This window comes from Schistocerca americana, chromosome 11 (genome assembly GCF_021461395.2).
Source record: "Schistocerca americana isolate TAMUIC-IGC-003095 chromosome 11, iqSchAmer2.1, whole genome shotgun sequence".
NCBI classification, from domain to species: Eukaryota; Metazoa; Arthropoda; class Insecta; order Orthoptera; family Acrididae; genus Schistocerca; species Schistocerca americana.
Window position 1 is genome coordinate 35,649,038 of NC_060129.1, and position 72,089 is coordinate 35,721,126.

Genomic DNA, 72,089 nt, shown 5'->3' on the forward strand with positions numbered 1-72,089 from the left:
TTTGCTACTTGCGACTCTTAGTTGCGATTTGTCACAGAAATCGCAGTTTGACTCGGTAGCGAATAGCGTAGTATGAACTTTGCTCAACAGATGGCAGTGCTAACTGCCCTTTTTAGTTGCTACTTGCGACTCTTAGTTGCGACTTGTCACGGAAATCGCAGTTTCACTCGATAGCGTGTCGCAGAGATGAACGTAGTACGAACTTTGGCCTACAGATGACACTGTTAACTGCGCTTTTTAGTTGCTACTTGCGACTTCTAGCCGCGACTTGTCACTGAAATCGCAGAAAGGAGTATGGAATTCGGCCAACGGATGGCTCGCGGCGTTGAATGTGAAATGCTACTTGCGACTGCTAACTGTGACTGAAATCGCAGTTAGATTTTGTAAAGTTGTTATTGTGATATCTGTGACTTCTCAATCACTGTGATTTCTAACAGATACGCGATTTCTTGCCCACCACTAGATAGTATACTGAATGTGTTGCAAATCTTCAATATGAAGTAGACATACCGGTAATCCGTGTGTTTAGTTCTGGTTCCCACAGCCTCCCCGATATTCTGTGAAGTAGTTTTGGAACGTGTAGTTTGTTGTTGTGCATATTCCCTTCCACGTTTTCATTGTTCTCTTCGATGATAACAGCGTTGCCATCAGCGTCTTTCAACTGTGTCAGTTCGTTCTGTGCATTATCTTTGGTTTGCGGTTACGTTTCTTGTATGTATCTGAGGTCTGGGAGTTTGACAGATACGGAAACAGGAGAAGAAAGTGGAGGAGAATCGGGTGTGACTCAGGAAACGTCAGGCGCCTCTGTGGCGGTAAACGCATTCAGCGTCCACGAGAAACCGGCAGGCCAACTGAGGACGAGCAAACACTGGGCGAGTCTTGAAAGTCTCTTCGGGTTTGCTGAAACTTAGTTGTGAATTATGCTGAAAATAGTTATTACATCCATGCGGTTGTGCAATTTCCACTGGGTTTCCAGAAGCAAACTGCAATTCTGAAGCCTCGAAATAAAATTTTTAACCTGGCGACAGAAATAAACATCACATGGCTGGCACACAAGTGTGCAGTTTGGCGGTAATACATTTAACGTGCACGTCGGTTGACCCTCGTCATCTATAAACATGGTGACATACATCAGAGTATTTGTTTGTCCACCCCAGAAATCCAAATCAGACAAAACTTGTTATCACCAACGTATGATTTTAACATACTCAATAAATGTTCTGTAAATCACATTTGTCAATTTCCCAGATCTGGAACAACGAGTCGGTTGAGCGATTGACCTCTTCTATAACCAGAGGATCAAATGAAACATTCATTTCTTCTAAGCACAGGAAGATCTTTGGCAACACTTTTCCAGAGGCTGTGATGACATGTTGCGCCGTGTACGAATGTGTTAGTTTTTTTTACTGCCAACTGCAAGGGTTCGTTTTTCTCCCTTATGTGAAACATACGTCGAATGTTCACCCGATATTCGCATCCTGTTTGATCGATGTTGATCACGTAATCACAATTAAAACCGGTCTTAAGTGACGCATTTTGCGTGCTGAAAAGAGCCGCCACTTTGCGTATATCCTCGATATTTTCTATCCCCTTTTGGTAGATTTATTTAGTGATGTGCCATTGACGAATTTTATATTCCAATGGGTAGGTTGGATGCACTCGTAGACAATCTTCCGTTAGACAAACCTAACGCACCCAAAAAATGAAAATTCAAAAAAGACTCTCGATGAGCCCTGAAAGGCCCGTCAAAAGGCTGCTTGGAAATCATACAACGAACTCTAGGTCATGAAATTCGTTCTTTTGATTACAAAGGTTAATGTAAGAAAAAAGTGCAAAACATTCCCATTCAGTCCACATTGATCTTCAGCCCTCTGCCTTCTGTACATCAGCGTATCACAGACCTACCTCTGAGCTACCAGTGTGCTCCATTATTTTGGGCTGAAACACGCCATCCACCCTTTATGACAGGCCTTAAACTCGCCTGTGGAATTGCGATAAATTGCACAGAAGCAAGGATAGAAAATGTTCTATAAAATGGCTAGCTCCCATCACACCACTGACGCTTCATGATTCCATGAGATAATGGCCTAAATCCTTTAGTCTATGTACACGATTAAGATTGTATATGTAGTTGTTACTTGAGTGACAAAGTTGGTATGACAGCAAAAAGTCTCCAACTATATAATGATCATCAAAATTGATTTTAATCACTTGGAAACTATAGGAAACTTTAATTAGCTTCGTATCAAAAGTTTAAGTCATCAAAATCGAGCCAGAAATAGGGAAGTTATCGTAATATTAATTGTCTGCAGTCAGAGTCATCTATTGATAGTGACACACACAGTGGTTACAGTTACTACAAGCCACACCACAAGTTGGGAAACGGGGCCAAATTTCTATCAGTTTACTGTCGAGTTGAGATTTTCACAAATGTTTTATTCGTATCTTACAGAAACTAGCAGTACGGCAATAATCAGCCTTTTAAACACGCCGTTAACGGCAATCAAGTAATTTATAGCATAACAACAATTTAAAAATTTCTTTAAAAGAAAAACACAGAAGCTAGCAGTACGGCAATAAACAACCTTTTAAAACACGCCGCTAACGCCAATCAAAGTAATTTATAGCAATACAACAATTTTAAAAAATTTAAAGAACATTAGTAAACAGGCTACTAAAGTAAATACAGAACTTTGTTAATAAACTACGGTGAGGTACTGAAGCTACCAACACCGCCATCAAAAAAATTAAACAGGTCTCAGCAAACAGACGATTAATGGCAATAAAAGAAATTTACAAACTTGGAGGAATTTTAAAAAAATTTAAACAAAAGTGTCCTGGAAAATCATTAGAACATAACAGATATGACGGACCCGTGTAAGGCGGCCACAAACCACCCGCTCAGGGATACTCAGGCTAGACAGAATACTGACCAATTTAAATACGCCCGTAAACACAATTGCCACTCTCAGGCTAGTCACTGCACCGAGTTTTAGTCAGCGAAAACTTGTTAAAGATGGCTTAACTGGCTGACAGAACTAGAGCTAACCTCGTGCAAGGAAACATTACACCACACAGTCCTGAATGAGCGACCACATGATCAACCAACAAGAAGCATGAATTTACTCATAACCCACGACAGAATAGCGAAACAATTAAACTGCCAAAGCTACACCTCCCATCGGCAGTTACGAGAGGAGGAGGAAAGATCACTGTCTTCAACTACACTGGTGCTAGGGACGGGAAACCCGGTCGCCGGAGGCCACAAGGCAGAAGAGACGCTGGTTACACAAAATTATTACCTTGCACAAACTTAACTTGCAATTATGCTCGAACAGGCAGTACACGACCTCCGATGGCAAGGATCCACACATCCGACCGCGCACGCGTCGCCAGCGTACCCAACACACCGTTGTCACGCGACAACACGCTCAGCAACTTTGACGGGTAGTGACCGCTCCTTCATGTTAGGTGTCTCCTTTTAAACTCCAGTGTTGAAACGGAGGATTTAAAGAAGCTTGTTAACGGCCCACCAAGGCGAAATGAACAGCAACTACTCGTGGGGCGATTTTGTATACAACCAACGCGCGGGGAGCTCTTCCGTCAACTCGACCTGCTCGTTACACACAACAGACATACATCACGTGGCGACTCGGTACAACTGACCACGCCTGCTTCGCGCTGGAGAGCCACACTACCCCCCCCCCTCCCCCCCGTGTCCACCACACTCTCTCCACGCAACGCCCCTACTTCCGTGCCACCACACGAGGTTACAACCGGTCAAAGATCTGACTTCCTCCATAGCAGTTTCCCGGAAGCAAAACTGCAGATATCGATAGCAATTCAGAGGGAAAAGACAACCAAGCAGCCACTTAATGACAGACAGCATATCAAACAAACATGTCAGGGGAAGAAAAGGAAAACCAATGCAATCTAAACACAAGGTGTAGCACGAGCCGATACACGGCTCAGAGAGTTTCCAACCAGTGTAGCTGGGGCGACAGAGACAGAGAGACAGAGATAAGGAGGTGTGGCTAGTTATCTGAAGACTACGTCAGCTGCTCTATAAAAGCCTGCTGTTTGTTCTAGAGGCCATTAGAGTTAGCGATCTAATATGGGCAAGAGTTACGCAATGTCTCGCGCATGCAGCTGCCAGCGGGGGACGATACTTCGTGATAATTCGATTTTTTGCTAATAACTCAGCCAAATATTAACCCATTCTAAAAATTGAAAATGCTAACATGACACAGTCAACGATTGGTTTAAATCCCCCTAACATTTTCTACAAAGGAGTAAAAATTAAAAATTAAAAATTTCCAATCAAAATTCTGTGTTGTGAATTCTATGTAAAATTTTTCTTACCATACATTACTAAATATGCAGTTGTGTCTTTCGGAATTTTGCCATTAAAAGTGTCAACTAATTTCATTGTAGTTTTCAGTGTAGTTAACACATTCGTTCTCCTAGACATATTTATGACATAGGTAGGATAATTTTCAATAAAGTTGAATGTACCGATATTAACACCAAGATTCAATTGTGTAGTTCTCTCAAAATCTAGGAAAGCGTCATATGCCTTTAGATAGTTATTTGGTGGATCTAGATCCACATTTCTCGAAGAAAAACTTCGTTTCTTCCATTTTTAATGTAATTTAACATGACCGAATAAGGAAGCATCAACTAACTGATTCTTTTTCTTTTTAGTCTGGAAAACAACGAAGATGAAATAAAGCATATCAAATTCGGCGGAGTTATAGAAATTTGTAATATCTAACTCAAAGTTTCTCTTTCCATCAAATCGAGCAATCTCTACAGTTTGTCGTTCAAAGAAATATATGGAAATTTTAGTCTTTTTAGGCCTATTTTGCTCTAATCTAAGGGAATATTCTGATCCACATTTAACTACAGGAACACGAATTTCCATCGATTCCACGACAATTTTACCCTCTTTTGGAAGTGTTGTCACATCTTCAACTTCTGCTTGGGTACGATCTGCCCAACGGAGAATGGACCCTCCAGCACTCCATGACCACGCAAAAATTACTGTTAAATCTCCTTCCCACACTGTTTCTTTTTAATCTTTAAAAAATCTGCCAAATAATTCTAACAGATAAAGCACTTCATTTTTCTTACTTTTTACCTTTCCATTATTAAGAATATTTTTTTTTTTGTGGTTTTGGGGCGCACAACTTCAACGGTCATTAGCGCCCAGACTACGTTAGGAATGCACCGCAAGTCACAAGTTTAAAACAGCAACGAAACGGAAAACACGATAAAAGACAGGCTGACAGGCATAGGATTAAAAAAAAAAACAGCATAATCAAATGTCCTTAGAGAGGGTTGTCAAATTGATAAAATGAAGAACGCGAGCAGCTGCTCGTGGGTCATCCGCTAAAATGGCTTCTAGAGTACATGGCAGGCCAAGATCAAGATGCAGTGTGTTAAAATCCGGACAGGACGTTAAAATGTGGCGGACCGTCAGCAATTGCCCACATGGGCAGAACAGCGCCGGCGCAGCCGTCAGCAGATGACGATGGCCGAACCGGCAGTGTCCAATTCGTAACCGGGCCAAAACTACCTCCTCCCACTGAGAAGGGCATGAGGAGGACGTCCAAGCCACGGGAAGAGGTTTCAAGGCCCGAAGCTTGTTGTCTGTAAGTGCAGCCCAATCGGCATGCCACAGCGATAAAATGCGCCGACAAATGACCCTGCCACAATCTGACGAAGGGACACAACAAGAAGCTGTCCGAGGCTGGAGGACCGCAGCCTTGGCTGCGGCATCTGCAGCTACGTTCCCAGGGATACCGACATGGCCAGGAACCCACATAAAGCTAACCGGAGAACCGACGTCCACCAGATGCTGAAGAGAGCGTTGGATCCAGTGCACGAAAGGGTGAACCGGGTACGAATCACTGAGGCTCTGGATAGCGCTCAGGGAATTGGAGCAGATGACATATGCAGAATGTCGGTGGCGGCAGATGTAAAGAACAGCCTGGTAGAGGGCAAAGAGCTCAGCTGTGAAGACCAAACAATGGCCATGGAGCGGGTATTTGAATCTTTGTGCCCCGACAATAAAAGAACACCCAACCCCGTCATTGGTCTTAGAGCCATCTGTATAAATGAAGGTCATATTAATGAACTTCGAACGAAGTTCGACAAAACGGGAGTGATAGACTGAACCGGGGGTAACCTCCTTCGGGAGCGAGCAGAGGTCAAGGTGGACGTGAACCTGAGCCTGGAGCCAAGGTGGCGTGTGGCTCTCGCCCACTCGAAAGGTTGCAGGGAGTGAAAATTAAGGTGTTGAAGGAGGCGACGAAAGCGAACTCCAGGGGGTAGCAGGGCAGAGACATACAACCCGTATTGACGGTCGAGAGAGTCATCAAAAAAGGAACGATAAGACAGGTGGTCGGGCATTGCCAGTAGCCGACAGGCACACCGACAAAGCAGTATATCGCGCCGGTAGGTGAGTGGCAACTCACTAGCGTCAGCATGAAGACTCTCGACGGGACTAGTATAAAACGCTCCAATCGCAAGTCGTAAACCCCGATGTTGTATGGAGTTGAGGCGGCGTAAGATGGATGGCCGTGCAGAGGAGTATACGAAGCTCCCATAATCCAGCTTGGAGCGGACGATCGACCGATATAGGCGAAGTAGGACGGTTCGATCCGCTCCCCACGACATACCACTGAGAACACGGAGGACATTTAGAGAACAGGTACAACGGGCAGCCAAATATGACACATGTGGAGACCAACTAAGTTTCCTGTCAAATGTAAGATCTAAAAATTTTTTTGTCTCCACGAATGGGAGAGCAATGGGACCGAGTCGTAATGACTGTGGGAGAAACTCTTTGTAGCGCCAGAAGTTAACACAGACCGTCTTCTCGGCAGAAAAACGGAAGCCATTGGCGACACTCCAGGAGTAAAGACGGTCAAGAGAGCGCTGAAGATAGCGCTCCAGGAAACATGTACGCTGCGCGCTGCAATAGATGGTAAAATCGTCCACGAAAAGGGAGCCTGATACATCAGCTGGGAGGCAATCCATTATTGGATTGATCGCTATGGCGAAGAGAGCGACGCTCAAAACTGAGCCCTGTGGCACCCCATTCTCCTGGCGAAAGGTGTCTGACAGGACAGAACCTACACATGCCCTGAACTGTCGATCCATTAAAAAGGAACGAATAAAAAGAGGGAGGCGACCGCGAAGGCCCCATGTATGCATGATGCGGAGAATGCCCACCCTCCAACAGGTGTCGTAAGCCTTCTCCAAATCAAAGAACACAGCCGCGGTCGGACGCTTCCGCAAGAAGTTATTCATAATGAAGGTCGACAAGGTAACCAGATGGTCAACAGCAGAGCGGCGCCTACGAAATCCACATTGTACATTGGTAAGTAGGCGTCGAGACTCGAGCAGCCAAACCAAACGAGAGTTAACCATTCGCTCCATCACTTTACAGACACAGCTGGTAAGCGAGATGGGTCGATAACTGGACAGCAAGTGCTTGTCCTTCCCCGGCTTAGGAATCGGGACAACAATAGACTCGCGCCAGCATGCGGGAACATGTCCCTCAATCCAGATGCGATTGTAAGTACGAAGAAGAAAACCTTTACCCGCAGGAGAAAGGTTCTTCAGCATCTCAATATGAATAGAATCAGGCCCTGGAGCGGAGGACCGTGATCGGCCAACTGCGTTTTCGAGTTCCCGCATGGTGAATGGGGCATTGTAACTTTCACGATTCGAGGAGCGGAAGTTAGGTGGCCTAGCCTCCTCTGCCTGTTTGCGGGGGAGGAAGGCAGGGTGGTAATGAGCGGAGCTCGAAACCTCTGCAAAAAAGCGGCCGAAGGCATTGGAGACAGCCTCAGGGGCCTTAAGGACGTCATTCGCGACCGTCAAGCCAGAAACTGGTGAGGGGACCTTAGTGCCAGATAGACGGCGCAGGCTACCCCAGACAACAGAAGAAGGAGTAAAACTGTTGAAGGTGCTTGTGAAAGCAGCCCAGCTGGCTTTCTTGCTTTCTTTAATAATACGACGACACTGTGCACGTAATCGTTTATAATTGATACAATTCGCCACTGTAGGGTGGCGTTTAAAGGTGCGTAAAGCACGTCGACGAGCACGTAAAGCGTCGCTACATGCTGTGGTCCACCAGGGGACCGGTACGCGACGTGGAGAAGAAGTAGGGTGAGGGATGGAATATTCAGCAGCAGTGAGAATGACTTCCGTGAGGTGTGCGACCTGACGATCGCAGCTTGTGAAGGTTTGATCCTGAAAGGTCGCCCTGGAAGAGAAGAGCCCCCAGTCTGCTTTGGAGATGGTCCAACTAGATGAGCAAAGAGAGGGGGTATGCTGCAGGAGATGGATAACACACGGGAAGTGGTCGATCGAATATGTATCAGAAAGTGCATACCACTCAAACCGGCGTGCAAGTTGAGGAGTACATATAGAGAGGTCTAAATGGGAATAGGTGTGAGATGTGTCCGAAAGAAAAGTAGGGGCGCCAGTATTGAGGCAGACAAGATTGAGCTGGTTGAAAAGGTCTGCTAACAGGGAGCCCCTCGGGCAGGATGCTGGAGAGCCCCAAAGGGGATGATGGGCATTGAAGTCTCCAGTTAACAAAAATGGTGCAGGTAGCTGAGCAATAAGTTGCATCATGTCTGCCCTGGTAACGGCAGGCGACGATGGTGTGTAAACAGTACAAATGGAAAATGTAAAAGTGGGGAGAGTAATGCAGATGGCAACTGCCTGCTGGCCAGTGTGCAACGTGATGGGATCGTAGTAAATATCATCCCGGACCAGCAACATAACCCCTCCATGAGCCGGGATACCTACCACAGGGGGTAGGTCAAAACGCACAGAGGTGTAGTGTGCCAAGGCAATTTGATCGCATGGGCGTAGCTTCGTTTCCTGGAGGGCTACGACGAGCGGACGGTGCAAGCGGAGCAGCAACTTCAAGTCCTCTCGGTTGGAGTGAATGCTGCGAATATTCCAGTGAATAAGTGCCATCGTAAGAAGAAAAGGAAGATGAAAGAAGGGGTCACCTCGAAGGCCGCTGAGGGCCTGGCTTCGAGCGAGCACTGCCGCCGCTATCAGTAGGTGGACAGTCATCGTCCATTGGGTCTATAGGTTCATCGGCCATCTTGGGAAGATGGCCAGGAGGGGGAGCTTCCTCCGCCGGTGAACGGCCAGACTTTCGGCTACCAGCGGTGCGGCCAGGCGAAACGGATGACGGCCTGGGGCGGCAACCGCTGGGTGGTGCAGGAGAAGAAATGCGCCGTGGCGGAGAAGGAGAACTGTGCTTCCTATGAGCCTTCTTGGAAGGTCGTTTGGTGGAAGTACCGGTCGAAGGCTGGGGGGTCGAGGTACGTAGGAAGTCGGCACGGGACGGTTCCTTCTTGAAGGCCCGTGCATCTGACTTTGGGGTCTTCGTCTTAGCAGAAGCTGATGAAGGGGCTGGTGTCTGTGGGGTGATGGGAGGAAGAGGAGACGTCGACCGCGTGATATTAGCACTGGCCGAACGGACGACCGTGGTGCTGAAGGTCAGATCGCATGTCTGGGTTGCCACCTCCCTGGTAGTCCGAGGAGAGGCGAGGACAGTACTGTATTTCCCCGCTGGGAGCAGCGTTGGCTTCCTACTAGCCAATAGCTTGTGAGCAGCCGAGGTGGACACTTTCTCTTTGACCCGAATTTCTTGGATACAGCGTTCTTCCTTATAGACAGGACAGTCGTGGGCGGATGCGGCATGATCACCCTGACAGTTCACACAACGAGGAGACGGAGGTGGACAGTCACTCTCATGGGCATCCCTGCCACAAGTGACACATTTAGCCGCATTGGAACAAGACTGTCGAGTGTGATTGAAACGCTGACACTGGTAGCAGCGCGTAGGTGTCGGGACATAGGGGCGAACAGAAATAACCTCGTAGCCCGCCTTGATGCGCAATGGCAGCTTAACACTATCAAAGGTCAAGAAAAGTGTCCGGGTCGGTACAAGGTCATTGTTGACCTTTTTCATGACCCTATGGACAGCCGTCATGTCCTGCTCAGCGAGGAAAGATTGAATCTCCTCGTCAGTCAGTCCATCGAGGGATCTAGTATAGACCACACCACGAGACGAATACAAAGTTCGGTGAGCCTCCACCCGGACAGGGAACGTGTACAGGAGTGTGGCCCGAAGCAGTTTTTGTGCCTGAAAGGCGCTCTCAGTTTCTAGTAATAAGGTACCGTTACGCAACCTGGTACAAGATTTGACAGATCCGGCTATGGCATCTACGCCCTTCTGGATAACAAAAGGGTTGACAGAGGAAAAATCCTTTCCGTCCTCAGATCGAGAAACGACGAGGAACTGTGGGGCAGGCGGTAGTACTTTTGTCACTGGTGGCTGGTCATGTTTCCGTTTTTGGGCAGAAGTCGAGAGAGATGGAGTGAAATCCATTGCGGAGGAATCCCCCATGATTGCCAGCGTCTCCGATGGCGCACTCCTTCCTCGTGGGGACCCTCTCAGAGGGCACTCCCGCCTTAGGTGAATGTTTACACCTCAGGTCACACCTCCAGAGAAAGACGGAGGGACCAATCGGCATGGTCAGAAGGTATCAGCTCAGGCAATCACCCCTCCCTGGGCCTGGCCTTTACCAGGGGGTACGTGCGTGCCTTACATGTCTACCCAGGGCGGGGAATTACGCGTTACCCTGTCACCGGCTACGCGTGCGAACGCGTGGGTCAGCCTTCAGGCGCGCACAGGGAGGAAGGAAGAAGAGGAAAAAGAAGAGAGAGAGGGAGAGAGAGGACAGACTGTCTCAAACGCCGAGGCGGAGACCAGAGAAGGCAAGGAGAAGATGGCAATGAGAAGGCAAGGAGAAGAAGGCAATGAGAAGGCAAGGAGAAGAAGACAAAAGAGTAAGGAAGATAGTGAGGTGGAGAAGAGCAAAGAAAGGAACCAACCAAAGGAAGGAAGAAACAAGAAGTGAAAAAGCAAAATGACCGCAAATAGAGGTCGCGGAACCGTCCGTCTCCGGACGCAGCCACTAATTACTCCCTTGAGGGGGAGGGACTCCTTTTAGTCGCCTCTTACGACAGGCGGGAATACCTTGGGCCTATTCTAATCCCCGGACCCGCAGGGGGGATTATTAAGAATATGTCCTCCCACTGTTAGCTCATTGGCTGGAGTCGAATTCAATCGAATAAGAGCTGATGAAGAAATACATGGAAATTCCACTCCAGACAAAATATTGTTTCCTCTCTTTATGGTGATAACATCATTATGGTGATGTTTGGAATGTGTACTAATCTCACTAATGTGATCTTATTTTTTACTGCTTTAAACACCAGCGTTCAACCTCTCTTTATAACATACATTCTGACCGGAATTTAGAATCTCATTGCCACTGCTTTCGGGTTTCGCCCAGGTTTCTGTCCCTAGTGCTATGTGGCAATTGTTACTGTTTATAACCGAGATTAGGCCTGCGACCTTTCCGTAGACGCTCATGCGGTTAACTAATGCCATGTGGGCTTAGAGAGAACAGTTTAAGGTCAAGTTCTCTGGATTACAGCGTGCTGCCTGTGTGAAGGCGCTGGATCGGTGGTAATAAACGCGTCACGAATTGCGCGGATTTTGGGAGCAATGGCTGCCCAAAGTCAGTCTGTTGCCAAAGGATGGAAAACCAAACAGAGGTCTTAATCGGCGAGTAGTCCAAAGATATTTCTCGCATCATCAGTGAAGCTTTTTACTTACTAAATTTTCTAAAGTCCTCCATTCCGAAATCATTGATATCTGGGAAGTATGTCAATACTAAAGGCGAAATTTCAGCTCAGTTCTTAATTGGTGGCTCAGTTGCAGTAAGTCCAGTATGCTAAAGGATCTTGTCCGCTACAGTCTCCTTGGAAAAGGAGAGTGCAATCAGTGTTCAAAAGACGCTCTCGGCACTTCTCCTAGCCGTAATGTGAACCGATACTTTGAGCTGTAACATATTAAAGCTCACTGTTGCTATTTATTGAACTGTGGACCACTCTAATGGAAACGACGCAAGCCTGAGACATACAGAAGCACTGAAAGCGGACAGCCTTGCCTGACAGACCGACAAATTGTCACGGCACCTGTTTCTCGACCATTGATGTATATTGTAGTACTTGCATTGCTTAGTACATTTTGCCGCAAGTTTGTAAAACGAATGCCAATTCCCCGTTTGTGCAGGAGTTACCGTAGCTATTTGTGGCTGACAACCGAAAAACAGGTGGGAGTCGGGCGAAAGAATTGCTGGCAGCACATGTGATTTTGCTCTGTGTGTTATCACGCGTCTGTACGCACAAACGGATTCTAAAATGATCTTGAGTGCGGTTTTGCATTGAATGGTTTGGTCTTGTAACTGAAACATGTGTTAAGGGAAGTGATTGTACATAGGAAATTCATTAAGAACCACTTTGCCAACCTGCCTAGTTGTGAGAACTCCATGAAAGGGTGTTTTATTCTTAAGGATTAATGAAGGACAGCTATACTTGGAATCTTTGTTCTCATTTATCAGTCGTTAACTTTATTTCCTTATTTTTCATTCTTTACCTTTAAGAATGTGTTTGCATACTCGAACTGCACATCGCGATTTGCGTACTGCAGAAACATTTTTATGGAAACTGATAAGATACCGCTTGCATTGCATACCGCTCGCAAGTACGGTAAATGAAATTTGGTTTCTGACAGTTGCATCATTATCTTAATAGTAACAGGTTGCAGAACAGATGAGCCTTCCGTTCGCACAGGTAGGCCAACAAATGCTGTTGCCAGCAAAGTTCATGTCCACTGTAAGGTACAGTGACTGTCAGAATGTATCTGCAAAAAATATCATATCATGTCACAGGTTTCAAATAGGTAAATGAATTCAGAAAGATGTTATCTTGTGCATTTTCATGCACTTGTAGCACAAGGTCAAATGTGTAAAATTTTATGATCATTTTCTCTATAATTAGAGTAACAGTTCTGATATTGTGATTGTTCGCAACTCTAAAGATAAAGATTAACAATATTCAGGGAAATCATTTCAACCTAAGTCATTTGTTTTGCAGTCAAATAGCATTTTTTAAAAAAGGACTGCTATCTCGCAGGCGTATTATTTGATTTAATGGGTAGCCTGGATTCAGCATCGTGTAGCGTCTGCTGCACACACTCCCGCTCAAAATTTAATTTGAACCAAGTACTGCTGCCCTGCACTGAGATTTATGTATTTATGTACCAAAATACATTTTACCAGTTTCTCAGATACCAACCACACATTTACAAACACGAGTTTAAATAAACAGGAACACGTTTCAGATATATGACGTTCCCTTACTGAGCAGATATCAGCCGTGAACACAGGCGTGTTTGACGATACGGGGAAAGGAGATGGAGTTCTGGGCTGTTTCCCCTCTACTGAAGTGCGCTGTACCGCTCCAGTGTGCAGTAACAGCAGACAACACCAGATGAAGGGTGCATGGCACATTCCGAGTTTTCGGCGAGGGGCATAACATTGCACTGTGTTAGCTCCACAAAGAGTGTTTAATATCAGAGGTGTGTAAGATTGTGTGTGACATGGAAGTTATATATGACCGCAGAGCAATGAAACCTCAGTTTATATCTGCCACCTCTGGGGAAGATCTGGAAGAAAGAAGCACTCATGTTAACTACGATATTTCCTGATGACGTTTCTCCTCTGTTTTCAGGACAGCTGCTGTTTTTAAAAAATTCATCTAAAATGAATGTGATACAAATGGAAAGTTAAAAAAAAAATGTCGGCAGCGAGATGGTCTGTGCAGGTAGGTGCCATGCGTCCATTTGCTGAGGATCTGCCAGGATTACAAAGGGCGGTTGAACTTGCAAATAACTTGGACTGCGGGGCCACACACTGAACTGAAGGGCTTTCAGAAGTATTTGAAATTATTCCAGTATGTCTTATGAATGTTGCACAAATGATTACCTGCAATGAACATACGTAAAGTTATACTTCCAACCACAGAAACAATGACAGATGTTTTAAGTAGTACTATTAAGAGTCTCGAGAAAGAATTAAATCAACTGACAAATGTTGGGATACTATTTACGCAGGAAGTTGGGAAGTAGCAGAAAATATTGGAATATCACCTGAACTGAATGTAATGATTCATGACAGAGAGAAACAGAAAGACAGAAGAAAACGCTTTGTTGGTGAAGCATCAGAAGACGATTTACAACAGAGCATGAAGGACAGTTTTTAACTAAATGTTTACCACGTTATTACACAGCTGTGGGAAACTTAAGCGTAAAGTGTGCTGCCATAGACAACACGGACACATTCCGTTTCTTGTGGAACTGCACAAGCGAATAAGATTCTCCAGTAGCAGAGCATGTGGAAAACTTCGAATCTTTCAGCAGTGTCGACGATAATAAACAGAGCCTGAGAAGAAATTTTGCTGTTAAAAAGATCCATGAAGCCAATTTTGGGTCTGAGCCATTTCTTCTGTGGCTTCTCAAAGCTCTTCATATGTCCAATTTTAATGAGGTACTGCAGAATACAATGATGGCCTCATTGATTGTTCTGCACTTTACTTTGCCTGTTAGCATCGCGCAAGCAGAATGGCCACTGAGTGTTCTTGCAAGAGTTACGAACTGTTACAGAACAGCAATGGGGCAAGAGCGACATGCTGGATCAGCTTCGATAGCAATCGGGTCACTGTTAATCCAGTCGTTACACTATATTGGGATAATAAAAGATTAAGCTTCCAAGCGTGTGGTTCCTGGAGAGGGGCAGCAGCCTTTTCAGTAGTTGCAGGGGCAACAGTCTGGATGATTCACTGACCTGGCCTTGTAACACTAACCAAAACGGTCTTGTTGTGATGGTACTGCGAACGGCTGAATGCAAGAGGAAACTACAGCCATAATTTTTCCTGAGGGCATGCAGCTTTACTGTATGGTTAAATGATGATGGCGTCCTCTTGAGTAAAATATTCTGGAGGTAAAATAGTCCCCCATTCAGATCTCTGGACAGGGACTACTCAAGAGGCGTTCTACGGATCGGAGCGTGGAATGTCAGATCCCTTAATCAGCCAGGTTGGTTAAAAAATTTAAAAAGGGAAATGGATAGATTAAAGTTAGATATAGTGGAAATTAGCGAAGTTCGTTGGCAGGAGGAACAAGAATTTTGGTCAGGTGATTACAGGGTTATAAATACAAAATCAAATATGGGTAATGCAGGTGTAGGTTTAATAATGAATAAAAAAAATAAAAGTGCAGGTAAGCTTCTACAAACAGCATAGTGAATGCATTATTGTGGCCAATATAGTCATGAAGCCCACACCTACTACAGTAGTACAAGTTGAAATGCCAACTAGCTCTACAGATGACGAAGAAATTGAAGAAATGTATGATGAGATAAAAGAAATTATTCAGATAGTGAAGGGAGACGAAAATTTAATAGTATGGGTGACTGGAATTCGATAGTAGGAAAAGAAAGAGAAGGAAACGTAGTAGGTGAATATGGATTGGGGTAAGAAATCGAAGAGGAAGCCGCCTGGTAGGATTTGCACATAACACTTGGTTCAAGAATCATAAAAGAAGGCTGTATACATGGAAGAAGCTTGGAGATACTGACAGGTTTCAGATAGATTAAATAAAGGTAAGACAAAGATTTAGGAACCAGGTTTTAAATTGTAAGACATTTCCAGGGGCAGATGTGGACTCTGACCACGATGTATTGGTTATGAACTGTAAATTAAAACTGAAGAAACTGCAAAAAGGTGGGAATTTAAGGAGATGGGACCTGGATAAACTGAAAGAACCAGTGGTTGTAGAGAGTTTCAGGGAGAGTATAAGGGAACAATTGACAAGAATGGGGGAAAGAAATACAGTAGAAGAAGAATGGGCATCTTTGAGGGATGAAATAGTGAAGGCAGCAGAGGATCAAGTAGGTAAAAATAGGAGGGCTAGTAGAAATCATTGGGTGACAGAGAAAAATTTGAATTTAATTGATGAAAGGAGAAAACATAAAAACGCAGTAAATGAAGCAGGCAGAAAGGAATACAAATGTCTCAAAAATGAAATCGACAGGAAGTGCAAAATGGCTAAGCAGAGATGGCTAGAGGACAAATGTAAGGATGTAGAGGACTATCTCACTAGGGGTAAGATAGATACTGTCTACAGGAACTGGTAGAAGCAGAAGATCAGTTTGGATTCTGTAGAAATATTGGAACACGGGAGGAAGTACTGACTCTACAACTTATCTTAGAGAACCACTTGTATGAATATCAAGAGCTCAGATGGAAACCCAGTTCTAAACAAAGAAGAGAAAGCAGAAAGGTGGAAGGAGTATATAGAGGGTCTAAACAAGGACGAGCTACTTGACGGCAATATTATGGAAATGGAAGAGGATGTAGATGAAGATGAAATGGGGTATATGATATTGCGTGAAGAGTTTGACAGAGCACTGAAAGACCTGAGTCGAAACAAGGCCCCGGGAGTAGACAACATTCCATTAGAACTATTGATGGCCTTGGGAGAGCCAGTCCTGACAAAACTCTACCATCTGGTGAGCAAGATGTATGAGACAGGCGAAATACCCTCAGACTTCAAGAAGAATATAATAATTCCATTCATAAAGAAAGCAGGTGCTGACAGGTGTAAAAATTACCGAACTATCAGTTTAATAAGTCACGGCTGCAAAACACTAACGCGAATTCCTTACAGACAAGTGGAAAAACTGGTAGAAGCAGAAGATCAGTTTGGATTCCGTAGAAATATTAAAACACGTGAGGCAATACTGGCCCTACAACTTATCTTAGAAGGTAGATTAAGAAAAGGCAATCCTATATTTCTAGCATTTGTAGACTTACTGAAACCTTTTGACAATGTTAACTGGAATACTCTCTTTCAAATTCTGAAGGTGGTAGGGGTAAAACACAGGGAGCGAAAGGTCATTTACAATTTGTACAGAAACCATATGGCAGTTATTAGAGTCGAAGGACATGAAAGGGAAGCAGTGGTTGGGAAGGCAGTGAGACAGGGTTGTAGCCTCTACCCGATGCTATTAAATCTGTATATTAAGCAAGCAATAATGGAAACAAAAGAAAAATTCGGAGTAGGTATTAAAATCCATGGAGAAGAAATAAAAACTTCAAGGTTCACCAATGACATTGTAATTCTGTCAGAGACAACAAAGGACCTGGAAGAGCAGTTGAACGGAATGGACAGTGTCTTGAAAGGAGGATATAAGATGACATCAACAAAAGCAAAGCGAGGATAATGGAACGTAGTCAACTCGGGTGATGCTGAGGGAATTAGATTAGGGAATGAGACACTTAAAGTAGTAACGGAGTTTTGCTATTTGGGGTGCAAAATACCTGATGACGGTCGAAGTAGAGAGGATATAAAACATTGACTGGCATAGGCAAGGAAAGCGTTTCTGAAGAAGAGAAATTTTTTAACATCGAGTATGGATTCAAGTGTCAGGAAGTCGTTTCTGAGAGTATTTGTATGGAGTGTAGCCATGTATGGAAGTGAAACATGGGCGATAAATAGTTCGGACAAGAAGAGAATAGCAGCTTTCGATATGTGGTGCTACAGGAGAATGCCGAAGATTAGATGGGTAGATCACATAACTAATGAGGGGGTATTGAATAGAATTGGGGAGAAGAGGAGTTTGTGGCACAACTTGACTAGAAGAAGGGATCGGTTTGTAGGACATGTTCTGAGGCATCAAGGGATCACCAATTCAGTATTGGAGAGCAGGGTGGAGGGTAAAAATCGTAGAGGGAGACCAAGAGATGAATACACTAAACAGATTCAGAAGGATGTAGGCTGCAGTATGCACTGGGAGATGAAGAAGCTTGCACAGGATAGAGTAGCATGGAGAGCTGCATCAAACCAGTCTCAGGACTGAAGACCACAACGACAAGTTACCAAGGCAAAAAAAAAGCTAAACTGCAGTTTAGTAAAGTGTCGAATTTAGGCAAACTGCGAGAATCAAAGTTTCTTTAAAAAAGCCATTGACTGATTATTGTTATTATCGTTATCTGGCGTTATCCGAATTAACATAGTTTAAAATAAGAAAATTTGGAGGATGCCCAAAAACATTTAGCGGGGGCCCGGAGAGTCTAGTACCAGCCTTGCCTGTTGATATCTGTATCGATATGGAATAGCTGCTCTTTCATAACAATACAAACGAATTACTCCGACTTCAATTCTATTTAAAGCCAGAGAAAATGTGCGATCAGAAATAAGGGAATTAAGTAACATAATAGTAATTGACATTCATTACACTTATAAACGTGATGTATGAGTCAAAGTAAATATAATTTTATTACCTGTAGTTCCACGACTTGTGTTACCGTCTCAGCTGTGCCATTGTGACTGATGAGTGTCAAGATTCGTGTGTATCGTTGTGAAGTTTATTTTGCTTGCATGTGCTGAAATTTGAGCCTCAGCGTTCTGTATCAAATAGAACTATAATTACTTTGGTTGTTGCAATCCTTTACATCAATTACAGACAACAATACTAGAAGGACAGGATTTCTTTTACATTTTGTATGTGGTATCGTTACTTTACAACTATTTTACTGCGACTGGTGACTGCTTTTCATTAGAATCAAAACGGATATTTTGTGTCTTGATAAACCAAGTGGTCTACGATGAACCATCCATACATATTACAGCTAAGTTCCCCAAGTTTATAGCAGGTTTATATTTAATTGCCTCTATATGAGAGAGTGAGGTACAATGTAGGTGCTGTTTGGTTCTGAGCTGTAATTCAATGTTTAACTATTGGCACTGCTGATACTGTTTTCTAATTTATTTTCGAAAACTGCAAAGTTCTCTCTGTGTGCATAGTTGTTTCACAGAATATTAGTAGCATCATTGGTTTTGGTGCTTTGGTAGTGGAACAGGTGTGACATTCCTGTGCCATTTGCAGAGCTCGTGAGAGCTGTAATTCCGCAGACCGCCACCTGGGCGCAGTGAGGTAGCTGCCGGCAGCGGCGTCTGGCTGAGGGTGTAGTGTAGACTGATGGGAGGGGAATGTGAAAGAGAGTGGGGAAGTTTATTGTTTTATCCTGTAATTTGGGAATAAAGGTGCACGTCGTCCGTAGGTTGTGGCGCGTTTTGCAAGAGCAGCGTAACAGCTATGTGGGAACTGTGAGGTGGGAGGTTGTCCTCCGATCGTGTTTAGTTAAATGTGGACTGACCATATAGTTCCAGATGATAGGAGCATAATATAGTGTGAATATCACTACTAATATCTCATTGTAATTAGACATGGGGAGTACAGTACTTTACAATGTTTGTTGAATATGCAGAAGTAAATTGGGTGTGATATCAGAAGTGAAAATTCTGGTGATAGAACTCATATAGCAGTGATTTCGATATGTTGCAAATTGCAATAGTCTGATATAGCACCTTGCTGACCGCTGTGAAATAGTATTCAGCGATCAGATATTATAGAGTAACAGTGTTTATTCACATTGAACTGTTGACTTTTGCAAAGTTTAGTGTAGAACTGTACTCGAGGAATTTTCCTTGAGAGAAAGGTTGTCTGTTGTTACCTGAATTACTTTACTGTTACCTAGTGCTGTGTCAGTTTTTCCACAGAGTTGCTTAGACTATTTGTCTGCAGTATGCTACTCGAGGAGGAGTAAAATTAGTGAGTGACCGTAGGATTGAATTTTTGAATTTTTTATTGAAGAAGAATGCTAATTATTACTGGAGAAGTTGTTTCAGTTCTTTTTTGCATAAAGTCCGTTGGAGTGGCTGCCTCATGACAGCAACTCCATCAGCCTCCTCTCGTTTTCATCACTGGCGAGGTCCAGTGCTGTCCGACCATCACTAGCTGTGGCCCCCTTGTCAGCTCTTGCCTCGAGCAGCACAGCCGCAACTTCTGCGTGGCCATTGGCTGCCGCCCAGTGCAGCGGCGTCCACCCTCTGCCATCCCTGGCGTTGGGATCGGCAGTCGCCCTCAGAAGCAGCCTCGCCACAGCAGTGCCGCCCCTCATTGCAGCCACGTGCAGAGGCGTCCTCTGCCACCAGCTGTCTCTGGCGTCCACCCCCGCCCCCGCCTCCACCAGCAGCCACGCCACCTCGACGTCTCCCCTGTGTGCTGCACAGTGCAGGGCAGTCCACCCCCACACACGGCCCCTCGCCTCCACGTCGGCCCCCTCGGCGAGCAGCACCCTCAGCTCTCCCACTGCCCCCTGCTCGGCCACCTGGATCAGCCTGCTGCATCTCTCCTTTGCAGAGAGCCTCCTGCACAGAACACAGAAACTGCCACACTTTGCTACAAACACACACACACACACACACACACACACAATGAAGAAAACTGCAAAAAAAAAAGGTTCAAAATGGTTCAAATGGCTCAGAGCACTATGGGACTTAACATCTGTGGTCATCAGTCACCTAGAACTTAGAACTACTTAAACCTAACTAACCTAACGACATCACACACATCCATGCCCGAGGCAGGATTCGAACCTGCGACCATAGCGGTCACGCAGTTCCAGACTGAAGTGCCTAGAACCGCATGGCCACACCGGCCGGCGAGGTAAACCGCCACACGAGGAAATAACTGTTGTGAATGCAAGTCTGTCCTGAAACAAACCTACAGATTTCCCCTCCCACAATACAAAACAGTGTTCAACTCTGCATATATTAAGCTACAGCAGATTTGCTCAATCCCCCTTAACAAAAATTTTCATTCATTGTCCATTAAAAGTTGAATTATACAACCTATGAATGAATTAAGTTGTCACGTTTTGTCTCACTCATTCCTGGAAGTCAACTGCTTTGATCTCACTACGCTGTAGCTAATGAGTGACTCACCTCAACTGCAAAACAGGCTTGTTACAGGTAATACTACTACTCTGTCTGCAGCTTAACTACCACGTATCACACTCCATCTCAAGATTTTCAACGAGGCACTTCCGTCATACAAAGCCAAAAAAATTCAATCCAATTATCGGTCCATTTCTTGACACAGGCTCAGAGATACTGAAAGTTTCTGACACACAGACACACCGAATGGTTTAACACATCTCAGATATAAATAGCACCAAACTGGCAACTCTACACCCATAAAAATGTGTGTGTGTGTGTGTGTGTGTGTGTGTGTGTGTGTCTGTGTCTGTGTCTGTGTGTGAGAGAGAGAGAGAGAGATTTTGTGCGCCTGATAGCATACGCAAACGTATTTAACATGTACTATCATGCACAAAACTACCTGAATCATCAGAATTTTGTTTTACCTGATTTGTATGCAATCCACATAATACACGTCCTCTGCTCTCTTTTCAGTAAAGTCGTTTCACTATACAAAATGGTTACTCCAAGGGACCACAAGAGACAACTGCTCTGTGTGACTACCAGTTTAGATGCAAATTAGTACTACGATAATGCAAATATCAGAAAACATGGTATTAGAGATTACACAGCCATTACGATTGTACACGCAAATTCATTACATAACCAACGTTTCAAAAAGCAACTTTCACCTTAAAATTGTAGAACAAAAATTTTGTTTCTGAATTACACTCTCTGAATACAATCCAGCAGCTATTACTCCTGTTAACAGTAACATGAAATATGATAAATATGGTTTCAGTCACAAGTGAGGAAGACTGCCCATGTGTAAACTTGAAATGACATGACAAAGTTTTCTGTTGACCGGAGATTCCAACCCCGGACTTAATCTGACACTTAAGTAAGCACAATCAAACATTACAAATCGTCACTTTTAACCAGTAGCGCGATGATAAACTGAAATGACGAGATGAAAATGTTTTACCTTACTAGGGTTCGAACCCTGCACCCCACAACGTTCACTTCTAGTCAAGTGTAGACGTCACATATCGGTTTACTTACACAGCAGCGAAATGTGCATATGACGAAACTATCTGTGCTGACTATGAATCTAACATTGCACACATCGTTGTTGGCTACATACAAAGAGACGTTGATTATCGAATTCCTTTTAACCGGGAGCTCCTACCTGAAACACATGATATGACGAAAAGTTCCATGTTTGACTTGCGAGTCGAAACCAGTACCCATAATTATTGTTGACAAAGTCCGGAGAATTGTTAAAAACCATAGTAATTTGTCACATGTTCTTTTGTGTGTGCATATGAACTTGAAATGACAGGCCAGGACTCGAACCCAGACGCGTGTGTTTTGTGAAGGTCTTGAGGACTTTGCTGTCATGCAGAAACAATGAAAGGGCGGAAATGTATCATCTCAAAGGGATCAAACGTGACGAAAAGGGAGATTTGAGTGCAGCACCAATATTTTCCACATCTCAAGCTCAAATGCAATAAGAGCCAAGTACCGTGACATTGCACGTCGATTGGCTCATTGATTAAAGAAAAGAAAATATCGTTTAAGAAATGCACTTGGTGACAGAGTTTCGACCTGGCATGACTTTCGCCTCTGTACTGACTCTCCTCCAGGTTACCACAGGTGGGAGAGATGTTGCTTCTGCTTGTTGAAAATGATTGCCTGGTGTCAGAAACGAACCCAGATGTTGAGCCTAGGTAGCTCGAATCATTTCAGCTTCTTTGACTGATACCTTCATGGAAGTGATGGGATTCAAAGCCACTACGTGCATACTAGAAACTGGCCGCCTTAACAACTTTTTTCAATTTTATTTTTTAACCACTACAGCATCCTGTTCTCTACACGATATCTTCCATTACAAAGCTTTACTTTTTTATTTTTTTAGGGTGTCAGTGCCAGGAAGGTGGCGACAAAGAGGGCAGGGGCCAAGAATCCACAGACTTGTCTGCCGTGCCGCCCTTATACCTGTCTCAGCTGTCCGCTCTCTCTGTGATGTATCGACATTCTTTTTCCGAGAGTCACTGGTCAGCACCAGGCAGGCGGGGCCAAGGAGACCAGCAGTTGAGGACTCCGAGGCCTGCCCACGATGCATCCCCCGTCCCTGTCACCGAGGCGATCCAATATTTTCGTGGATGATTTTTTATTTTTTTTATTTTTAATACTTCATCCAGAAGACCATGTCTGCAAAGAAACTATCTCAGCTGTGAGCGACGACTTGGAAGTTACGTGTTCACGGTTGTTTGTTTTCGATTTATTTCGCAGTATCTTGTAAGTCGCCCAGTGCGTCATTTCCTGAGATATGTTTGCCAAGTTGGTCTTCTGTTATCTTCCACTCGCTGGAAGCTCCATGCTGCGATTTCTGAATGTAATGCATAATAGTAGAAATCAGGACAGTCCCTTCTTCTGGTTAAAACAAGTTTTGGCGTACAGAATTAGGTAAATAACATGTATTAAAATGTACGAAATCTTCTCTCTTGAGGACAAAATTGTCCTATGAGATTCCTTCAACATAAAATAAGGTACTCCTGAGCTACGTATTTTAGAGTAGATTTCTGTTTCCTTAAACATAAATAAAAAAAATACCGTTTAAGAAAAAAAGAGCTTTAGGACGATTCGTTATGTTGTTCTTGTATTTACGTCTTTTCCTATTCACTTTGCAGACTGTTTCACGTAACTATATTAACTAAAAAGAATTGCGAAGTTTCTCTTGTAGTTTTTCGCCTCAGCGAAGCACACGCGGGGGAGACGCACCACCCCGTGGTCGGCGCCACGTCCGCTTGCGCCCGGCGTGCGTGCGGCGCCTCACCCAACGTCTGCTCGATTTGTTTCCTTCTGTTACCAGGTAACACGTTGTTTGTCCTTGTGGCCAGTTTACACCATTTCTTCATTGTAGATGGACATGGCACATCTATATGATTCAAAAAATTGGCAGGCGTGGTATTGGGGGTAGTGTTCGTGTTATCGTGGCCAACATTTGTCTGATAACTCACTGGATATCCTTCACCTGAGTGCACACAAACCTGTGTTCTTCGATGTCTATCAGGTCGCAATTCTCACGTGTTGGCGAATCACCCAGATGGATTGCCTGAAGTTTCGCTTTGGTTACTACTTTCCTGTTTACTGCCCCGTAGCTAATAGTTTTCACATTTGTTGGTAGGTGAGGAGTGCTGCTGTTTATCCAAATGATCTCCCAGCTGTAGTGCGACTACTTTTTGTGCAGTCACATTTCTGCTTTCGTTTTCCGTTAATTCCACGTATATGTTCCTAACTTTTACCATATTTGACGGGCGAACTCTGGTTTGGGTATAACTGAGTTCGATTTAAAGTTGTTCAAAATTATAAAAACGATTGGGGACGTGCCCTACTCCTATCGGTGGGCGCAAGACAGTGGAAGTAATTTCGTCTGGTAAGTGGGACGTGAGGTTCATGGGTGTCTTCTTCCATAGCTCATATGTTGAACGCATGAAGAGAGTTTGTGACTTTCTCCATACGTATGTGAGATTTAGTCCCCCCCTCCACATTTTCAGCTGTGGAGTTAACGTGTCAAACTTTACCTTCAAAATGTTACCACGAGTTACAAAATGACTCGAAGCTGAGAGAAATCATGCTGCTGTTTCGCGTGGAATGGGTACAACCTATGCCACGCAGTTGACTTTAGAAACCACATACATACTTGCAAAGCTGGCCTTTTGGATATCGTCAAGTCTTCTCGCTCTATGTTCTCTGACGCTAGTTGGCACGCTGGCAAGGATTTTCCTAGTTCGAAGATGTAGTACGATTTATGTTATACCTGTAGCCGATACCCAAGATTTGCATTTGGATGACCACACTGATGTCTCCCATGTTTTGCAAAGATATTCCACGAGTGATTTAGTGTTGCTCAGCTTCGCACTGATGCAAGTTCGTGTTTGCTGACTACCTGCAATGCCTTCTCCCAGTCACTTTCGCCGGTGATCACGAGACCCACAAACGATACTCTGGCCGTGTATGTGCAGCCCTCGTCGCGGTTTCTGCAGAGTGGCTAGCAGGGGTCCAGTGGCAATGGCAAACAAGGCCGTCGACATAGGACAACCTTGTCGCACCCAACTTGTGAACCCAAGTTGTCTGGTTAGCTGACCATTAATCGTGATTTTTGAGGTGCTGTTTTTCGAGGTGCTGTTCTTCAAAATTCTACCAGCGATGTCGGCAAAACACTTGGGAAAATCCAGTACGGTCATTGTTTCAAGAAGGCACTGATGGCTCACCTATCGAAAGCATTCTTAAAGTCGAGCGATGTACAGCGCACTGAAAAAATGGCTCTGAGCACTATGGGACTTAACTTCTGAGATCATCAGTGCCCTAGAACTTAGAACTACTTAAACCTAACGAACCTAAGGATATCACACACATCCATGTCCGAGGCAGGGTCGAACCTGCGACCGTAGCGGCCACGCGGTTCCTCCAGAGTGTAGCGCCTAGAACAGCTCGGCCACTCCGGCCGGGTACAGTGCACTGATGCCTGGGAACATGTGTCGTAGCTAGAACGTGTCTATATTCACAGACAGTTTGAATGACTGATCTGTGTCTACCTGCACTAGATTGATATGGGCCAGTTACCTCATGCATTGACATTTTTACTCTGCAGTCAAGAACGTGCACCACAATTTTGTAATCACTATTCAGGAGACTAACTGGTCTTACGTTTTTTATTGTGCACTGTGTGGGTGTTTCGGAACTAGCACCACGATTCCTTCAAAAAATTCCTTTGAAATTTTTCCGTCAGAATTCATTATTTCATTACACCCTACAACCAGTTTTTGGCCTCCACAACCTGCTATAAGTCTGCCGGGAGGCCCTCGGGCCCCGGCAGTTTCCTTTTGGGACTCTGCACAGCTGTGGTTCAATAGAAGTCTTGTGAGGATGGACATGGTCTGTTTCGAGAATCTGCTGTCTACAACAGAAGATGGAACTAGCAAGTGCAATACAGTCATGAGGGAGCCTATCTCACCTTCTCGAAAGTAAGAATTAAATCATATATTTGTATGTTTTGTGATCATACCAACCTAGATCACTTATAAAATAGCAGTACATGCCCTGTTATGTTCCAGCCTGGTTGTAACATTACGTTTCCTGGCGACTGGGGAATGATTTAAGTGTCTGGCTTTTAGTCACATAATAGCACAGACCACCATTTTATACGTTGTTGTGGGTGTATGCATTGCAGTTTGCAACACTTTGAAGGATTAACTATTTCTCGCATAATTTCTAGTTCAGATACGAGCATATCTTGCTAGTGGTGAAATAAACCGACATTGTGCTTCTATATGTGGCTAGAAAACAGCGTGATATGTGCTGAGTTCGGAACGCAGCAGGTGAATACTTTGTTGTAAAATCACTTAAGTTTCATCATCCCTCTACTGGTGAAAAATTTAGATACATCAAATTTTATTTTGCTTCATTCACAATCTCTGCCCAAAACAAAACTTTATGCCCCATCATATCAAGTTTTCAAGCTGTTACATGTGGTTAAAATGATAGTTAAGATCTCTCGTGCTTTGTTAGCCGAGACAGTAGTGAGTGGATTGGAGTCCTGGGTCCCAGTCCAATACAAAACCATGTAGTCCGAAGTTGAATTTTGACTTTGGAAATGTCATTTATTTTAATGAACTTGAGCTTACAAGCACTGACGACTGTCACCTCTGGTAACAGATTTTCTGATATTTACGTTATTGTGGAATTGGTTTTCATATGGACTATAACCGTATAGGGCAGTTTTCTCTAGTGGTCTGTTGTAGTAATAATATTGTGTAGTGAAACGACTGTATCAGAAAGAGAGCAGACAAACTGCAAGACCGTTAGGTTATGTGGCTGCATAGAAACCAGGTGGAACACAGTTCAGGTCATTTGGCTTCTTCTGAGCATGATAACACATGCATATAAATTGTACAGGCACGACACTCATCTGGTTGTGAAAAAATTTTAATGTTATTAATGTGATACTTCGATCATCAGACAGCATTCACAGCGTGTTTTAAAACCTGACCCTTGAAAGGTACAGATAACGAAATGGTTGACAGTGTGTTTCAAAGGAGGAGAAATTCAGTACAGCAGGCAGTGCAGCAAGGTGGAACTAGTGACTTGACAACAGAAAGAGGCTGTGGCAGTGCAACAGTTACTCGTCATGAAAGTATTACAACATAAATCTAAATAATATGGTTGACAGAAATTTAAGTATTTTTCGAACGAGGGTCCTCCCTTTGTAGGCACACATGAAACCATGAGGCAGTTAAAGTAAGCTATGTCATAGCCCAGTCACGGAAAAACAAACACTGATGAACTGATGTGTGTGTGTATAGAGGGGAGGGGTTATGAGCAATGTTTGTGACTGATGATGTATTAAGTTGTGCTGTGGACTTGATACTGAAATAAAATTAAGTTTGTCCTCCATATGCAGTAGATGTGAATGGTAAATTCCATGAGAACTGATGTCTAGAAGGCCTGTCATGGATACAAGGGGAGGAGGATGAACATGGGATCATGAGACATACTCCCTGAAAAATATTAAAGCACTGTATCACTTCACTGTATGAAGTAAAAAATAATTCTGCTTGCATGCCGTTGTATCCATCTTATTTTAATTATTATCAAAATTCTAAGAATTTTAGTGTGAAACTAAGTATAATTTTTGAGGGGGAGGGGGAGTGAAATCAGTGAAAGACCGCTCCAGAACCAAACATTGTATATGTGTCTGCAACTGACACCCGTTAGTGTGAGAAGTTATGAGGCAGTGGATTGGGTTAAGATCACTAATTACAGCATGGATCTAATACACATCAACAAGAGAACTTGTAAAATATGCACAAATAGTTCTACTGGTGTAACTGAACTTTGGTCATGTAGATGTATAGTTTTTTTCAGTAACTGTAAAATTTTACCATGAGTGAAAGGTCTGTCGTAGGTTTGTGAGTAGTGGATTACGGTGTGGGATTTGTTCAAAGTATTTTCATTGGGGGGGGGGGAATGCAGTGGGGAAGCCAGTGGTCATTTTAGCGTGATTTTCTCCTGGGAATGTAGAATCTGTAGTAGAAACAAGTTAATAGAGGAGCAGGACCGTAAGATCTGTGCCCTTCAGGTCCAGTTACAATGCACAAAGGAGGAACTAGATAGGTTGAGGAGGGTGAAGGGTGGTGGGGAATGGGAACTGGCAGTTGGCAAGAAGGTAGCTAGGAAGAGGATTTATTCAGACAGTTTCACTTTGCATACATGCAATAGATACAACCAACTGTCAGAGTTGAGTGGAGAGGAGAGGAGCCTCGTGTAGCCGTAGATGCAGGTAACTTGTAGCAGTCCTCAGCAATTAGGAGGCCTAGGTTAGTTGTAAAGTCTAGCAGAAAGAAGGTTCTGCTGCTAGGTAGTTCCCACGGTAAAGGTGTGGGCCAGCAGTTGCAGGAAGTGTTGGGGAGTGAGTGCCAGGTCACCAGCATTGTGAAGCCTAGTGCAGTAGTGCAGGGTTGGCTCAGGTGACTGAAAGCATAGGGGAGTTATGTAAGAATTTTACGAAAGAGGATCAGGTAGTGATAGTGGGTGGAGCAGGGAACAGTCTCGATAGGGACGGGGAATATGATGTCAGTGGTGACTTGGTTAAGACAGCTACTCAATCTGGTGGCACTAATGTGGATTTCGTGCAACTGTTTCAGCGTCATGCTCGGCCTCAGCTTAATGCAGCTGTTAGGTGCGTTAATGTGGGGCTGGGGAGGGCACTGATGGTGGAGGGCATGGAACACATCTCAGTGGTGCCAGTTGGGTCTATCAGTAGATGGGGTTTCACTAGGCATGGCCTGCACCTCAACAGGTCTGGGAAGGGGAGGCTGGCTAATCTTATAGGTGACAGTGTAGTGGGTGGTGGTGGTGGTTGTGGTATCACTCATGGAAAAGTTCCTGTAGTAGTTGGTGTTAGAGCTGCACCTTTTTTAGACTGAAGTCAGCTGATAGGTATACCTGCTTAAAGGAAGTGCCTGTAACTAAGGGCTCACCTCCAGAGGATGTAATGTTTCCAAGTAGAGAAGGAATTAGCATATTTCATCAAAATATAAGAGGTATTAGAGATAAAGTTTGTGAACTGCTAATAGATGTTAACTCTGTAATTATTGGTATATCAGAGCACCACTTAAATAATTTGATAATTCAGAGGCTTCCTTTACCAGGCTACAGATTAGCTGGCTGTTTCTCAAGGAGTTCCTTGCAGGGTGGAGGAGTGGCTCTGTACGTAAAAAACAGTATTTCATTTGAGTCCATAGACGTATCACGAGACTGCACTGAACAGATATTTGAAAGTTGTGCAGCATTAGTTGAATTTAGTGAAACTAAACTTCTAATTGCTGTTGTTTATAGGTCCCCTAACTCCAACTTCAAAGCATTTTTGCTTAAGCTAGAGAGGGTTTTTGATTCACTTTGTCGGAAGTACCAGAAAGTAGTTAAATGTGGTGACTTCAGTATTAATTTTGTACATCTACATCTACATCTACATTGATACTCCGCAAGCCACCCAACGGTGTGTGGCGGAGGGCACTTTACGTGCCACTGTCATTACCTCCCTTTCCTGTTCCAGTCGCGTATGGTTCGCGGGAAGAACGACTGTCTGAAAGCCTCTGTGCGCGCTCTATTCTCTCTAATTTTACATTCGTGATCTCCTCAGGAGGTATAAGTAGGGGGAAACAATATATTCGATACCTCATCCAGAAACGCACCCTCTCGAAACCTGGACAGCAAGCTACACCGCGATGCAGAGCGCCTCTCTTGCAGAGTCTGCCACTTGAGTTTATTAAACATCTCCGTAACGCTATCACGGTTACCAAATAACCCGGTGACGAAACGCGCCGCTCTTCTTTGGATCTTTTCTATCTCCTCCGTCAACCCGACCTGGTACGGATCCCACACTGTACATGATTGTGCAAGAAAAAGGATGTTGGTAGATCTCCTAAATTCATGTGATCTGATGCAGACTGTGTTTTTTCCAACTAGGGTGCAGGGGAACAGTAGCACAGTCATAGACAATATTTTTATGCATTCTTCATTACTAGGTGAGCATTCTTTTAGTAAAAGGGTGAATGGCCTTTCAGACTGTGGTGTCACCGCCAGACACCACACTTGCTAGGTGGTAGCCTTTAAATCGGCCGCGGTCCGTTAGTATACGTCGGACACGCGTGTCGCCACTATCAGTGATTGCAGACCGAGCGCCGCCACACGGCAGGTCTAGAGAAACTTCCTAGCACTCGCCCCAGTTGTACAACCGACTTTGCTAGCGATGGTTCACTGACAAAATACACTCTCATTTGCCGAGGCGATAGTTTAGCATAGCCTTCAGCTACGTCATTTGCTACGACCTAGCAAGGCGCCATTATCAGTTACTATTGATATTGAATCATGTACTGTCAAGACCGACGTTCACCATTAACGAATTAAAGTTAAGTATTCCACCAGCTACATCCCTTTTTCTAAATTGTAATTTCCTTGTCCTGTTCCAGACCTCACGCCAGCCTGCGTGAGCTAAAACGCGTGCCTTTCGGCCTCCTTCTAGTAACACGGTGTTGGCTCTCCTGCCAACCGAAACACAGACCATAATGCACAAATTTTAACACTAAAAGGTTTTTGTACTCAAACCAATGTCGTATTTAATTACAAACTACGTAGGAAAGTTAATCCAACAGCAGTAGAGAGTTTTGCAAAACTTGTCAAGGAACAAGAGTGGTAAGATGTTTATAGTGCCGATAATATAGATGATAAATAGAATGCTTTCCATAACACATTTCTCATGCTCTTTGAGAGTTGCTTTCCATTACAACATTCTAAATGGGGTACTAGCAGTAATGGACAGTCCGGTTGGCTGACTAGTGGGATAAGGATATCGTGTAGAACAAAGTGGGAATTATATCAAAATGTTAGAAGTAGTCACAATCAAGTTACAGTAGCCCGCTTCAAACAGTATTGTAAGGTGCTTAAAAATGTTATTAGCAAGGCAAAAAGTATGTGGTATGCAAATAGAATGTCTAATTCACAGGATAAAATTAAAGCCATATGGTCAGTTGTGAAGGAAGTGTCTGGTCAGCAGCACAAGGTTGATGATATAAAGTCAGTTCGCAGTAATAATATTTCTGTTACTGGTAAATCAGATATATGTACAGTATTTAACAATCATTTTCGGAGCATTCGCGGTGAATTAAGTAAAAATTTCGTTTGTACGGGAAATCATATAAATTCCTTAGCAAATGCCTTTCCGAGATTGACGTCTGAAATACTCCTCTGTGATACAGACAAGAGGCAGATTGAGTCAATAATTAAATCACTGAAGACTAAGGATTCTCATGGTTATGATGGAGTGTCTAGCAGACTATTAAAGTACTGTGCTGCACATGTTAGCCCTGCATTTAGCCATATTTGTAAGTTTTCCATTAGGAATGGTTAGTTTCCTGAGTGATTAAAGTACTCAGTAATAAAGCCGCTTTATAAAATGGGAGAAAGGGATAATGTAGATAATTTTAGACCTATTTCTATGCCATCAGTGTTTGCAAAAGTTATTGAAAAGGCTGTGTATGTAAGGTTAATTGATCATTTTATATCACACGATTTGCTATTAAATGTACAGTTCGGCTTTAGAAGTCGTTTGACAACTGAAAATGCTATATTCTCTTTTCTCCGTGGGGTGCTGGATGGGCTAAACAAAAAGTTTCGAACACTTGGCGTATTTTTTGATTTAACAGAGGCATTTGACTGCGTTGACCACACAATATTGCTCCAGAAGTTGGACCATTACGGAATAATGGGAGTAGCTCACAATTGGTTCACCTCTTACTCTAGCAACAGGCAGCAAAAGGTCATTTCTCACGATGTTTATAATGGCCATGATGTGGGATCTGAGTGGGGTACTGTCAAGTGGGGGGTGCCACAGGGATCAGTGTTGGGGCCGCTCCTGTTCCTTATTTATATAAGTGATATGCCCTCTACCATTATGGGTAACTCTAAAATATTTCTGTTTGCTGATGACACTAGCTTGGTAGTAAAGGATGTTGTGTGCAACATTGACTAAGATTTAAGTAGTGCAGTACATGACCTCAGTTCATGGCTCGTAGAAAATAAACTAACGTTGAATCACAGTAAGACTCAGTTTTTACAGTTTCTAACACACAATTCAACAAAACCTGACGTTTTAATCTCACAGAACGGGCATATGATTGGTGAAACTGAACAGCTCAAATTCCTAGGTGTTCAGATAGATAGTAAGCTGTCGTGGAAAGCCCACGTTCAGGTTCTCGTTCAAAGACTTAATACTGCTATTTTCACTATTCGAGCGGTATCGAAAGTGAGTGATACTTCGACACGTAAATTAGTCTACTTTGCTTATTTTCATTCACTTATGTTGTGTGGTATCATGTTTTGGGGTAACTCTTCCCATTCTAGATGGATATTTTTGGCTCAGAAACGGGCGGTTCGGGCAATATGTGGTGTGATTTCACGAACCTGTTGTCGACCTCTGTTCACGAGTCTGGGTATTTTGACACTGGCCGCTCAATATGTATAAATCTTATTGTCGTGTCTTGTTAGCAATATTAGTTTATTTCCAACAATAAGCAGCTTTCCCTCAGTTGATACTCGGCAGAAATCAAACCTCCATTTGGATCGGACTTCCTTAACTCTTGTGCAAAAAGGTGTGCAGTATACTGCTGCATCCATTTTCAATAAGCTGCCACTCGAATTCAAAAATCTTAGCAGTAATCCACGCGCTTTCAAATATAAACTGAAGAGTTTCCTCATGGGTCACTCCTATTCTGTCACGGAGTTCCTTGAAAAATTATGATTCTCATTGTATTGCTGATAGCGTTTGCTTAAACTTATGGACTGATTTTCTTTCAGGTTCATGAACATTTATTTTTATCCATTATTACTCTTATGTTGTATGTTCATGTACTGACACGTTCCATGACCTTGGAGATTTGCTCCTCAATTTGGTCCTACGGAACTTGACATGTAAATAAATAAATAAATAAAAATTACTGTTAGTAAAAATATTACCGTTTATAAAAACTTTCTCAAACTTAAGAGCCTGTGTCATTTCCCACAGGGTGCAGAACGAGTTTGGAGTGATGTTTTAAGTTTTTTCAAGAACATAAATAACAATTCTAATATGTTCATTATTTCAAACATGAATTTTCATGTTAGTCTTTATTGAATAAAAGAAACACACTGAATTATTTACAATACTGGCTACAAGTTCATTAAAACTGGTTCACGGAATGCACGTAGTGTCATGTCAAACACAAGATTTCCAATATGCAAATTGCACATAAAATACTACATAAGTATTAAAATCTAGCTGAAAAATAAATGATAATTTATCAGTGTTAATAGCTATTAGACTTGTATGGAAATATGTTATTGTAAGATAGTGCAAAAAGAAAGGAAACTCTGGTTGCAGAGCCTCATTAATGCTCACCAACTATCAGAGGTGGAAAGCAACAACAATAGATGGGATATATTTATATAATGTCATAGTGAGTGTCACAGTAGAATGAAAGTCTGTAGTGTTCACTGGGTGGCTATAGTAAAGCCATAGAGCAATCGACAGGCAGACAGGGGAGGGATACTTGTTCATGGAAGACACAGTAAAACATGGTATTCTGTGTGTCACAGAAGGGAATGTATCCTAGTACCACGTGAACTTTATGTAAGGGCTGAATAGAGAGGAGAACAAAATGAGATGGGAAGACTCAATTCTATGAGACCAGCCAGAACCGCCATGAGGATTGGCTCTAGTCTCATGAGGTGGCCTCACGCTACAAGAGGTGTGAGCAGCCATACACTGGAGCACCGATGCTTACTTCACCTGGTCTTCTGAACATCTTCCATACAAGCCCTGACAGCAGACCATTATTATTTTTATGTAACGTGCCTTTAGATCAATTAGAATCTTCCATGCAGAGTTTGGATTAGGAGAGAACGAAGAATTATGTTGGGTTGGTTACTGATATATGGCTTGAACATAGAAAAAAGTGACAGACAACTATGCAACAGACAAAGCTGTAGTACTGAGGTGTGAATAGTGATTACTCTGATAGTCTGCTCTACTACATGAAGAAAATTCCACAGGTCAACACCAGCAATCTAAAATTATAAATATGTTGCCGCCTTTCTGTAATCATTCTGCAGTACACTACCTTGCTCTAGGTGTTGGTTGTAAGTGACTTACTCGGTCTCATCTTTATGCAGTGTGGCACTATTCAAATGTGTCTCATTGTCATCTGCCACAGAGGCACTGAAGATGTTTAAACGCTACTTTATGTGAACAGGCTTACAGCAACCTGTACAGGCTGCCGGCTGCAAACTACACACATCACAGTGTCTGAGCCCTTGCTGGGCAATACAGCTTTGTGCCCACAGCAGAATGGGCCATGCTCTATTCGCACAGTGAGTGTACCATTTCTACTGGCAGTTGATGCCAAAACCTGAACAAGCCCTTTTTGTAAGCTATCATGAAACGACTGTCTACGATGACGTATTTTATGGCATAGACACATCTAAAGAAACTCAGTGGCAAAAATTATAAAGTTGGAAATACGCACACACACATCCAGAACTGAGAGACACAAGTGAGTGGGCTGTCTCACACTAACCTGATTTTTGGTGGTGGATCGTACAGCAGCGGGCTAACTTCGATCAAGTCTTGTGGCTGCTTCCACATGGCATCCGCCCACCCCTGAGTGGCCATCACCTCACGGGTTCGTGTCTTCATAAATTCGACGGCGGCCCGCCTGAGGTCGCTGCAGGAGTGGCGGACTGCGAGGGCGGCTGCAGCCGCCGCGGTCTCCACAGTCAATTGAGCGGCCACCTGCCGCTCACACTCCGCCTTCAGCCCCGACACGCCGTACTTGTCCGCTGCAGCCAGCAGCTGGGCGGCCATCGCGGGCAGCTGGGGGGCTAACAGGGTGTACAGGTAAGAGACCAGCTGCCTCAGCACGGGGCCCCCCACGTCGGCGATGCTCACCACGCCAGTGCTCGCCTCGAGGGTGTCGTGGGCGAACATGGCGGCGAACACGGGGCTCCTGTCCACCAGGACGGCCCTGTGCGCCACCAGCCGCGTCTCGCCTGCCACGAGCGTCACCATGGCGTCGTCCCGGCGTCTAGGAGGGCACCCAGGTCCACGGCCACCGTCTCCGTGACGTCCTTATCTGCTTCCATTGCTGACGATTCTGAAACATGACATCATCAAGCAGCCCTTTCAGCTTACAGGTGACTGTCGATACTTCTACCGGAAACAGACACACCTGTCTCCAGCGACACTTCCTGTCATACTGATGCCATTGGTGAATAACTGCAATTCTTTAATAATACCGTTTTCTAGAGTTTTTTTCAGCTAATTTTATTAGGAGAACAAGCTCCGTAAGCGGCAGGGGAGCGCCACTCGCGGGCGCGGACCGAGAAGGGAACACCACGAGGCCACCACCGCAGTTCGAGGCGGCCAGAGCGGGCGCGGACGGAATAGGGAACACCTAGAGCGGCAGGATAGCGCGACTCGCGGGCGCGGACCGACTAGGGAACGGCAAACAGAACACCAGGCACCGTTCAGACAAATGTGCGACCCGGTCCAGCAAGCAGCCAGTCTCAGGGAACACCTGATGAAGACGTCAAGTGATGACGTCGAAATATCGCGTTTGCAAGACGCTGATATCCGGCAGAAAACCCGATTTCCACGAGATCTCATATAGATCACTGTTATACTGATAAACGCCATACGAACTAACGTGACAAATTTTTAAGACACTGTGAATGGAGACGACGGAAAATTTTCTATTGTAACACCCCACTCGTTGCTGGCAGGATTTTGCATGTGTGTTCGACCCTGACAAACAACTTACAGAGAAATTGGGCGTGGAACTGTACGCAAAAATGGATAAAGCTAGATTGAAATGTGGCCCTGTCACCCCTAATTAATCTGCGGTGGTAGTATTGGCGACAAATCACACTCATTTTTACTTCCAAATATGAATGATCACGGACACTTAGGGTGTTCAATGACACCAGACACATACACAAAAAGAAAATAAAGCGAAAGAGTGAATTCAGGATCAACTACTGAAAGTAAAGGCTCTACTGAATCACAATAATTTTATTCTAACCTTCAGATCAATGCTGAATAAAACACAAAGAACAATTTACAAATTACCCTCCTCACTAGCATTGGCAGTGAACTGTGTTAATCGGTCCAAATGCGATCTCTCATAACTTGGCTCACCGACTGACATCGACACAAAACGCAAAATACGAAGAACCTCTACACCCCAAAGTATCGTGAAGCCTCTGTGGGAACAGCAATTGCACGTGATCCAACTATTTAACGTTACTCCTAACACAGGCCGAAGCGGGAGCGATCTCACCGTAATATTCCTGTTGCAGCGGCGGTCTCCGACGCCGACGGCGCGGCCGTCCGATCGGCGTGTGGCGTCTCGGAAAGTACACTCCTACAATACTCGGACAACAGACCGCTGTCCGTAAACTTCTCTAATTACGACAGTCTTCCCCGTACCAAAGAGCTGGCGCGGCTAACGTCGTCTCAGAACGAGAGACCAAGACGGGAGACGACTTGGCTGACGTCCTCTCAGTACGAAAGCCCGGAACGGAAGACCTCGACAGAGAGTCGAGCAATATCGCTCTTCACCTCTGTTGTCCCACCTCAACTTTTACCGAGCCAAACACACCGCGAGACAGGCTCAAAATACCCATTTTGCATGTGCCACCCAATTTATGGCCTGGGAATCTAAAGTTTTTTCCAAAGCTAGAGCCACACGTGCAGGCAAGAATAGTTTTACTGGAATTTTTCTCCTAAGAAACCACTCGAGATTTTCCCGGCAAAATTCCCCGTCGTTGCGAACGCAGACTCCTGTATTGAAAGTTGTTATTCGGAACTCCTGGCCTGCACCATTTGAGTTACTCGGAGGCGTAAAATTAGTGGGACATAGGCGAGGGCACGCGCAGGAAAGCCTGTCCAGCTACCCGCTGCTCTGTTTTGGTGAACACCTGAGCATCTGCAGCCTCAGAGGCTGGCGGCAGCTGTGGCCTCTCTAAACTGATTACAGAACTTCCCCAGTTGACCATTTCTGCCGTCAGGCTGCGGCCTTCTGCGGCTAGGCGGGGAGGTAGCCGAGCTCTGTCTCGCATACTGCATTTCTGCAAAGTTTTACGATTAGAAAAACGCGTAATTCTCACTGTATTACCTAGCCTGCGTGCCGATGTGTTTCCACATACATTTCCTACGCCGTATTTCAGATTATTTACCAACTACTCATCTCCAAAGCGACAGCGCCGCCGCTCTCAGTCGTTTTTATTGACGTCAAGTGCTCGCAAAGTGATTATAGTCACGTTAAATGGACTCCTGTAAGGTCCAGGACCGATGCCACCTTACAGTATCAAATAATGTTAAGTAAGTTTATGCTAAAAGGGAAGTTAATTTGAGTGCAAATCAAAACAGTTAATCACGTAAAGTATAAATAAAACATCATAAAGTTAAATATTTATTTCCGAAGAAACTACAATTCGAAAGTGTGTAATTTGGCGATTGGTCAGTCATGAAAAGCCCGGGCTAACGAGGGAGGATAATGTATTTCTATTGGCCTTAAAGAAAACTAATCAATCAGAAAGGAGTATTCTTCGTGCGTCTTTTGTCTTGGGTACAGAATGCTTACGCCAGTCTAGTGGAGTCGGAGTCCAGCCTTTCAATGGTACGGTTGTGTGTAGTATGAGCTCCAAAGGAAGTTATAATTTGCCAGTTTTAGCTGTGGTACACGACTCAAAAGTGCTTTAAAGTGATGGCAAATTTATTCTGTTCTTTTTTTTTTTTAGAAAGTACGGATGTTGTAAGTAATTTTGTGCATGAGAAAAGACAAATTCCGCTTGGCATATTGAGCAGATCGGTGACCGAAACCTTGATTGTATTAGATACCGATGAACTTAATAGTGTGGCGAGCAATATCGTATAAGAGCAATTCTTACTTAATAGCTGTTCAGATTTCGGGACATACGTTGCCATAGACTTGCTAACGTGAATGAAAGGGTTAGTGCATGGCTGTGTTAGGATTAGCACGGGCTTCGCAGCGAACTTGTAATTCTAACTTCAGATTATACCGAAGTTTTTTGAGTACTTCTACCTTTCACTCAAAATTTTGACCTTTTCCGAATTCTTAGAATAGCTACGTTGTGTGCAGCAGCCTAGGGCGGGTCGCAGTACGGTAGGTTTCTGCTCGGCTTTCCTACCGGCGATCTGCTGCAACGAGTTCACAGGCAGGTGCAGGGCAGAAGGAACAGTGCTGCCGCACCTGGTGCATAGGCCGGGAAAACAGTTAAAAAGCCGTAGTACATTGAACCCGTGGTTGAGAGAAACTTTGTGAGAGACCTGATAGTGAATGATAATGAAAAATTTAGTAAATTGTTACATGCAGATGTTTGAATGGAAACCGTTTCAAGTTGCCAGACATACTTAGAAGAAAGATGTTGAACAGTCACAATAACAACGAGGGCACATCGAAGCAGCAGACGGCGTCACAGCGGTATCAACGACCAGCGGTACGGCAGGGCCGCGATGCCAACTTACACGACGAGCGGGGACCCTGAAACTGGTACGGCAGACGGAGGAGGTCGGACTCTCACTTTTAGCACGCCGAGGCTGCATCATTCAACGAAAGGTAAGTTTGTTACATTTGTTGTGTGTGTGTGTGTGTGTGTGTGTGTGTGTGTGTGTGTGTGCGCGCGCGCGCGTATTGGGAGACTGAATAACATGGAAAGTGAAAGGTTTTGTAAATACGAAAAAAGAGGAAGGACTTTCATTCAGTGTAAGTGCTTCGCAGACTAGCAAGCTTCAACAGACAATAGCGACCGATAAGCTACACACATATTATATGAAACACTAATAATCCTTCTAAAATCAACTGAAATCTAAGGTTATGACACGATTCATACGACATTGCTGCCATTTCGCCCTACTAGCAGTTATAATGATAACTAAAGTACAAGAGAAGGTTTTTGACGATGTTTGTTATTTACGGACAGTGGAGTAGAATCTACTTTAACTATATCAGTTAATGTAACTAGTGGAGGTAATGTAGATCCTGAAACTGACATTAAGTATGAATTCGGTAATGTCTCCTACATCTGACATCATTCTCACTGCAAAGACCGACATCTTTGGACGCTTCATCAATTCTGTGGTATGCCAATGTAACTAGTGGAGGTAATGTAGATCCTGAAAGTGACATTAAGTATGAATTCGGTAATGTCTCCTACATCCGACATCATTCTCACTGCAAAGACCGACTTCTTTGGGCGCTTCATCAATTCTGTGGTATGCCCTTCCTAATCGAAATCGAGCAGTTTTCCAAATCTCACATTAACCTTGGATTAGCGTACTCACACTTTCCCCAATACACCTATCTTGTACAAGACAGGAGTAAACGAATCTGTCACATTACGTATATGTTTTTTGTTCTATTACAAGGCTTTACACTTATTCTATTAAGTGAGCAGCACAAGAACTTAAGCTTCGAATTTAACCTACAGAATTCAGTTTACATGTTACTTCGTACTTAAAAACGCACGTTGTTAACATTTTACTTCAACAGTGCAGGCCGGCCGTTGTGGCCGAGCGGTTCTAGGCTCTTCAGTCTGGAACCGCACGCCCGCTACGGTCGCGGGTTCGAATCCTGCCTCGGCGCAGATGTGTGTGATGTCCTTAGGTTGGTTATGTCTAAGTATTTCTAAGTTCTAGGGGACTGATGACCTCAGATGTTAAGTCCCATAGTGGTCAGAGCCATTTGAACCATTTTTAAACAGTGCTGTGGCGAAGTTCCGCCTACTTTCTGTTGCAGCTGCGAGGATAATATTTCCAATAGCGACAGATAAGCTACACACATATTATATGAAACACTAATAATCCTTCTAAAATCAACTGAAATCTACCCAGAGTTCATTTGCTAAGGTTATGACACGATTCATACGACATTGCTGCCATTTCGCACTACTAGCAGTTATAGTGATAACTAAAATGATGGATTCCAACCATGTCGTTATTTAACTTAACCCCGTCGCAGTATTTGGTAGTGAAAAATAACTTGACAGTTATTGATAACCGCTAAAAATAATGGTTATCAAAGAATAACTGGAACCGTGATAACGGTTACTCCAGAATAACCGTTTGGCCCACCACTAGTAAGAAGTGTTGTCGGTGGGCGCGTAGGAGGGGGCAGAAGTAGGGGGAGGGGAGGGGAGGGGAGAGCTGCCGGCGGCTGACAGGTGGTGGGGGGAAGGCGCGGTGCGCGGCGAGGTCTGCGGAACACGGCCAGGGCAGTACTGTGTGGTCGTGAGTGGCGACAGTGCGCTGACGTCTGGCGAATACGGATATCCCACGACAGTCCTGTGGGCCCAAACTTGTTATGTGGAGCGACTTTAGGAACAGCCAGCTGCCACAGGCTGCCTACGAGCAATGCCTTTAAGCCGTCGGCACTGGGACCGTGCATCGGAACGTTGAGCGTACCCAGTTTCTGACGTCATAGCGTGGAATAGCACGTTCGGGAGTCTTTCCGAACGTGCAGACCAATATCTGGCACGTCAGATATTCTGAGCGTGCGTCTGAGCGTTGACCAATGAGATGGCACAACGCCACTTACGTCACACGCACGTCGTCTCCCTTCAGTACAGAGATGTGAGGCGCCATATTGGCATTCATTTCAAGCCTATATGTATAAATGCGGTTTCTGAGCACCATCAAATTGAGAATCACTGGAAAACCCGCTATTAGTTGTGTGATTCGTTCCAATAAAATAATGACAAACATCGTATTCATGGCAACAGAATTATTGTAACGAGCGTCTTATGAGAGTAGGCTATTTGAAGGCAGCGACACACTGAAGATCCACCCAAAACGCATTGTTCTTTGTACAATTTGTTATAATTAAATTTCAATTAATAACAATTATATACGATTAACGTTTTTAGCAAGGCGTAACACAATATTTTTTAAGAAGAGGAAGCGGTTTTTGGTTTTGCGTAATGAGTAGCGTCACTGTCCAGTAATGAGGCTTTGTTTGGGGCGATGGTTCGCGTCTTATAAAAGTCTGTCTGTAAACTGAAGAGCGAGCAAGCGAGTCCCCACTCTGCCTACCCTGCTACGTCACAGGGCGCTTCTACAGGCTGTTTCACAACGTAGTACCGGCCCTGCGGCGGTGCGCGCTTCATATCTGTGGCGACGCCGCGTACAGATACGTCCCGGCTGTGTTTATTTTTAGACAAATGCATTAAGAGTATAAGGAAAACAAAAGACGATAGCTTCTTCGAAACAAAACATTATAGAGTAAATAATATTAACATAAGAACGGAAGTCAGTATTCTACTACAAACATAGAACCGAATGCCTCTTCATGTGAATGTATGTTCCTCTATTCGTAAGACGAACCAGATATAGTGCAATCAACCTGTAGAATTTAAGGCTTGTTCTTACTAAAATGTAGAAGTTTTCTTTAAAGGGTCTGCATTGGAACTTAACAATTCTTGCAACACGAAGAGTGTTTAAAAAGTAAGCAGAAATTTATAATTCCGTGTTTTGTATTAGTTCGGTTTGCACTGCTTTTTTTGCCACTCTCTTCGTAAACATGTCTGAAAAGTATCTGTGCAATGTTTTGCATATTGGGTATTTACCCAGTTCTCAGTTGTCAAATGGTTCAAATGGCTCTGAGCACTATGGGACTCAACATCTTAGGTCATAAGTCCCCTAGAACTTAGAACCACTTAAACCTAACTAACCTAAGGACATCACACACACCCATGCCCGAGGCAGGATTCGAACCTGCGACCGTAGCAGTCCCGCGGTTCCGAACTGCAGCGCCAGAACCGCTAGACCACCGCGGCCGGCTCTCAGTTGTCAAAAAAGTTATATGTGTTTTGGTAGCATCAACTATTATTTGTTTTGTATAAAAATAGATTAGAGAATCTGTACTAAATTTGGTTATAAGAATGGAATAAAGTGTATCAAATTTTTAGGAATGTTAAATATTGCTTTTGGTGAGTCTCTTATGAGTAAACCCAGAACACACAAGTGGTATAAACATTTCAAAGCAGGCCTTAAAGGACAGCAGTTTTACAAGAATGGGTGAGATTAAAAATGCAGTCAAAAGGCCTATGAACTATCCCGAGGAAATAATTCCTAAAGTGTTTTGGGAATTGGAAAAAGCACTGGCATAAGTGTATAGCATGTACTGGGGAATATTTTGAATAGGATAACATTGTTGTAGATTAACAAGTAAAGTTCTTACCAAAAAATAAAAATTAATATGTGAACGCACCTTGTATGTCAAGCTTTTTACATAGAAGTCCAGAATCGGTATACGTGTCTCGAAAGAAATTTCAGTAGTGTTTAGATTAGCTATTGCACACATGTTTTAAGCAATATTCCTTAGAATCATGTGAATAGTAACCGAGATAGAGTTTTAGTGACAGAGTATATTCAAATGCTGCTGTTCTCTAGGCATTAAATGTATTACGTGATTGAATCACGTTCTGCTAGCGAAACGTTAATTGATTTTACCATGAAGCTCTCAAGTTATTCCTGGTTTTGTACAACAAGTGATAATGGTATTTATTGCTTTGGACAACATTTGACTGTATTTATCTTGGAAAATCTTTTACTACCATGTACTACATTTCTACCAAAAGAAATTTCATAGTGTATGAGCAGAGTCAGGCTTGAAAGAACACACAACATATTTTTCAAAAAAATATTCATTGCCTGTTTACATACATCGTATTTTAGAGGTCATCATCAACATTGTCACTATCATTACTGTCGTCGTCGTCGTCGTCCTCGTCGTCATCACTTTCTAAATTAATAACTATAGCGTCTATTATGTCTTCCATAACCCCATCCTTAACCCAATATTCTCTTTCAAGTTTCTCCACATGGAGGCAGTATGCACTCCAGTCATCTTGACTTATCGTTTCAAAACCTGTAACAATTGGGACAAGTTTTTGTATACGCTCTCTTTCGGTTACGGCAAAATTTAGTTCGGAATAAAACATGGAAGCTCAGAAAATGTCTACATACCTTCTTTCACCAACTGCAGCAACTTCGTCATGCAAATATCTCCAAGAATATTTCTTCCTCTGACGAAATTCTTGAGCTTTGCCCACGCCATTTCAATTGGATTTAAGTCACAGTTGTATGGTGGAAGTCGCAGCACAGTGTGTCCATGGGCTTCAAGTATTTTATTAATTTCAAATACTTTGTCTTCCGGCTTATGTTGTTTAATTAAATCAAATAATTTTGTTTTTCTCATTGTCAACTCAGCTTCCACCTTATTTTTTAATAACCATTCAATCATTTCGCTTTTATTCGAGGACCTAGTTGGAGCTTTGTTGTGTTCCTTGTTGTGATATGAAGCGTTGTCCATAACAATAACACAGTTCGGTGGCAGATTCGGAATCACTTTATTCGATATCCAATTAGAAAAATTTTCGTAGTTCATTTGCCCATGGTAGTCTCCTGTTGCACAACCCGCTTTATAAACCAACTGTGCGTTGGGTAAGAACCCATCTTTTGATCCAATATTCACCACTATAATCCTATTGCTTCCGCTAACATTGTCCATAATGCCCTCAACGCCAGGGCCCTGCCAACATTTTCTGTAAGTAATGTTATTGTCCACCCAAGTTTCATCAATATAAACGAATTTTCTGCCTAGCTCCCTTAATTTCCTCACTTGGATCAGATACTTACATCGCCAGTCAATTATATCCGTTCTTTCTACGAGAATCTTTCGTTTACTTACAGATCTTTTCCAGGTAAATCCCATTTCACGCAATGTCTTGTGTAAAACATCTTTCTGCCAAGGAAAATGTATTTTTTGTTTCACGGCATTAAGCAATTTCCGTAATGTCGGCACTATTTTTTGGTTTATGTAAAAGTCCTCCATCGTTTGTCGAATGACTGATTTTGTGAAACTGTCTATGACGATGGGTTTCCTCCCTAAATTATCAGTTTTCCTTCGCGGCGATTCCAGTAAACCATGCGGCTTGTTTTCACGTTCCTTCCTTATGCGTCCTATAGTGGCGAGGCTGACGTTTGCATAAACTGCAGCCCTTTGATTGGGGCTGTTAATGTTAACCAACAGTTCTTTTTGTGTTGCCTCCTTAACACACGCTGTAATAACGTTAGAGACGATCGAACGCTCGTTACTCCGCAAATACCTCCTCTTCTTCGTATTCCGCACATTTTCTTGCAATGCAGGGCGATTATCCATCACTTCGGGATACTGAAGTATATCAGTGAGTACACAAAGTCAACTGACTGACGCTGGCAACAAAGATTCCACAAACAGAAACGACGTTTATCAGTATATCACTGCACGCTGAACTACACCGCTAGACGGGTAACAGGGCAACTGATTTTGGGTGGCCCTGTAGGCCAGTGGCAGCGTTCTTCCGGGAAAGGCCACTTCCCCCACCAAAGGCGCTGCTCGCTCTTCAGTTTACAGACAGACTATAACACTCCCAAAAAAATTTTTTCCTAACATTCGCGTTTTTATTTAGTTCTGATACTTTATTATTAGTGTAATATAAGTATATGCTATAATATTTGATGTTAGGTAAATATAAGTTCACCTTTTTTTGAGGGGCAACTTTGTTCGATTGGCTTAATTACAGGACAGCTTGCGCTACTTGTAAGAAGATATTTTGCTCCTTTTTCTTTTACGCTTCGTAATTCACATGTTGCAAAGATCCTGCTACTGGGTAAGAACAGTGATCAAGTAAGACTGGCCTTGGGGTTTTACTAAAATGAGGGAATGATGAAATAATGTTTATCTTATGCGGAGAAGTATTCCAAATTTGTACCGCACTGTTTGTAATGAAACTTTCATAAGCCTGTGTCCTTATTGGTTGGACATGGTACTTTCCTTTTCGTGGACGATGGAGGAAATGTGTGTTTTAATAGAGCTATCGTGCGAATTTTACGCGCGCCCGTTGAGTAAACAGTGTGATTTACGAAGTAGAAACATCCCTGAAACTGCCGCTGGAGTGCGTTGCTATCGCGTATACCACGTTGGGGCCCACGTACCGTGTGCACAAGTCGCATCCTTCCTGAGCGTTCAGCAGCACGTTGAACTTGGCACGCTCAACTTTCACGTTCGACAGCACGGTCCGTGTCCCGTCGGCTTTACGTCCCACCAGCAGCAACTCACAGAAGTAAGATCCGACCAGTTTCATCTTTAGGCTGTACGAGGGTGGCCAGCATAGGAGTTTTTCTTAACTGAATGAAGAAGGTTCAGTGCAGCAACTGTTATAGACTAATTAACTTTACCTCAATCATTTACCTAACAGTCCTATCCATTCACCATTACTGACCCCGAGAACAACACCAGTGAAACTATACTAAAATATTGAAAGTGATTCCTTATTTAATTTCGGTAACCAAGGTAAACACGTGCAATTTAGAAAACAGACTGCTATTCAAAACCGCCATTTAACTGCAGTGAACTTTGTTGCTTTTCAAAGCAACTAGTTAAAGAGTAATGACAAAGTTTAAAAGTATAAATTAAATGCCTCTTCACAAAATATTACCACACAATGATATGTTTTTGTGTGCAGTGCAAACTCTACTCACATTTCCAAATTACGTCAACAGTGTTTACACGTCTAGTTCTGCAGGACCAAACTGAGAAGCTAATCTCCAACGTCATGCAAGGTGTCTGTACATAAAAGTACAACACAGAAGTAATAAGAGTGAAATAAAATGTTTATGAACGCAAAAAAGACAAGCCATAAATTTATGTAAACACAGTCAATAACACAACAGAGGAACCAGTTTAATATTTCAAGGAACTCCTCGACAGAGCCGGAAGACTGAGCCATGAGGAATCTCATCAATTTCGATTTAAAAGCGCGTGCATTACTGCTAAGATTTTTTAATTCTTGCGCTAGCTTATTGAAAACAGGCGTACCATATACTGCACACCTTATTGCACAAGAGTGAAGGAAGTCCGATCCGGTAAAATTACTGATTCTTCGCTGCATTAAACATTACGAGCTTCCCACGAATAAAATAATGGCCCTGAGCACTATAGGACTTAACTTCTGAGGTCATCAGTCCCCTAGAACTTGTAAGAGGTGTATTACTCATGCGCTGCATGCGATATGCAAGGTTTAAGAAAATCTCTGACCAGAGAGCAGTGTTGACTGCAGTAGGAACTGTTTAGCTGTAGCAGTAAGTTGTTGCTAGTCTGGAGTAGAGATGGGCAAACTGAAACACGTAACTGTTTCGAAACAAATGAAACAGTACAATGTCATGTTTCGATACGCTGTTTCGAAACAGTGAAACAGTTTGTGTTTTGTAATCTAATAAACCTAGACATTTTATCATCTTGAATGTCTACTGTACAGGTTTACTTGCGTTTCTTAACATGATTACTGTACTTGAACAGAGAAACGTATGTTATAAAAAAAGTGTAATTTAACTGAATGATTTTCACATATTTATTATTTTGAATGTGAATAGTATGCGTTGTTTTATTGTTTGGTTAATGTTTATAAAGCAAATGTTACACCATTTCGGAATAGGACTGTCATCTAGAAAGGGAGCTTTATTTTCGGATGTCTTAAGCTTCATGCTATTGCTTGTCAAAACGATTTCGACACTCTTGAAAGTGTTTCACGAAGTGATATGTTGTGTTTCAGTACCTGTGCCGAGCCCGAATCTCGTCCGACACAGAGCTGAATGAAACATCACTGTTTCGATACAATCAGTCCGTTCCAAGCACATGTGGACTGAAACAGCCTTATTTTGAAACAACGATACAGTTTCTATGTCTGGCTCGAGATCGAATCTGGTGCGGATATCCGAGACAGGGGCGGAATGAAACACCACTGTTTCGAAACAGTGAACCACAGCCGTTCCGAAACACTGAAACAGTTCCACGTATCGATACACTGTATCGAAACATAGAAACAGTGGCCAAGTCTAGTCTGGAGTCTGCTCTGGTCTGGTATGGTGTATCGTGTTGGCTGGCCTGGTCGCGGTGCAGCGATCTCGCAGCCTGAGTATTATTGTGTAAGGTAAAAAGCAGCCTCGCCCATATGTAGTAATGTTATCTCAAGTCGCATGTAAATGTTTTTAAAACTCTCGTAATAATAATCTTCCTCAGAAAAAGTAACTTTTAACAACCATTCATTTCAATTTAAAGAATTTACTAATTCCTCCGATCCATGATTATCCCGATTATTGCAATATAAAAATCAGTTGCTTCCTTTCATAAATGACAGGTAGGTCGGCCAGCATTGCACAGAGCTGTGCCGGAAAAATTTATTGTAAGAGCAGATATATCCGGCGACTTCATTGAGGTAAGAATTTTTCCTTTTTTATTCAGAATGATCTTTCAGGGCCATGACGCAGCACTGCTGTCGTCCAAAATTTACAATGTTAAATTCGCAGTGAATTATTGAACAGTCTTTAGTGAGCGACAATTTACTTGAGAGGTTAGTTACATTGTTTTATTACCAGGTTACTGAATTTTTTTTTTTTTTTTTGGGACGTTACACTGAATGTGAACGACATAATAATTTTTACTGTTGAGAGGTTTAGGAATTTTTCTGTTTTCAGCTTACACTAAACGTGAATAATATTTATGTTAATATTTTCTGTTTTGAGGTTACGCTACATGTGAATGAATTTTGAGCTTAGATTAAATCAGAAAGAATTTTGTGGGGAGGTTAAATGAAAATATTATTCATACTATTTATTAAATTTTCTGTTGGGAGGTTACAAACTACTTAAACCTAACTAACCTGAGGACATCAAACACATCCATGCCCGAGGCAGGATTCGAACCTGCGACCGTAGCGGTCGCGCGGCTCCAGACTGTAGCGCCTAGAACCGCTTGACCACCCCGGCCGGTCCCACGAATAACTTACTATAATAGAGAACTATTATTTCTGAACATTTGCATTTCTTAAGTCGGTACCACTTATTACAGTGAGTAACGCAAAGCTGATCATTGCGCGAACTGTTTTGCAAACTGCCGGCTTTTACATGCCATATGTTCAGTACAAAGTGTTCTCCTGGTTTTCTGGCCGACTTCGTCTCTCACGGCATTAGCCGTGTTAAATTTTGCTTTAAAACTTTAATGCAACAAAATATTTTCTTAATAATTTTCATCCTGTAATGGACACCTTTAGGGACTGAATTTCCAGAAACACTTAAACATGTATTTTCTTATTGTCTGACAGAAGCCAAATTACAGTTTTCGCAGTTCCAGCTTCAAAACTGCCTTAATAGTGACTTCTTAAAGAATCCGTCATCCCCGTTTCACCCCCTTCATATTCCGGACAATCCCTCTCTCTTCGAAGACGCGGTAAACTGAAGAGCGAGCGAGTCAGCCGCCACTCTGCCTATCCAGCTACGTCACAAGGCTGTTTCACAACGTCGTGCCGGTCCTGCCGCGGCGCGCACTTTAAATCTGTGGCAACGCCGTGTACAGATACGTTCCGGCTACGTTCATTTTTAGACAAATGTGTTAAGACTATAAGGAATACAAAAGACGATAGCTTCTTCCGAAATGCAACATTATAGTGTAAATAATATTAACATAATGTAAGTCAGAATTCTACCACAAACATAGAACCGAATGTGTCATTGTATGTTCCTCTAATGCTATTCGTATAACGAATCCCATATAGTGCAGTCAATCTGTAGAATTTAAGGTTTGTTCCTACTTTGTGTTTCTACTAAAAGTTAGAAGTTTCCATAGAATGGATGCGTTGAAACTTACCAATTCTTCGCGTTCCTTCCTTATGTATCCTATTATGGCAAGGCTGACGTTTCCATAAATTGCAGCCCTTTGATTGGGACTGGTAAAATTAGCAAACAGTTCTTTTTGTGTCGCCTCCTTACGCACGCTGTTATAGCGTTAGAGACGACTGAACGCTCGTTACTCCGCAGATACCTCCTCTTCGTTTTCTGCACATTTTCTTGCAATGCACGGCGATTATCCATCACTTCCGGACACCTAAGTATATCAGTGAGTATACAGAGTTAACTGACTGACACTGGAAACTACGATCTCCGAACAGAAACAACATATATCACTGCACGTCGATCTACACCGCTGAACAGGTAACGGGTAACTGATTTTGGGTGCCCCTGTAGGCCAGTGACAGCGTTCTTCCGGGAAGGGCCACTTCCCCCACCAAAAGCGCTGCTCGCTGTTCGGTTTACAGACAGACTATAGCACAGTCAACGCCTCCTGTGACATCCCGAATAAGCCGTTCCGTCCTCCACTTGCCTCTAACTAGTAAGTCCGCTCAGTCTCTTTCACCAGCGACAGGGAAGACCCTAGTGCAACGTTTTGACACGAAGCCCTGCTTTGCAGTGCAACGCTAACGATGCTTGGCACAGCAGACACCCACTTTTGACGAATACGGAAATTACCTACACTATGCCGTATGTGCAAATCGGATACGATCGTCCAGTCTCAAGTATTGTCCCGTTTTTAGAGGCTCAAAAATTTGTCCCGACTTTTTTTTTCAAACAAGCAATTTGTCCCGATTTTCAAGGATTATTTGCAGACATTTGCAAAGTGATTGAAATATTTTCTGAATGTCGATTTTATAAACAATCAGTTGAAACTGACATTCCGTGCGCTGGTACCCCCTGATAATGTACAGCTTAGCACTATACTTGTTGCGTACTCCTTGTTTTCTTTGCTTTTACTTGCCATTGTTGTCAGCACTCAGTATCAGTTTCGTGAAGTGCTAGCACATCGTGGCGATGCAGAAGCGAAAATCAAAGTTTTCGGAAGAGCTTCAGAGGAAATTTCCTTGCTTCATTGCTACAGACAATGACTGTTCAGCAAAATGTAACGTATGTAACTGTGCTGTTATCCGTGTCTCATGGTGGTGCTGCAGATCTCAAGCATCATATGGAATCAGAGAAAGACAGGAAGAATCTTCGGCCTGCCGGAGTCGCCGAGCGGTTCTAGGCGCTACAGTCTGGAACCGCGCGACCGCTGCGGTCGCAGGTTCGAATCCTGCCTCGGGCATGGATGTGCGTGAAGTCCTTAGGTTAGTTAGGCTTAAGTAGTTCTAAGTTCTAGGGAACTGATGACCTCAGAAGTTAAGTCCCACAGTGCTCAGAGCCCTTTGAGCCATTTTTGAAGAATCTTCGATCGGCAGGTTCCTCGCAAAAAATGACGAGATATTTTGTAACTTAAAATACACAGGAACAGAAAAACGCAGCTGCAGCAGAGGGAACCCTGTCATTCCATGTTGTTAAACACCGCCAAAGCTATCGTTCTAATGACTGCAGTGTTCAACTAAACAAGAAAAATTTTCCTGATTCTAAGATTGCAGAAAATGTTTCGTGTGGAAGAACAAAGTGTGAGGCAATTATCAACAATGTTATAGCTCCGCATTCCCAGAAACTGCCGTAAACAGTGCAAAATACTTTTCAATATCTACTGATGCTAGCAACCATGGGCACCAGAAAATTTTCCCTGTGATAATTCAGTATTTTTCTGTAAGTGAGGGTGGACTGCAGACGAAATTGCTTGACCTTGAAGTGCAGAACGAAAAGTCCGAAACAATTTCCAATTATCTTTCTCATGTTATACAGTCATTCAGTATCGTCTCAAAGTGTTTGCATTTGGTGCAGACAATACTAACTGTAATTTTGGGGGGTTAATGAAGAAAGTGGGTAATAATGTTTTCACACATCTCAAAGAAAAATTAAAAAACTAACATTGTTGGCATAGGTTGTCCAGCACATGTTGTTCATAACACACTTCAAAGTGCTTGTGATGTTTTACCTGTTGACATTGACTGCATTGTCATGACGTTGTACAATTATTTTCATATTTTTTCTATTCATGTTGCAGAACTCACTGAATTCTGTGAGTTTGTTGGTGTCACTTGCAAAAATTTACTTTCCTTTTCCAAAACAAGGTGGCTTTCATTGTTGCCAGCCATAGAAAGGATCTTGAAAATGTATGAACCTTTGAAATCTTACTTTTTGTCACAGTCTAACTCAAAGTACCCTATAAATCCTATAAATGAATTATTTACTTTTTGTACATTCACAAATGAGTGTTTTCCAACAATCCATTCTGAGCATTGAGAAACAGAATAATTCCATATGCGACGTATTAGCAGTCTTAAATAAAGCTTTGACAAGTCTAAATTCAAGGAAACATGAACATTTTGTACCACTAAGTGTAAAAAAACAGCTGAATGATTGTGATGACCAGTCTGTTAAGAAATTTGACATAGCAGTATCAACGTTTTATGATGCTTCAGCAGACTATTTATCCTCGTGGTTACAGGGAATAGTATTCTCATGGATGATGCTCACAGAACCACCAGAATGGTCAGTAGTTGAAAATACTTTAATGTGGCTAAACGAAAAGGGCATTCTAGTAAATGACAGCCTCTTATTTGATGGAATAGTTCATATACGGCCATTTGTAAAACAACAATTGGAAACTGACAGTGAACAATGGAATCAGTTGATGGCACATGAAAAATGGTGTAGGTTTTTCAGATCTTGCCAGTGTAATGAACAGTTCAGAGAATCGCATAATATAGCGCAGTACTTCTTTTCACTCCCTGCCCACAATGCAAATGTTGGAAGAGTTTTCAGCTTACTAGCATCACAGTGGACAGATGGGAGGAATAGATTTACGGTGAGGAGCGTTAAGTGTATTTTACTGACCTGTTTAAACTTCAGTAAATACAGTTGCACTGACTTCTATTCATACCTATTAGGCAAACCTGAGTTGCTGAATGAAATTTCATCTTCGAAGAAATATGATTGCAGTGTGGAATCCACAAAACCATAAATTCCTTGTGTTCACTAAGAACCTTTTGTAGCGATTGTTACTGTATGTCTTTCTACACTCTGTGTTATAAATGTTACATTTCTTAGTAAGTAAATTTCTGAAAACTACAAACACACACACACACACACACACACACACACACACACACACACACACAAATATCAGTGAAGGCTCTATTTGCAGAGGAAGAAGAAATGGTAGCATTAAAAGTGATATTTAACGAGAAATAAAAATTGTCCCACTTTTTGGCCAAGAAAATGTATGAAAGTCCCACTGTTGCCCGAAGAAAAATGGTCACCCTAGTCTCAAGCAAATCTTACGCTCAGAACGTATCCCTAAAGACTATTTTCGCTTAGAGCACTACAAGTACCTTTAACTCGAAATGGTCGCCGCTTGAAGTTTCCATAGTTTTATTTTGATTTCAGTACCACAGAGAAGCTGATAGGTTGTAAGTATACAACATAATTAATTCGTATCAGCTGGCCATTCAGAATATTTTACCGATTCAGTTTCTGTTGGCTGAATTGTATCCATCCAGGAACTTACATTTTACCGTCTATTCCCTTGTGTTGTGCCGAGTACAACGGCCGGAATTGTTATTTTGTGGCAGCAGTTATCTGCAGTAAACGTCGTTTCTGCGCCAGTCATTTTTAACAGTTCCTAGTAAGCGGCTGTTATCTGTGCTGTGATCCGTTGACGCAGAAGAAGCTGACCAGTCCCGTATTCAGTTTTATACTACCAGAGCACTGGTGCCACATTTAGTGGCTTTGTACTGAACATAAGTGCAAGGGAAAAAAATCCCTCGAAAACTCTTAGTTATAGGTACGAAATCTTACAATATAACAGCGCAAAATATCGCTATATGACAACGCCATGCCCGCAAACTGCACTTACTTTAAGGTCAAATACTTAGTTTAATTTCTGCTGCTTCAAATCAACTACAGTAAGAAGCCAACTGAGCTACAGTAAGAAGCCAACCGAACTACAATAAGAAGCCAACCGAACTACAGTAAGAAGCAAACCGAACTACAGTAAGAAGCCAATCGAACTACAGTAAAAAACTAACTACAGTAAGAAACTAACTACAGTAAGAAACTAACTACAGTAAGAAACTAACTACAGTAAGAAACTAACTACAGCAAGGTCAGCACTGTGGATCACCACACAAAACTGTCAAGAGTTGACGCCCTAGTAGTTTTCTTCAGTCCTGTCGAAAATATTTCGTTCGAGAAAAGCCACGTTAATCAAATTTTGCATGAAGTTATAAAAACTGCGCCATTCCTCATGTGAAGACTGGCTATTACATTTCGTACTGTGAGAATGGATACTGCTACACCTGTTATTACACTTTTTTCAAGATCTCCTAGGTGGTGCCTGCAGATGTTGGGACAGTATTTGACCGCCGTGTCGGCTCCTCTATCCTGACTGTAATGGACCGACGTAAGGGGTCGTGGGTTCTCTCCCAGCAGTTCCTCTCCTGTTCAGAAATCCGCGCCTCGCCGCGGTGTGTGAGAACGTGGAGATGTATCTGTCACAGCCACGGCCACACAGAACGCGCCTGGATTTCTCTTCGCGTTTTTAATTATTATTCACTATCATTGTTTTAGCTTTGCCGCCACTCGTTCACAGCAGACGATAAACTGCTGAAAAGATAATAAACACAAAGACCTCATCAAAAAAAATATGAAAATCGGCTCCCTCATTATCGTTTCAAATAAGAATTTCTCCTAATTAATTTTGGGTCTCAAAGAAAAATATTTCGAAAGATCCGTACACGAAAGAGATTACGAAGATTAAAGTAATTCTCTTGCAGCAGCATTAAAGAGTAGCCGACCACAGGTACAATTTGCATGTTTTACGTCTATCTACGTGCTAATGATCATCTGCATATTTTTTTATGTGAACAAGTAAAAATACGAAATAATTTGTACAGGCGATAGGTATAAAGAAATGTTCAATACTAATTTACATACTAGGAAAAGATACAGAAATAGCTGTTTGAAACTGATAAATTAGGAGACTAAAAGTATAACTCTGACTTGGTAGTTAACTTTAATGCTTGGAGTTGGAAAAATTTACTCGACTAAAGAAAATGGTTCAAATGGCTCTAAGCACTATGGGGCTTAACATCTGAGGCCATGAGTCCCCTAGACTTTAGAGCTACCTAAATCTAACTAACCTAGGGACATCACACACGTCCTTGCCCGAGGCAGCCGCGTGGTTCCCGACTGAAGCGCCTAGAACCGCTCGGCCACAACGGCCGAGGGCGTGAAGGTCGAGGGCGTATTCTGATTAAAGTGTAAGTTGTGCAGTATTTGCTATCACTAGATTTGCCTAAGGATTCAGCTTGCTGATATTATGTAAGGCCAAAAGTTCTTTTAATTATTAGCCAGACAGGTTGACGATACTGTATTTACAAATTCTTCGAATAACATAGATAATATCTGCACACACAACCTGCCTCCAAGGATACTCCTGACAATGGTAACAATCAAAGTACTCCTGTGCTTCTCCAATTAATCACTGAAGAGCTTAATATTTCATTCACATAATGTACTAGGACTTCTGTACTCGTAATGTACATAATTTTCGTTACCGCTCACGAATGATTCTGCTTCTCGTTTATTTATTTTTGATTGAAGGCTTACTGAATCTCTAGTTGAGTTCACTGTTGCCTTTCATTTAGTAGTGTGGTCTCCGAACACAAAGCTGCGATGTAGCAATGGGCATGGGAAAATTTACTAGATAATTTCACATCTCCAGAGAAAAACCCATCGTGAAGATTTGATATTTTGTACAGAAAGGAATATTCTTTTAAATGGCGGTTAACGCAAGTACTGATGAGCTTTTGAAAGCCATCTGACAACGGATTTTTGAAAATCGGAAACCGGCAATGGTTTTGTGTAAATAAACTGTGCATATCATTCTCGTGGATGACTGCTGTACTTAAGTTATAATGTTTATAATTCTACTACAGCCTAGTTTCTCATGATGTTTGTTTTCTAGACTGTAGCGAGAGATAGCGGGCTTCAGTGCACTATAATTTCCACTATAGTGTGCGTCGAATCTACATCAATATTATTCAAATGGCCATTAGTAATCGATGTGTGTTGCTACTGCATTGAAAAACACGTTTCGTTGTAACATTAGCAGTAAAAAGTTGAACTTGATTATTCATGATATTCAGAAGCCATACTGGATGTTACCAATAGCTACTAGCGTCGTAAGTATGGACGACAGTATTCTTCAGATCTATTTGTTACTTTTCAGGCCACTCGGTCAATGAGTTTACGAAAATATGAAAGCACACGAAAAACGGGAACTTAATAGTAAGACGCAGCAAAACAGCAAACGAAACACAACCGTGGACGGAGCAGCCCGGTCTGTATCCGTCTGGTACGTGTGGAGACTCCCGCGGTGACCCGTGCTCATGTGTCAGAGGCGTGCGAGGCTGGCTGCACCGATGCCTCTCCGTGCAAAGGCTGCGTGCGTCTCGTGCACGCGGGAAGTTACGCAGGTGTAAACGTACCTCTGCACTAGGGACGAACGGTGCCCAATACTGAACATGCCGATTGCTACTATATTTCAATCCATGACATCAAAACGGACATGAAACACTCTTCGAAATCTAACATGCTTAAAATACGTGCCACAGCAAGACTTCTTGTCACTAGAACATTCCATTTCTTTGGCTCCGCTAACTGACAACAATACTGTAACCTGTCAACCTAGCCTAGACCTCGGAATATGCAACAGATCACTTTTCCATTACAACCTACGTAACAAAAAATGAATGTAGCAGTTATGTTTTCTCCTGTATCCGTGTGCACATACATGTCGTCACACAGCACATCATTACGCCACGGGGCAACGTCGAAGCCTGGTATGGGTACCTTCAACCTGCTCCAGTTTTGACAGACGCCTGTACTGGAAATACAGGTATTTGCAGAACCCAACGAATGTTGATACTGTAAGAAAAATGAAACATACGACGGAAGTCTGAGACAACTGCAGATTTGTAACCGACTAACTACTAAATGGTTTATGACAAAATGGACCACAAAGGTGACAGTGAAATTTTCACTAATCGCTTTTTTCTTCAACGCACGCATGGCAGTACTGGTTGGCCGTAAGTAAAATGCGGCCAATCACCGAGGTCCAGTGTGGTCTGTAGTTTTCGCATGGCAACGAAACTTGGAAGATATGCTGATGCGTTAATGCGAAACCTGTTCGCATCGGAAAAAAAATTAGTTCCAATTTTGGGTACCAGGTGCGAATCTGTCGTTGTGCAACATCTCGCCGAAGTCTCTGGTGCTCATACTGAACAAATTGAGCAAGTGGCGGTTAATAACAAGCTCAACATTCTGCCTTTCTCACTTGTTTGACCCTTCCTGCCCACGTTCCGTTCCCAATCCATTACATATGGAAAAATTTCTGTACGTCTTTCTTTCATCCATTGCACTACTTAGTCGCAACACTGGAAACAATTTCTTTCCAGTGTAAATCGGTTCCGCATAGGCGCACTAGTACACCGTGTTTCGCTGCCATACATAAGGTGCAGTCCACACTGGACCTCTGCGAGTATCTGAACCTCACACTGTGATCACCCCGTGGTACAGTAGCGTTACTTCCCACGCAGGGTGCTGTCAGCCACCTGTCATGGCGATACCCCGCCACCGCCTCCACGTGAGTCAAGTTTACTGCCAGCCCAAGTACCATGTGAGACACCACACTATCAAATATTTTGCTGATGCACAAAACACCGAAAGAATTAAAAGCACCCAAAAACAATGTACACATTCCTAAGCCACACTAGTGGTCTTACTCCCTTATTATGAGCAATCGATGTGTGTCTCAAACCGCGGATTCCACACATTCGCGGTTAAACTTTTTTATGAAACTTTTGCCTGGAGTTACTGTTCATGCGTCAACGTCACATTTCCCGACAATTCTGCACAACTAATCAGGCTACACACGAGACCTTTTTGGAGAGGGCTTTAATTCGGAGCATCAATTGCCTTGCATATTTCGCGATAGGCGAGTATGAATACTTCAACCACTGCACACAGTTCAATGTCACAGAAGTGAAAAACATTTAGAGCTCCGATTTCTGGTTACTTATTATTGGTAAATTTCGTGCAACTTATCAAATCATCCAGTCCCTCTCGTGTGAAGACAGTCAGTTTTCCGTGACGTCACGCGTCCTGTGTTGCGACTGGATGAGGGGAGAGAACTGGGCAGTCGCTGTGTTGATCTACCCATCTGCGAACTTGAAATTGAAAATTTTATAGTTTTGAACTCAAATTTGCGTTATATGACGATGTGCAGTGTAACTGACACACATTTTCAGTAGTTTGTCATGCTAAAGTGTCAGTGTGACGTCAGTGACTTACCATCAATTACGTGTAAGGCTTCCGTAACAGTACGTGGCTAAACAAAGTATTTACTACAGGTTTCATTTAAATATAATTAGCAAATGCCTCCACAAATGTAATTCTATCGTTATTCAGTCCTCTGTCGGAAACTAATAACATATCTACCTCGATTCTCCCAATTATAGCGCTGGAAATGGCACAAATTAAATCTAAATTCTGCCGTCGTCATAGGCTGCACATAAAAATTTACACTGCACTTTCATTGTGTCATTTGAACGTGAAATAGAGAAGTTAGTAAATGACGTGTCAAACAAACACTAGCATTCATTCTTTGGCCACCTAAGATACGCCTACCGCGCAAGCACGATTCCAACCATTTTTCTCCACAACAAGCCGCACAGAACACGACGCGTCTCAAAGATCTCTGATGCCTATATTTGTCGACAGACCAGGCTCTCTTATCAGACGAATATTAACACGAGACCAGCCAAACAAAGCGATGAAGTGTTGTACAGCGCAAAAAAAAAAAAAAAAGTGTAGTGTGTGATCGCTTCCCTTTCATCAGCAAATCTCAAAAGACGAGACGTGACGTCACAGAACATGAAATAAAACCTTTCGTATTCGCTCTACTATCGAAGGACAATCATTACGATAACTTCTCAAGAATTCGCCAACTACTAACCAAATCTTCGCCTCAGTCTAACCAGGATATTGGGGAAAGGAACAGATCGATCGTGCATCACTACGGTAATTCCATAAAATTGTAAAATACTGAAATGAACGCGAGAGCTGCGTTTCATCGCCAGAAGCATGTCGGCATGGTGCCACGAGTTCTGATTCGCGAGTGGACTACTGGATTCGGAACGCCCACGCACAAAACAGCTTCCGACGACTGACAAGATGAGTTAACGTGTGTAGTATCCGACGTTGAGCATGTAAGCGAGAAGTTAAGGAACGGCTTGGAATTATTCTTAACGTGTGTTCTAAGTCGCCAAGTGCTCTCATTCTGAAACACAGGTTTCAATAGTCTGACTAGCTTGCCCTCCTTTTTAAACAAAAGTAAGTTTTTCTCGCGGCTAAATGTTTGAGAGTGTCGTACGATCATACAATTTTGCAAATACTTTCTATGGGGTGTGGGGATACCGTCTGCAAACTGTGTTGCGAATACAGTTTGTATTAATACATTATAACGTTATGTCTGATGCCTAAGCTGACTGCATGAAAATGTGCTAGTTCACTTGTGTGTGTGTGTGTGTGTGTGTGTGTGACGGGGGGAGATTAGCGAAAATTTTCTCAAGTATTTGAAATGTCGTCTGGAGATTGTTGCGAGCCGCTGACTGCCCTTGTTCTGAAATACTGGCTGAATGACGTCAGCGTATTTCAGCGCCGTGCGTTACGTTACCTCGCGACAAGCCGAGTTTCCAACTGTGATACTTTTCTTAGTGTGTGAAGCCCTTCAAGTCAGATTACACCCCTGAATGAGTACATTACGACAGCATTGTAGAAGTTTAAAGTCGGCCAAAATAGGCGAAATATTGAAAAGTAAATGTCTGTCAGCTAGATGGGCAAACTGCAATCGCCCTCGGCTTGCGGGCTGGCGGTGCAGCATTACAGACAACCACGGCTGCTGGAATCAGTGGCGGAAGACGCCGCGTCGCACTAAAACTCACTCAGTCCCAAGTGCTGACTCTGGTTTTCACATACTTACATGATACGAACATTGGTTATTTCGTTGCAGTTACGTGATCAGAAACGCGTGGCTTTCTCTTTGAGCAACTGTGCTACGAGAATCCTGTTGGAATCGATACTGGTACATCGAAACACTGCCCGACTGGACGTGGCGCTATCTTCCGTTCGTTCCACGTTAATCTCGCTCAAGTTATCAGTGGTTAAACGACTGTAACAATGCGATAAATAACGAATAATAAATTATTAAAAACTCGACACGCTAATTTATCACACTATTCGCCATCCCTTTGATCGTATTGATCCTAATTTTTTGAAGTAAGACAATGTATTAGACAAGAGTAGTTCGTTGAGGTTGCTCTGTCGCGAGTTACGCGGCAGACCACAGTAAAGCGTACAGAACAGGATCCGCAGCTTACAAGTAATCCAGCAGAGGCCAGCTGCCCGCCTTACCTCTCTCTGGTATCCTCGCCGAGGTGCGGGACTGCTTCGCACGCTGTCACCCGACTGGCTGCTCCGTCAGAACTGCGTCGGTGCCCTGCTACGGGGGAAGTAAATGAGCGCCGCCTCGCCAGCCACTGTGGTGGGGCAGCGGCTCTGACATCACGTGATCCCTCCCCCCCCCCCCCGGCTCTGACGTCATGCGACCCCTCCCCTCCCCCCAGCCGCACGCAACGAACGCTGCAAGCCCTGACCTTCTCGCTTCGTGTAGTTTTTTTATTTTTTTCCAAGAAGCAAACACACGCAACGCTTCCTGGGACAGACCGCTGCAATCCGAATACATAATTTCAGTCCTCCGCTTGCCTCTACGTCCGCTCAACATTCTTCAGTAACAACACGACGGATCGTAAGCACCTGAGGCCCTGCTTTGTACTTTAACGCAAACGATGCTTTGCACAGTCCACCTCTCTTTTTGGTCGATACAGAAATTATCTACACAGAGCCATGTGTGTAAACCGCATACGATCGCAAGCCTCCAACGAATCATAGGTTCAGAACGTATCCTTAAACACTTTAGCTGCACTTCCAGCATTGCAAGTCCTTTTAACTCGAAATGGTCGCCGCTTCTATTTTCCATACTTGTTCTGATTTCAGTCTTACAGAGAATCTGATAGGTCACAAGTACATAAAGTAATTAACTAGTAGAGGTTAAATTTTTCTGTCTGCTTTCTTGTGCTGCATTATTTGCAGTAAGCGTCATTTTGACACTGGTTACTTATAAAACTTTGTAATAAGAGGGCGTTATCTGTTCTGTGTTTGGCTGAGGCAGAACACACTGAGCAGTCGCCGTATTCGGTTTTACATTACCGGCGCTTTGGTGCCACATTTGCTGACTTTGTATTGAAACTTACGTCCAAGGAAAAAAATCCACCAAACACTCAAGTTACCTGCGTGATTACTTACAACGCAACAATATCGGTATACCATAACGTCATCCGTGCAAGCTGCAGTTACTTTAGGGTCGAATATCAAGTTTAACGAGCGAGGTGGTGCAGTGGCTAGCACACTGGACTCGCATTCGGGAGGACGACGGTTCAATCCCGCGTGTGGCCATCCTGATTTAGGTTTCCGTAATTTCCCTAAATCGCTCCAGGCAAATGCTGGGATGGCTCCTTTGAAAGGGCAAGGCCCGCTTCCTTCCCCAGTCCAATGAGACCGATGACCTCGCTGTTTGGTCTCTTCCCCCAAAACAATCCAATTCAAAATCAAGTTTAATTTCTGCCGCGTCAAACTAACTACAGTAAGATTAACGCTGTTGATCACCACACGAAACTGTTGACGTCGAATCCTTTTGTTCAGTCCTGTCTGAAAAGTTTCGTTCGAGAAATACTTTGTTGATAAAGTTTTGCATCAACTTATGAAAACTGCGCCATTCGTCATGTAAAGACTGGCCGTTGCATCTCGTACTGTGGGAACAGACACTGCCAGACCTGTTTCAAGACCTCCTGGGCGGTGTCTGCACATGTTGGGGCAGTGTTTGACCGACGAGTCGGCTGCCGAGTCCTGACTACTGGACCCACGGAAGGGGTCGTGGGTTCTCTCCCAGCAGGTCCTCTTCCACTCAGAAATCCGGGCCTCGCCGCGGTGTGTGAGGATGTGGCGGTATCTGTTAGGCCGTGGCCAAACAGGACGCGCCTAGGATATTTCTTTGCATTTTTCATTGTTATTCACTATCGTTGTTGGTTTGAGTATTTAGCTTTGTTGGTACTCAGCCGACGATAAACTGCTATAAAGATAATAAACCTCAAATGAAGATTTGATCAATAAAAAATTAAAAATCACGTCTCTTATTCTCATTTCAAGTAAACCAACTTTTCATAATTAATCTCGAGTCCAATAGAAAAAAATTTTAAATTTTTTTTAAAGACACCTACGAAAATAGAGATTACAAAGGTGATACTAATTCTCTTTTAGCCGCATTAGAGAGTAACCGTCCACGGATACAATTGGCATGTTTTACGTTTATCTAGTTGGTAATGATCATTTGCATATTTTAATGATGTAACAAAGTAAAAAGAGGAAATAATTAATTTGCGCAGGCGATATGTATAAAAATATTTAGTACTAATTTTCATAATAGGAAAAGAGAAAGAAAAACTGCCATTAGAAACTGATAAATAAGGAGACTAAAATTACGTCTCTGACTTGGCAGTTTACTTGTTTGCCTGGAGTTAGCAAAATTTACACGACAAAAGAAAGAAGGCATGAAGGTCGAGGGCATATTTTGATAAACTGTAAGTAGAACAGTGCTTGCTGTAACTAGATTTGCCTAAGTATTCAGCATTTTAACCGAAAATAAACGAGAGACGGATTCATTCGTGAGTGGTAACGAAAATTAATTATGTTATCTGTGCAAGTCAGAGATAAGTAGAGGGCCAACTGTGCTTTAAAGAACATTAGATGGCTTGCTGTGGCATTTCGAAGTTGTAATAAGAATTTTACATAAGGAAAGGAACCACGCTTCATTGATGCTATAAGTGGACTAAGGGTCGATTAGACGTGAATCACAAGTTAATTAATAAAAACACTGATTGCTCACCATACGCTAGGTATTGACGTGTTACAGAACACTGATATATAAATTTCTTAGCATTATTTTGCAAGAAGAATGAAGCATTAGTGCAGTGGTTTTTCGTACTTGAGTCTGCACAGAATGTACTTCGAGATCTAATTTTAGAGTTCGAACACTTACACGCAACCTGTTAACGTTACCTGGGTCTTTGTCAATGTATACGTCAGTCACACGTGAAATTGCGTTGGTTGCATGTACGTACATAATTAAATTGTGTACCACGAAGGAGTAATATGGGTCCTATAAATGCAAGCATATACTCACTCTGTACGTACGTATTTGTTGATTGCCTACGGAAAGATTCCCAACAGTAAGGTACACATTATATGTACTGACATTACAGTCAGTACATTAAGTGTAAGCACAGTGTGATCAGAAAGTAGCAAAGAGCTAGTACATTCTGTGAATTAAATATCAGGCGCTGCAGTGGTTAATTGTAAGGGCGCAGAAGTACCTGGATGGCAAACAGCGTCAGGGGGTATTCTTGGAGGAAGATTACGAGTAAAAATATTATGTGCGTTATTCAAAGAATTCGTAAATACAATATTGCAAATCGATCTTACTAAAAATTTGAAGAATTTTTGGCATTATATAAAATCGCAAGCGGATCGGGATCACAAGTTGAGTCGCTGAGTGACCACATTGCCACAGAAACGGAAGACGACAAACAGAAGGCGAAATACAGGGCTACCATAAGTGATTCACTCGCTTTCTGAATTATAAATTGTCCTGAATATCACATGCACAATATCACAGGAACATGAATATAACCGCAAACTCAGCGAGTTTAGGCTGTGCCAACCACCTCACATTACGAATTCGAACTCGTTACCTAAATGCCAGCAAAGCAAGAGCAGTAGGAATCTTGGTGATGGAATATGCCAGACATTTGACCAAATGTGGCAGTTCAGCCGTGGTGGGCGGGGGAGGGGGGAGGGCGAAATTTTTGTACGGAGTACAACAAAGTCAACAGCATGCACAAGCTGCGAACTGTCAACACTGCAGCAAAGTGTGTGGAAGACCATGCGCGGGCATTCACTCTTCAAAGCACACCGTATGCGGGCCGTACAACAATTAAAAGGGGAAAGTTAGTGACGGCGCCTTCCGCTTTACGCCACAACTCAGCAGGGACCAGTGTAGGACGAACATTTCGCCTCCATGCTGATATGCAGCGACGAAGCCGCTAACACTTAACTGAAAAAGTTTATCTCCCCAATGTGAGTGTGGTGTACTGAAAATCCTCATGAAATTGCCTCTCATGAACGACATCCGCGGAGGGTTAATGTTTTCTGTGCAGTGTCACAGACGAAGCTGAATGGGCCGTTTTTATTCTGTGAAGGAAATATGGCGGGTACCTCTTACCTCGCTGTGTTTCAGTTGTGCTTGTTTTCCACAACTGATACCCGATTCCCCGAATTTCATGTTCCAACAAGACACCCCCCCCCCCCCCTCCTCTCCTCTTCTGGGAGCATCGATGTCTGTCGGTACCTAAATGACGGCCGGCCGGTGTGGACTGATGACCTCAGGAGTTAAGTCCCATAGTGCTCAGAGCCATTTGAAGCATTTGAACCTAAATGACGAACTTCCGCATCGCTTTATTTGCCATGGGTCTGGAAGATAATGTGGCTCTGTTCCTTTGGACCTCCAGGTCTCCTGATCTAACGCGTTGTGACCTTCCCCTTAGGGGGGTCATTAGGGGCCGTGTTCACGTGTCCCCACTGCCAAGAACACAGGAACACCTCAGAGAACCCGTCAATGTCTCTGTGCTGACCACTGACGGGATATTGATACATAAGATACCAAACGATCTTGACTACCGCTTGGCTGTGTTTCGCGTCGCCAGAGACACTGATAAAACATTTGTGCAGTGCAAAATGTAAACTAGGTGAGTTTACAGTTCTATTCACGCATCGATCAAATTTGTACACAGAATTCTTCGCAAAACGTGGGTCTGTGAAAACGAAATAGTTGTTAACAGTAGCCCTGCAATTTCTTCCATCTTCCGAAATTATTTCGCAGTTGGAGATAGTAATGCGGTTCGTCATTTCAGTCAGCCATTCCGTTCGAATAGAGTATATGTTCCAAAATTCTACCGCAAATAGACTGCAGTGATATGGAGCTGTAATTCATCACATTATTCCTATTTCCTTCCCTGACTGTTGTGTGGTATAGATTTTATGAACTTTTCACCTAAAAACTTACCTGCATATTACACAATGAAATGAATGTTTTTGGTGCAAAATACCCGTATTTATGCCGCAGCATATTGTGGTATCCAAGGTGCCTTCCTTGATACTACACCCTGAATGGCCAAAAGACGAGAAGCGTATGTAAATGATAGGTGTGCCTTTGATGTTTATCGTCTTTGGAACTACTCGATAAACTTACACTTTAAATTTCCTACACGTTTCGTTCGTGGCAGAAACGTCACCAGAAAGACGTCCACAAGGACTAAAAACAATCGAACAGCGGTTTTCTTTAAATCGCAGTGGACGATGTGTCATACGATCTACTTGCATGATGAAATTTATTTAATAGTTACAGCTGCCGAAGTATGACATAGACTAACTTTTCACTGGAACTTCATAGCTTTCCTGTACCACTGTAAAGAGCTTTCCTCCAGAGGACTAACGACATACGGCGACCAAACAGTGACAGGGTAGCCGCTCCGCAGACCTCTTTCCCTCAGTCAGCAGAGCAACGAACACACACGCCTGCCCTGCTGTACTCTGTGTGTCGGCAGACACGAGACGCGGGTGCGGCCCGTGTGTTTGCCGCTTCGGCTGTCACGTAGTGTTCAGAATGTCGACATGGAGCGCCGATAAAGGGCATAAAGCGGTTCCAGACAAACGCCAGTGAACGTCGAATTTCGTCACGTCGATGGAGGCGTTTCCTCTCAGACTTGTCGTTTTAATTTGTCCGTTGACCTCTCTTGAAAACGCCAGTGATCAGAATTTTTCAGTCGCTTGGTACCACTCGTTGTTCCAGCGGCCTGCGGTGAAATGCTACTGGGGACAATCCCTGTAGAACATTGCAGGTACATCATCCGGTCCCGACGCCTTCTAACCGTTGTGGATTTTTAGATGAACCTATATTCCGCAACCACTTTACATCTGTCATTTCGGCGTTAGTGCGAAGACTGAAACGAGGAGCCGTATTATGATGTTCCACTGTAAGATAACTTCTGAAAATACTGTAAAATATTAATTTGTTTTCAGATAGCCACATTTTGCGAAGTATCGCGTGTACAAATACGATCGATGCGTGAACACAGTGGTGAACTCACCAAGATGGCATTTTTCACTCCACGAACGTTCTATGAGTGCCCCTCTGGTGACACGAAACACGCCCAAGCGGTGGTCAAGATCGTTCCGTAACTGATGCAGCGACATCCTCCCAGTGGTCAGCACAGAAACATTGACGGGTTCTCTGAGCTGTTCCAGTGTTCTTGGCAGTGGGGACACGTTAACACGGTCCACTAATGAACCCTCTAAGGACAAAAGTCACAAGGCGACCTGGAGGTCCAAAGGAACAGAGCGACATCATCTTCCACCTCTAAAGCTAATCCAGCGATGCAAAAGCTCGTCATTTGGGTAGCGACAGACATCGATGATCCCATAAGGGACGGTTGTCTTGTTGGGAGATGAAATTCCTGGAATCCGGAATCAGTTGCGCAAACAACCGCAACTGCTATATATCGACGTAAGACGTACCCGCCGTAGTTCCCTCACAGAGCGCCACTTATTCGACGACGTAAGTTACGTCACAAATCACGTGGACCACGGTGTTCTGGAGAGGGAGGCCGAGACGTAGACGACCACAGAGCACCAGTGGTCAGAGGCGTTCCGAAAACTTGACGCGCGGCAGGCACCGGAGACAGAGAGGCAGCCGGCCCGACAACACGTCCAGCGCCCTCCCTGTCTGCCAGCGACGGACGCGCCTCGTGGCGAGTGGTTCCGTCGATTAGTGGATGAGCAACTTGAAGCCGAAACGCAATGCCTAATGGAAAATAGAATGTGGGGAGCTGTGAGAAATGCAATGAAACTCTAAACCAAAACCCAGAGTTAATAAAATGTCACTCATGTCGGAAATGTGTATTTAAAACAAATTACTACCTTCGAACGTACATTCCCTGCGTACTTTCAGGGCATCCGACACCTTCAATTGCTTATCCTCAATCTCCAAAGACATCCACACGATTGTCCCGCATTTACGTTCCATAAAGTTTGCTGTCCTAGCAGAAGAGAAGTTGCGGCAGAGAAGACGGGCAGAGCTGAAGTGTATTCCGTCCAAGGAAAGGTGAGTAACGAACTGGTACCGGACGCACCAATAGTTTCATCAATAACAACACTGGGGTTTGAGGAACCAGAAGTTGTGCGACTACGAAGCAGACCGAGAGGAGCCAGTTCCGGAAGTAATCCACTGCAGGTTAGCAAATGGAACCCGTAAGAAAGCCCCATCACATCTCAGTGAATACTGCGCAAGCGGTAAGAAACGAAAATTTTGGTAGACAGTGAAATACAGAGATGCGCTTCAATAACTAATTTCTCCTGGACGGCGTACGTTTATCAAAGTAACTAGCCCAAAAGGATGTGGACTTCGAAGCACGAATTCTAGCCACGGCATTTTGACAACACACCTTCGAAATCTAGTAAAGGGTCTCAAACGCCAATACAAGTTAGTATACATGCCGTGCAAGCTATCAGTAACAATTTTTAGGTACAAGATAAAAAAAACGAATGGGTGTTCGCAATTTCGTGAGACTGAAGAAAAATTGCAGTGGAGCAACACTTGTCTGAGGATCAATGGTTTCGTTGATTTATAAAAATATATTCGAGATTACTAAGAATAAAGGTGAAAGTCTTTTTCTACTATTCACATTTGTTCCTCTGCTGCATTAAAAACGTCTCATAACGTATGCGACTACACTGCACCCCACAAACCGCGTGCTCCGTGTTTCAACAGCTCTGATACTGCGTGCTTCACTGTGCATTATGTCTGCATCAACTGATCAAGATCGAAAGTGTCTAGTGCTCTGCGACTACGCAAAGCTGGAATACAGAGATGTTAATTTGCGCGACTTAGCTTGGGAATAAGTTTCCCAAATTATTGGGAATCCAAGTAAGTATTTCTGAATTTCAGTGACTAAAAATGCTATTCTCCAAATAATCAGATAGACCTGGATAATGTGACCGCTACCTGTTCTTCTCTACGAAAATTAATCTCTAGATATCGATATACTTCCTAATATATATTGAAAGACGTGCACTTCATTCACCATTCAGTGCTCGCATCTCATATTTCTAATCCACGCATCCTGTTATTCGGTAAAATAATAATTCAGGTAATATTAATAACTTCTATGGGTTGCCTGATTTATCTGACGATTTTTACAGCTTGTCTCACACTGATCTGTGAGAGGAGCTTGGCGCCAGGAATTTTCTTTATTTATGGGCGAGGGCAGCAGTCTTCCTAGCAGCCATGATGGCTCCCCGTTTCTTATCCTTTTTCCGATCGCCAAGGTAGCACGTGGTGGCGTTGGAAAGTTCTGTAGTGGCCAAAGTTTCTCCCACTCTCAGTTCCCCAACCTGCCTTACCAACCTTGTAACTGATATTTCTTCTGAATTTTAACGTCGCGAGGTCACCTCCCTGTGAAATTCCGGCCCTAAGATTGGTCAGTTCAGGTGCGCGCCCGTTTTCCGCGGGCGGGCGCCAACCGCCCTGCGCGGATGGATGGTGGACAAAGGGGCAGTAGAGGCAGCTCTAGTGTGGCCGTGCCGGAGACCGAGGGTGCCGCTTCCAGGAGATGAAGTTCGGTAAGCATGAGCGGCGACGTGCACTGTAGATTCGCGCCCTGCGGCCCAGAGCGGACCTGACAGGTCATTGTGAGTAGTTTCGCATCTTGCGTGTTTTATTGCTTTAATACGGGAGGCTACCGAGCGATTCACGCACAGTAGCATCTTCTTAGTCTTGGCCAATTCCTGGTGGCGGTCGTTGCACGCCTGCAACCCGTTCCTTTACTAAATGGGATTCTGTTTGATAATACGGCGATCGTTACTAAAATTCCTTTCCTCCTGCTATCATGGCGTCTTATGAACGAACGTTAGGGCAGGCTGCTGAACTCGAATCTTTCTTCCCCCCACCCCCATTTGGTTGTATTATCGTTCGATTCTCAACTGTTTAATAAATGTGTCCCTTAATCTTACATTCTCTCTCTTTCCTTACGTGAACTCACCCCTAGTGTAACAGAATAATGCTGAACTATAGCGGTTGCTACGAGGTCGTGTAAGTCTCGCGCCACTAACAATAGTATAAAGATTCCATATCGCGCGCCTGCCACGACCACTGCACGCATGGCACCGATAACAGTGGTAATCAATTATTCCCACATTGATAAACTGGGAAGTGTTCACGGCTCGCTGTGAGTACGTGAGCACTAAATCCACTTGATGTGACGCAAGTAGTGGCCTCTGTTTTGCCTTGCTGGTTTAGACAAAAAATATCAAAAATCACAGCCCCGACAGCAAGGAATAGTAACCTGTAAAAATAAGAAAAACGAGCCACCGCTTTTAACGTCATGTGCCAGCGTGTGAAGTGCCAACACTAAAATTCTGAAGCGTTGGTATTACGCTGTGGTGGTGTTTTTCATGGAGGGGGCTTGCACCCCTTGTTGTTTTGCGTGGCACTATCACAGCACAGGCCGACATTGATGTTCTAAAGACCTTCTTGCTTGCCACTGTTGATGAGCAATTCGGGGATGGCGATTAGTATTTCAATACGATCGTGCACATGTTCATAAAGCACGGACTGTGGCGGAGTGGTTACCCGACAATAACATCCCTGTAATAGACTGACCTGCACAGAGTCATGACCTGAATCCTATAGAAAACCTTTGGGATTTTCTGGAACGCCAACTTTGTGCCAGACCTCACCGGCCGACATCGATACCTCTACTCAGTGCATCACTCCGTGAAGAATGGGCTGCCATTCCTCAAGAAACCTTCCATCACCTGATTGAACGTATGCCTGCGAGAGTGGAAGCTGTCATCAAGGCTAAGAGTGGGCCAACATCATATTGAACTCTAGCATTACCGATGAAGGGCACCAAGAACTTTTAAGTTATTTTAAGTCAGGCGTCCGGATACCTTTGATCAGACAGTGTAGTTTCGCAGTGAACTTCCATAACTCTCAAAAGGACGGCTCGAGCACTATCATAAAGATCACGAAGGACAGCATAATAAAATTCGCAAGTCCTCATTTCAGCCGCTTTACCAGCGGCATAAAGGTATGAGTGCATTGGGGAGCCGAGGTTGGCAATGGAAGCCCACCACTCCATAACTGTGGGACTGCACACTTGGGAAGAATGGGTTGATATCATCCAGAGAGGGAGGGACGTGTCCATGTGGGCCGTTCCATTGAATTTGCAAAGCGAACTTCGGTTTTAAAAAATCTCTTCGCATCTCTGATGTTCAGTGCGTCTGTGCTTCAAAACAGAGAATAATGGTAAAGTGCGTGATTTAATAGCCACAGTCGGGTTTCAGAACCAGAGGAGGGTGATTTCTTAATTAATACGAAGGTTGCCCAGAAAGTGATGTACCACATTATTTTTCTTCACCAATTCTTTATTGAACATAATGAGAATCGCACAGACGAAAGAATGGTGTTTTATCTACACACCCTATTTTTCCACGTAACCTGCATCCCGTTCTATGGCCTGCCTTCCAGAGCGAAAGAAGGGCGTGTATGCCCTGTCGGTACCCGTCCTTGTCCTGGTGGCGGAGCCAGTGCTTCACTGTGTGAATCACCTCCTCATCGTCCTCAAAATCTTCCGCAAATGGCTTCCTTTAATTGCCAAACAAGTGGAAGTCGGCGAATGACAACATCACCTCGCTGCAACATGTCAGCTATGGATGGTCTCCCCGACCGCTGCAAATCGTGGAGCTATGCCGAACCGCCTTCTGATGTAAATGCCCTGTGGCTAGGGCCTCGCAAGGGTAGACCGGTCGCCTGGTGCAAGTCTTTCGAGTTGACGCCACGTCGTCGACTTGCGTGTCGATGGAGATGAAATGATGATCACAAGGACAACACAACACGCAGTCCCTGAGCGGAGAAAATCTCCGACCCACCCGGGAATCGAACCTGCGCTGTCAGGTATGACATTCCGTCGCGCTGGCCACTCAGCTACCAGGGCCAGACTTCAAATAATACATACCTAACGTTTCACTTTCGTAGCACTGTTTTCGGCTGAGAAAAAAAAAAAACTGGGCGCATTACTTTGTGGGCAACACTTGTAATTCATGTTTCATATTCTGTATGTGTCCATATAACCCAGCCTCACATCAGCAGACGAAGGCTGCCTAGAGGCCGCCTGAGCCACAGCGCATCCGCACTGTGCAGGAGTTTCAGTGTCCAATCACTGTCTCGCGCCACTGGCTTAGTTGGCTGTTTCATTGACATCATCAAGTAAAAATTTCTCGTGAGAGTAATAACAGAAACAAAACTTTTACAAACAGTGTGAAAGAACTAATTACGTTTACAATTGTATCTGAACTTAACCCTTAAGCCTAGTTTACACGACGACAGTAGGTTGCATGCAACTGCCCTACCCGATCACTGCGCATGCATGGCGCGCTATCGCGCAACTGGCTGGTGAAACTAACCAGTTTCGGCTCATTCCAGTTTTGGCGACGCTATTTCCACGAGATTTGAGGTTAGGTGCGTCAGTATAGTGCTTTTTTTTATTATTATAATTTCGTTTGGCAAAAATAGTATAGTGTAAAGACACTGAAGTATGAAGTGGGAAACGGAAGAAATTCTTAGCGTTCTGGACATCTATGCTAAGCATAGGTGTTGGGGAATTTCTATGACGCTGACTACAAAAACAGGCCGCGACGCATTGCTGTCCTGCGCGATCTTAACTTTGGAGGACTGTCGAACTCTGAGCTACAGGACACAACACATTCGGTGAGGAGCGTTACACAAACGAAACTAAGAAGCATGCTGGGGAGTGGAACATCTGGCTGCGGAACAGCCGACGTCTGTGTTACGAGTTGGCTGGTTCGTTTTTAGAAGGAAATTGTGTACAGCATAAAAGTATATAAACATCTGCTAAGATTAATTCTTTACTCAGCATTCATCTGTTTAAGTACTTCACCTTCACAATTTGTGGTACATTCAAGCGCCAAAGAAACTGGTATCGGCATGCGTATTCAAATACAGAGGTATGTAAACAGGGAGAATACGGATCTGCGGTCGACACGGCTCATATCAGATAACAAGCGTCTGGCGCAGATGTTATATCGTTTACTGCTGCCACAGTGGCAGGTTATCAAGACTGAAGAGTGTTTGAACGTTGTGTCACAGACGGCGAACGAGCGATGGGACACAGCGTCTACGAGGTAGCCATGAAGTGGGGATTTTCCCGTACGACAAAACACGGGTGTACCGTGAGTATCAGGAACCCGGTAAAACATCAAATCTCCTATATCACTGCGGCCAGAAAAAGATCCTGCAAGACGACGACTGAAGAGAATCGTTCCACGTGACAGAAGTGCAGATTGCTGCAGATATCAGTGCTGGGGATCAAAAAATTTCAGTGTGCGACCCATTCAACGCAACATCATCAATGTGGGCTTCGGTGCCGAATCCCCAGTCGTGTACCCTTCATGACTGCACGGCACGAAGCTCTGCGCCTCTCCTGCGCCCGTCAACACCGATATTGGACTGTTGATGACTGGAAAGACGTTGCCCGGTCGGACGAGTCTCGTTTCAGATTGCATCGAGTGGACGGACGTGTACGGTTATGGAGACATCCTCATGAATCCATGGACCCTGCAAGTCAGCAGGTAACTGATCAAGCTGGTGGAGGCTCTGTAATGGTGTGGGGCGTGTGCTATTGGAGTGATACTGGACCCCTGATACATCTAGATACGACTCTGGCTGTCTGATCACCAGCATCCGTTCATGAGTTCATTGTGCATTCTGACGGACTTGGGGAATTCTAGCAAGACAATGCGACACCCCACAGGTCCAGAATTGCTACAAAGTGGCCCGAAGAACTCTCTTCCTCTGGCCACCAAGCCCCCCAGACATGAACATTACTGAGCATATCTGGGATGCCTTGCAACATGCTGTTCAAAAGAGATGTCCACGGCCTCGTATTCTTATGGATTTATGGACATCCCTGCAGGACTCTCGGTGTCAGTTCCCTCCAGCGTTATTTCAGACATTAATGGAGTCCACGCCACATAGTGTTG

The 72,089-nt window shown here is 43.6% G+C and overlaps 2 protein-coding genes across 2 annotated transcripts; both read right to left on the reverse strand.

Moving 5' to 3' along the window:
• Positions 1–19,740: 19,740 nt before the first annotated feature.
• LOC124553210 (ankyrin repeat domain-containing protein 65-like) lies at positions 19,741–34,747 on the reverse strand. The gene is made up of 2 exons (XM_047127103.1): positions 34,453–34,747; positions 19,741–20,227 (listed from the first exon to the last, which is right to left on the reverse strand). Exons 1-2 carry the CDS (start codon positions 34,737–34,739, stop codon positions 19,741–19,743), a joined length of 774 nt encoding a protein of 257 aa, XP_046983059.1. The 5' UTR covers positions 34,740–34,747.
• A 7,552-nt stretch (positions 34,748–42,299) lies between these two features.
• LOC124554110 (calsequestrin-2-like) lies at positions 42,300–42,959 on the reverse strand. The gene is made up of 2 exons (XM_047128176.1): positions 42,921–42,959; positions 42,300–42,822 (listed from the first exon to the last, which is right to left on the reverse strand). Exons 1-2 carry the CDS (start codon positions 42,949–42,951, stop codon positions 42,626–42,628), a joined length of 228 nt encoding a protein of 75 aa, XP_046984132.1. The 5' UTR covers positions 42,952–42,959; the 3' UTR covers positions 42,300–42,625.
• Positions 42,960–72,089: the final 29,130 nt, after the last annotated feature.

Excerpts from the sequence above, each read along its gene's own strand:
- LOC124553210 (XM_047127103.1), bottom strand. The coding sequence starts at position 34,739 with ATGGCCGCCCAGCTGCTGGCTGCAGCGGACAAGTACGGCGTGTCGGGG. Across the intron at positions 20,228-34,452 it reads GATCCACCACCAAAAATCAG|GAGGCTCTCTGCAAAGGAGA; the intron begins GTTAGTGTGAGA and ends TGTTCTGTGCAG.
- LOC124554110 (XM_047128176.1), bottom strand. The coding sequence starts at position 42,951 with ATGACGAAGTTGCTGCAGTTGGTGAAAGAAG. Across the intron at positions 42,823-42,920 it reads GCTGCAGTTGGTGAAAGAAG|GTTTTGAAACGATAAGTCAA; the intron begins GTATGTAGACAT and ends CAATTGTTACAG.